Source organism: Hylobates moloch, unplaced genomic scaffold, assembly GCF_009828535.3.
Source record: "Hylobates moloch isolate HMO894 unplaced genomic scaffold, HMol_V3 SCAFFOLD_1, whole genome shotgun sequence".
Lineage (NCBI taxonomy): Eukaryota > Metazoa > Chordata > Mammalia > Primates > Hylobatidae > Hylobates > Hylobates moloch.
The window spans coordinates 120,084,402-120,156,490 of record NW_026652276.1 but is presented as its reverse complement, the minus strand read 5'-3'; positions in this window follow the sequence as shown (position 1 = coordinate 120,156,490).

Below are 72,089 nucleotides of genomic sequence, written 5' to 3'. Positions count from 1 at the left end.
TACAATACAAATAAAAGCAAATGAAGGAGTAATGATGGGATCTTCGTTCATTGTCTTTGATCTACATTCTGTGAAAGCATTTCTAAACTTGCATCACATTCAACACTATTCATTTAGTAGACTGGCTTCTTATGAAGTTCATCTTATTTCTGCTCCCCATATTACCGTCTTCAGTTGTAATAATGTAAATCTTGCCACTCTTCTGCTTCTGTCTTCTGATGAAATACCACATAATTGCATAATCCTAAACAACCAGCTTCTCTCTCTTAGGATGGACCTGCAAGAAACCCCCCTTACTAATAATGATGTTATTTGGTTTACGGTTGCACCTTACTTAAAGAGCGCATTTGGGAATTTATCATGCAGGTTATGCTATAGTATATTTAACTGAGCAAACAGAAAGGGCTTATACTCCAGGAGCAACTTCAACTCAACAAGTAGAGTTAATAGTATTAATTAAGCCTGTCAATGGGCAGAGGGAATCACTTCCAATATTTATACATGAAAATTTATATAATATTTATAATATTTATGCTGGTCAGAGTAGCTTATGATTTTGGAAATCTATGAAAACAAAAAGGATTTTTAACCTCTTTAGATCAGTTCATAAAAATTGTACACCCTGTTTCATAATTATTGGAAGCTATATCATTGCCAAAATATAGCCATTATAAAGATCCCAGAACATTCAAAGTCAAACGCTACAGAAAGCAAGAGAAATCAGTTAGTAGATAATAGAGTAAAAAGAGCTGCCCTAAGTGTATCTGAACAAGAAAATCAACCCAGTTTAGCTTTCAAAAAGCACTTGACTTTGATATAAAATTAGTTTAATCCAAAGCTCCAAAAATAAAACAAGAAAATTGGGAGACAAAAGGGAAACATACTCTTCCAAGACTGGGCTGCTGTATAGACCAAATGGTATAGTTACACTTCCAATCAAATTACAATCATCTTTCTTAACTTATGTTCATGTTTTAACTCATTGAAGTCCCAGTAAGATGGTTCCTCAGAGAAAACAATATAATCATCATATCTGCACCAAACATAATCCAGGGAAACATTTACATAGTTCTCAAGGTCCTTTTCCTTTACCAGAAAGCCCTTTCAAGGTATAGCAACTAGATTTTATTCAGCTACCACCATCAGAAGGATTCAAGTACATTCTAGTAACAGTTTGTATGTTTTCTCATAAAGTAGAAGCATTTCCATCCAGAAGAACAACGGCCTTAGCAGTAAGTAAAATTCTCTTAGAAAAAATTATTCTGACTTGGGGAGTTTCGTGAGAACTTCACAGCAACAGAGGTAGTCATTGTATTGGCAAATAATCCAGTCAGTATACAAAAGCTGGCTCATTCTCCAACCTTTTCATTGTGCCTATCACCCTCAGTCATCTGGCTTAGCGGAAAGCACAAATAAAATAATCAAACTCAACTGGCAAAATTAACTGAGATTTTAAAAATTCCTTGGCCAAAAGCTTTTCCATTGGTCTTGCTTAACCTAAGATCAACTCTTTTTGCTAAATACCAACTGTTTCCATTTGAGATTATAACTGACAGATCTATAAAATTATTTTCAGAAAAGTGTAGATCTATGATACTAATAGGGAATATGTTGTATTATTGCAGGAGGCTTATCAGGCAGCTAACTAAAGAGTGTAATTCAGTAAGACTCTTTCTACAGTGAACTCCCAGAAGATAAAATCTTAAGGACCAGGAGACTTCAAGCAACAGGTTATGTCTATTGAAAATGGCATCTTTTAAAGGAGTCCCTTCAACCAAGGTGGAAAAAATCGTATTGGGTGCTCCTTACCAAATCTTGTGCCACTAAACTAAAAGGAATTAGTTCCTGGATACATATCATCCATTTAAATAAAGATCTTTTGCTAATTTGGACTTTATCTTAAACTGGTAATTTAAAATTAAAATTCCTCAGAACCAGCAAGGATAAGAAAAAGATGACATCTGAGCTAGTCAGTTTTCTCAAGACACCAAAACAGGCCTGTATCTAAATAAATGCTTTATATTAATAATCATAGATGGAGAAGGTCTCTCTTTACAAGTTCCCTTAAATCTCTTTCTTTTTGCTCCTAGTTCTTATGTTTTGTGGCTACCATCACCAGCTGTTGCCCATGAAGCATACCTCTTCTTGCAGTGGGCTCAGTATGCTAACAGATTACAGAAAAACACATGCTGGGTATGTGGCCTCATGCCCCTTTCTGGTGGTCTGGTGCCTCCTTGGCTCTCCTTTCGATTTAAGGCTAACCCTTTGGGAGAAAGCCTGGTGGAAGACTTTAGCTGCACAAAGTTAAAAGTAGAAAAAGCCTGGTTGGTACTGGTCAGGAGCAGTATAAATTTATGAGAGTGAGTTGAACAATGGATATGGATGGAAAAGGATATGGATGGAAAAGGATATGGATGGAAAAGCAAAAGTGGGTGCAGATGGCAACTGCAAAACCAAGCCATGAAAAATAGGACAAGAAATAAATGCAAGGCTATAAAGAGTCCTAATATGGTAAATGGATGGATAGATGGATGGATGAGGCCCAGAAAGGCTAGGGGCAAGTCACTTGAGACCAAGTGTGTGAACTCTTGAAAGTAGTTATTTCTGACATGCAAGACTTGGAAACAGGCCTGAAAGGCAAAGCATTTGATTTCAAATATGTTCCCTAGAAACATGCAGGGTGCTTCAGAGATCATTCCTGGGATCTTTTCCCTGACTCTGTCCTTCCCACCTCCACCCTCTCCAAAGCACACACTTAATTTGAGCTTACGTGCTTTATGTATTGGCCTCATGTGCTACTACCAGACTGAAAAAGGCTCAAAAACTTACAGAACTGTTAGAAGAAAAAGTGGAAGGTTAAGCATTCTTTACCTTTTTGGGCCAGCGTATCTTAGAATTTATCTTTGTATCCTCCAATTCCTAAGCATCTGCTCCTTTTCTGAGTAAGGAAATACAATCTTCTCTCCTGTCTGTGATTCCAGAACAGAAGAAGAAAGAGTCATCATCTGTAGACCAAGGCACCCAGGGCCAAACTGTAAAAATAAGAGATGCTTACATTTTCAGACATTTCTTCTCACATGGAAGTATTTAAAGTTCAATCACAAAATACTTTAAATCATTTGAGTTGCCAAATATCTAAATGTTGCATTGTGAATGTGCCTGGTAAAATCTTACCTCCTTTGGCCATTTAGACGAACTTTTATTTTTTTTTCAAACCATAAAAAATGTTAGACTATATTGGAATGCTTTGAGATTTTCTCAAGTGAAATTAAGATTTTCTCAAGTGAATTATACTTCATAATTCTCCAACTCAGTTACAGACATGCAAAAACAGACTTTTGATGTTTTTCAATTTTCTTTTTAAATGTGGAGTGTTTAACTACAATGAATTCATCTTGTAATGTGTTATGTATCTTAGTTTTGACTTAAATGATATTTGTTTCTCATCTATCCATCTCTGCCTTATTAGACAAAGCACTAATTCCTCACGTTGCCACTTAGAGGTGATGTGCCGTGTCAGAAGTACGAAAGGTAATGAGCAAGTGCCTTATTTAGACTTCATTAGGAGAGTTTCCAACCCAAAGTCAAATGCACTTGAATGACATCCAATCCCAGGCAGCCCAACCTGGGACTCTTCCAGGATCATGATGGCACAGCTGGGACAGTAGCTGGTCTTTAGCAGGTAGGCACAGTGACCAAAGGCAAGGATCTACATTTGACTCCAGTGCTTCATATTTTATCAGCAGCGCTGTTTCTCTGTATACTCCCAAGAATTCCCAGAAGGAAAAAAGTCTTGGAGGTGAGGCTGGGTGAGACAGAGTGTAGAGAATAATGAACACCATCCTGCAATAGAAATTTCAACAGAACATTAGAACTTCTATGGTAACTTTGCTGAAAAAAATATAGATAATCATAATAATTATGGTTTTTTTTTGTGGCCAAAACATATTGGAGAATAATTTTGGTTATACATACCCCTTCAACATGTACATTTCTCTCCAAGTAGGAATAGCCTTATTCAGCTACTTCTGCAAAAAAATGATAAACATCATTGGCTTTTCTAACTCTAAAAATCACATTTTTAAATAAAACATTCAGTTCAAATTTACTCAAGCAAAACACCTATCTATAAATTCACTGAAGAAATTAACCTTATAAATTTTGAATTTGTATATTTGTAAGATAAATTTATACTTCTCACACTTAAGTCTTTTGTCTCACATAAGTAATTTTTATCAACACATATATTCTATTTGCTTATATGTCATAGGATTCAACATTGCACAAAATTTTGATACATGAATTATGGAATTATATTTACAAGTTTTCCATCAGCATTTATTTGTGATATTTGAAATCATTTATGTATTTTTAGCTCTTTGAAACAGATAAGTGGCAACAGTGATTAAAGTTGAAAACAATATTATAGATAAAATATACATTTAATAAGTATTCCATACTTTTATAACTTTTTAAATGAAAATTAAGGAAAAACTACTTACATTCAATTTTACATTATAGTTTACTACACATTTTGTGTTAAGGGGAGTGTTCTGTAAATATATAGATTTATAAACTATATATAGATATAAAGATATATCTCACCTATCTAACTATATATTTGTATGTTTTTTAAAACCTTTAAATTACATGTCGGGTTTTGTCATTTTAAAAGTCTATATTGATATAGTTATTTTAATTATGTGAATTTTTCTCGAGCACTTCTTTAGCTGTGTACCACAAAATTTTTGCATGTTTACTTTCTATTATTATTTACTAGAAATTTTGCGACTGCATTTTGCATTTCACTTTTGATCCAAGATGTATTTAAAATTGTAATTTCCATGTAGCACAGTATTTTCTTTTTTAACTTTTATTTTAAGTTCAGGGGTACATATGCAGATTTATTATGTAGGTAAATTGCATGTCATGGGGAGTTGGTGTACAGATTATTTCATCACCCAGATAATAAGCATAGTACCTTATAGGGAGCTTTTTGATCCTTTCCTTCCTCCCACTCTCTACCCTCAAGTAGGCCCCAGTGCCTGTTGTTCCCTTCTTTGTATCCATGTGCACTGAATGTTTAGCTCCCACTCATAAGTTAGAACATGCAGTATTTGTTCCTGCGTTAGTTCACTTAGGATTATGGCCTCCAGCTCCATTCATGTTGCTGTAAAGGGTGGGATCTCACTCTTTTTATGGCTGTGTAGTATTCCATGGTTTATCTGAACCACATTTTCTTTATTCAATCAGTCACTGATAGGTATTTAGGTCGATTTCATGACTCTGCTATTGTAAACAATACTGCAATGAACATATGTGTGCATGTGTCTTTATAGTACAATAATTTATATTCCTTTAGGTATATACCCAATAATGAGATTGCTGCATCAAATGTCACTTCTGTTTTAAGTTCTTTGCAAAATCGCCACACTGCTTTCCACAGTGGCTGAACTAATTCACATTCCCATCAGCAGTATATAAGCATTTCCTTTCCTTTGCAACCGTGCCACCTTCTGTTATTATTTTATAATAATAATAATAATAGCCATTCAGACTGGTGTGAGATGGTGTCTCATCTAAATGATGTTTACTGTTTTAATTGTTAATGTTTCTAATTGGTACTACATCGAACTAAAAATGTTAGTGGCAGCAAATTCGTACAGATCTGCAGCAACCTCACTTCTCGCCTCCACAGAAGAAAGTATTCCATTGAGGGACATAAGGCAGAAGAAGAAACTGAAGCAAGTTTTACAGCAGGAGTGAAAGTTTATTTAAAAAAAAAAAAAAACTTTAAAGTGGAAATGAAAATTACACTTGGAAGAGGGCCAAGTGGACACCTTAGCGGTCAAGTGTCCATTTGACCTTGGACTTAGGGTTTTATATACTGGGGTACATCCAGCCTCTTGCTTTCCTTTTCCAGTGGAATGCATCTAGAAGGTCATATACCACTAACACTCTGCCATTTGGCCTCTCAATGTGCTTCCCTGAGCTCACTCACCCAACCCCTGAGATCTTATTGGTAAGCTGCCAATCACCAGTTATAGATGTTTTTATCTATTGGAAAACTGCCTTTCCCTAGTGCTGGATGTGATCAATTATTATTTTAGAGAGGCAGTGTGACAACTGCCTGATCCTCACCTGATGGTTGCCTGACTTTCCTTGTGGGATGTGGGGGTAGTACTCTCCTGCCCCGCTCATGCCTGACTAGCTACCTACTGTAACAAATGGGGTCCTTTCTACACCAGGTGCTCTGCAAAGTACTTACACTGATGTGGCTCATGCCTGCCACCTAGAAAATGACACATTCATTCTCTCTTGTCTTTCTTTCTCTTTCTCTCTTCAACATGGGGTTTACTCAAGTACTTTTAGATGTGCTTAATGTAGATTTGTTTAGACTTTTTAAAGTTCTCTAAAGTTCACAGACTTCCCTAGGATCGTCAATGCAACCTCCTTTTCCAGGATTCAGACAGCCTTTGCTGATATAGTTACCGTCTATATCTCCCTATAAAATATTTCCTACTTTTGCTATAAACTGTCTTGTGAGTACATTGGTGTGGAGTACACAGGTATTAAACAAATATATACAGATTTTCTAAGGGGAAAATAGGAACATTGAAGTATTGATGACATCTGTGATTCTCTGTAATCAAGATAAAACTAAATCATTTAGCTACTATGATATTGTTTTGCTGTCAGAATTTTTAAAAGAGTACCCAGGTGTTATGCTGAAAAATACACCTTCCCACATTCTGGAGCCCTAAGTGTTATTTGTTAGATCAACCTAGCTGAAACAAGCTATTTGATGAATGTTGGAAAGATAAATAAACACCAAAGATATTTCAAAGTGCAGGAAATTGTAGCTCAATTATAACTACTATAACTTCAAAATCCTCAAGAGAAAATAAAAAAAATCCATATAATCATAAGTCGTAACTGGTAGAATGTCTAGAATTGTTGTTTTTAAACTTTTGTGCCTCTAAGAATCACCTGGGAAGCTTACGTAGATCCCCAGGTGCTGTATCAAAGATTCTGCGTTAGGAAGTTTAATTGTCTGCCTTTTAACAGTACCTTCCACTGACTCTCTGGATGGTAGTTAACTGAATGCACTTTGAGAGCACTGCCTCCAAATATTTCATAGAAATGTTAAGATTAACAGTCTGGGTTGCATGATTTCTGGGCTTCTAAGCTAAAACAGCAAATTAAGGCCTTTCTTTTTCAACCCTAGTGACACTTAGAATCTGTCAAAAGCATTGGCCACTGCCAATAAATGCATTTTAATGGCATGCTATGCTTATTTAACTACACACTCAACATAGACTGCGAGCCCCTAGGTCTTAATGCTGCTGAAGAATTCACCACTTCAGTCTTTCTTGGTTTAATTGTCTTGGTCCCTGAATAATATCTCCATACACATAATATGCACACAATACAAGGTCTATCACTGTAGTTAGTGTAGGTCTTCTAATAGCATGAAAACTAAGCCTTGAAAAGTAAAGAAATAATAAGAAAACACTCTAGGAACATAGAAAATATACAGATTTAGAGTCAGGATTCTAGCTATAGTTCAATAGATTGATCTATGTATGGATCAATAGAGATAGAAGAGAAATACATATATAGATATAGATGCAAAAATAGACATATACATACACATAAGTATGTATTTGCATGTTTCTTTACTTTAGAAATAATACTCACATACTTAGTTTAGCTAAGTTTTACAATATCACATTTCTTCTATAGATAATATTTTATAACTACCCCTGCTTTATATTTTTCCTTGTAGATAGATACCTAAAACAGGGATGAAATCTTATTCAGACTTGTAACCCTAAAGTTGTACCAGAGAATATCCTTTATTTTTTTCATAAAGACTATGTAAAAAGAAATTTTATGTGCCTTTTAATATCTGAAAATATCTTGATTTTGTCTTCACTCTCTTGAGTGATTAGTCTTTGGAAAATGGCAGACATTTGTTCATGACTGCAATTTCATACAAAAGAAGCTGAGGCTCAGAAGTTAATGTACTTGCCCAATGTCACTCAAGTGGAATGCAGCAGATTTTAGAGACACAACTGAAATCTAGTCTTTGAACTAATTATTCATGAAACATTCATTCTTCTACTCAACTTAGAGTTGTTGAATATCTATTATTCTCGAGGTTCTAGTAGAACTTACAAAGATGAACAGAGTTATTGGTCAGCTACAGAGAATTTCATGGCATGATAACGGAGATAGAAATGTTCTTTCCTTCGTATCTTTCATTTATCCTACCCTACAACCAAAAACAAACAACCAGGTTGTTCATTTTCCAAGTTCTGCACTTTACTGAGTCTAATAACAAGCACTCCAATATTTTCTCTCAACCTAGTTCCTCTTAAAATCTGTGCTTGGCTTTTGACTCTCCCTGCCTCCTGTTATATGAAGCTTCTCATCACGGCATCTTCTCTAAACTGGAAACTTTCCCTTCCTTTACCATATCCCCAAACATTATTTCTACCTCTCATATCAGTTACCTTTCATATGCCATCAGTTTCTACTGCTGTGACATTTATGAATTTACCTGCATGTAGCCTCACTATATAGACAAACCCCTTAAGAATTTAATCATGTCTGTCTGAGGCAGGAAATTAAAGAAAAATAAGATTAAAAAGAAAGAGAAATAAGTTTTCCTGTATTAGACTGACTTGTCCCAGACACAGCACCAGGCACAGCCCAGACCCAGGAAAAGTCTTGCTAATATTATAATATTATCTAATGTGCTCTGGAGACTCTCCCAGCACTCCCTCAACATACGGAGAAGAAAAACAAATTTACCTTTGTTTTATGGAATGAGTTGATAGATTCCTCTTCTCTGTAACTAGTGACTTCAAGTGTTCTGTTTTATCTAAGAAGTACCATGAAGGTCATGAGAAGCCTGAGTAGGCTTGAACTACAGCTGCCTGGGCACCATAGTGAAGGTTATGGGATAATCCCATACCCAGGCAAACCTAGATAACACACCTGGGTGCTTGGCGACGGTCATGTGCAATCCTGTCTTTGTCCTGCCTCTGTATCCCTGCTTTCATGCCACTGTAAGATTGCTTCAAGCTAGCCCACCCCCTTTTGTAAAGTGTGTATAAAAGTCAGGTGCTGTCTTTGTTCTAGGCTCAGTCTTTTGGACATGAGTCAGCTGGGCTTGAGTGCACTCAATAAAGATTCTCCTACTTCAACCTGAGGTCTCTCTCATCCTCCTGAATCCCCCAACATGTCCACTGTCTCTTCAACTGAGCTTAGCAAACACCCTCTTTTATGCATTCACTTTCCAGTACTGTTAATCCAGTAATACTTCACACTCTCCCATTTCCCGCTCTGTGAAAATGACAGTTGCTCAGAGATGCCTCTGCTGACAAGTCAGTCTAAAAGAGTTGTCACTATGTTGTCTATCCCCATATACTGCTAGTTTTCTTTAAACCCTCGGTATAATATTATTTGCCTTCTGTAATATACAGTAGACTTTATATTCCTTAAGGGTAAGATCCTAGTATATTTTCATCACTTTATCTCTTGTGATGTTAACAACACTTGACAATTAGAAAGTACTTGAAAAAATATTTATAAATAAATAAATAATTATTTATATGTGAAAAAACTTAGAGTAATGATAGAAAAAAAATCAAGTCCTAGTAATGACTCAGTGTTAAATAAATTCAAATACGGATACAGTTGAATTTAAGTTGACTAAACTTTATCTCTGCCGTGTTCTTCATTATTGGGTATGGGGTGAACACCTGCTGATTTCCACTTGACAAAGCTCCCATCATGATTGAAGAGGTTTCTTTATATGATTCAATGAGTGCTTAAGTTTTTCTATTCAGAGATAGAGGCACTGTGCATGGCAAACAAAAGTTGGAGTTTGTAATAACACAAAAACTATCATCACAAAGGATTCATATATCAAAACCCATTATTTATTAAAAGTAAGTTTAGTACCTACCAAGATATTTGTGGAAAGCATCACTATTTAGTTCTCAGAAATAATAGAAGTAAATATATCTCAACAAATATTTATTGAACACGTGTTCTGCACAATGATCTTAATATTTTATAAACAAATCATCTAAGCATTCAGTAGTCCCCAGTCTTCACATATGGACCTAAACCCAGTGAAGTTAACTGACTTGGCAGTATTCACAGAGCTACTTAATGGCTACAAAAATGGTCATAGGGAAATTTCCAAAATAACTATTTAGCTTGCTCTCAAATCAATAAGCAACCATTTCCTAATATTCCTTGTAATAATGCTACTGAGAAGTTATGTAAGTGGCTAGTAAGAAAACCTGAAGCCAGTAAGTGAGCCGCTGAGCCCTCTGGGGATTTCTAGAGTAAAGTTTGTTTATATGTGTTAGGAAATATTACCAGTGATACTGCTATGGCATCATAAGGTAGTCCTATAAACAAATAATTTGGGTCCTGGATTCATCAGATCCTGTCAAGTTTGCTTTTCTGGCATGTGCTCATCAACTTGAAGCTTTGTCCCAAACATTGACTCTAACAAAAATGCATAGCTTGATGGATGAGCATGTCAAGGTGAGGTAGTGTTCCCTCAACAGCTGAGTGCATTTGCCAAGCTGCCTATCTTAGTTTGGGTTTTCACAGAAGCTGACCTGGAGGTAAGAATTTAACATCAAGTAATTTATTTAGGAAGTGATCTTTGTCATGGGAAAATGAGGCAGGAAAGAAAGAAAAGCCCCCAGCCGGGTACATTAGTGAATATGTTACTGTGGAATATCCCACCAGGGTCCTGAGCAAAACAATCCTCAGTTATACAAGCTGGGAGGCAAGAAAGCCCAGGCATGGATCCTTCATTGGCTGAGGGTTACTCTCTGGGGCATATATGGTGCTTCCAGCCTTCCCAGTGCTTGGCTTGAGCCTGTTCATGTGGCCAGGAGAAGACCTCAGGCAGAAAAGCACAGGTGCTTGACAGAGGAAGTCAGCAATGTACCTGGCCACAGTGAGGGCAGTGGGTGCCATGCCACCTGCACGAGCAGTGGTTCTCTAGCTTCTCTTACTTCTGCTCTTCATTTCATTTACTTCTGCTTGAAAGCTGACTCAATCAATCTGATCCCTGGCTCCCCAAGACCTTTGTCAACCACAACTTCTTCCCTTCAAAAAGTATTCCGAATGTGTTTATTGAGTTTTACAGCAAGCCAGTCTCTGTTGGGCCTTATTGCTATAAATATGAATAAAACTGCATTCCAAGCCATATTACTAATCCTCACCTTACTGTTTCAGAAAAGCCAAAATACTGACATGAACAAGATGCAATGGGATATTGAGGAAGAAGACATGACACTTCTGGGAGAAACCTGGAATGCTTTTTTGAGTTTACACTTAAACTGAGTCTGGGAGCCTAAGTAGCAGTGTCCAATGTGCACAATTTGAAAGAACATTGGAGATGGAGATCAAATTGTCTGTTAGTATATAAATAACTCTTTTCAAGAATTTATATAGTAGGATTTTTGAGTAGAAAAGGATTCAGGATCAAGGCTATTCAGAGCATTGGCTACCACTACAAGAGGGTACGATATCAGCTAGAGCAACCGAGGGCCACTGGAGGCTTACATTGCAGCAGCATGCACAAAATAATCCCCTTGCCTCAGTCACCTCTTTTGGAAGATGAAGTAAAAAGATTTGAATGTAGATGACTAGTTTGTAGGGTAAGGCCATAGACCTCATCTCAGGCAGGACATAGGGGTAAAGAGCAGGAGACAGAATCTAGATTTTTTTTTTTTAGTTCATAGAAAATTTATTTTCATGTTTCATCAGGCTGCCTGAATTCAAGTTTAGTTTCTGAAACTTATTAGCTATGTACATTTGAAGGGAATAATTGTTATCTCAGTTCCCTCACTGGTTATATGGAAATAAGAACAACACTAACCTGATAGGGTTTTGGGGAAGATTAGATTAGATAAAAACCCTCATTTATCACTTAGCATGACACCTGACACATAGTAAGTCATTACAAGATGTCATATAATGCTAATACCAGTATCATTATCATATTTATTTTCATGAGAACTCTGATCAGATTGAAATTTTCCGTATCATGTGCACATTAATTTTGCACAGAGAAGAGCCTTGTTTTCTCAACTAATTCTAGTTCTTTCTAAATCAGACACAACCACACTATGGTATAATCATGTATCAAATGAAAAAAAGCAAAAGTAAATTTGATTAATGTGCTTTTGCTTAATTACATAAGAACAGCATATTTTTCATGACTGGTGTAAAAAGTTAACAGTTAATAGAGCATTAAAATTCTCCAATGTGGTAAGAAACCACTATGCATCAGTGGCTCATCCACTTCTCCAAGTAAAATCCTTAAGAAAAAATGAGGACTATAAATTAATTGCATCATTTAGATTTTTTCTATTCTTTGAAATAATTCATAAATATTTCATATTCAATTATACATTTCAAGTGACTTATCCTGATGGCTTTCAGTCAGGCATATTTAAATAACTTAATGATTAAATTATTTCTACAACCTCGACTACTTTATTTATTTATACTCTGACGCTTTGGGAGAACATTAGGGAAGCTCTAATCAGAAACATGTAAATCAAGAGATTAATAAATTGACAATTGACATAAGAATAAAAGTTTCAGAAAAGAAAGAAGCATAAAAATTTCAAATAATTTAACGCATGTATGAAAAATTATTATATGGGGTGTAGTTTCATGGCAGCCAATACAAAACTAAAATAAAGTAATACAAAACAAAATGAGTTACTACCTTTCATTGTTAGAGGCCTTAAGCACCTTAATTTATCAAGTTTTATTCCTTTTTAAAACCAATCAAAAAACAAGTTTCTTTGGCAATATAATTAATTCCTGTGACTGTTTCTTACATCTTTAAACAGAAGGATTGCATATGCCGCACCAAAGTGTACGTGAGTCTGTAACACTGAATCCTAGCGTGGTGTGTGAGAATGTCTCCTTATCACTGGATCATTTTCATTAGCAAAACACATGCCCTACACTTCACATCTTACAAAAACAATACAAAACAAATATGCAAACATAAACCCCCGACAATAAGAAGTGCCACTGCGGGCCCTCGTCCCTACCTGGGTGCTGTCTCAATCCTCTGCTCAGTCCTGCGTGTTGCCTCCAGGCACTGCTTCCACCTCTGACTTCTTCTTCATGTCAATCTAGCTTCTTCTCAGGCCACTACCCTGACATTGTCCTGGAAGTCATTTATCCTGCTCTCTGACAAGCTGCATGGATCATCTTCCTTCCTTCTCAACCTCTGAACTGTATTCAATGCAGCTGCTAATTCTGTTGTTCCTGAAAGCCTCTCCTCTCGGGTTCTTTTTTGTCTAGTTTTATTATTATTATTATTATTATTATTATTACCTCTCAGCCTTTCTGTCCCTGCCTCCTTTGCTTTGCTTGTTGGTCCCTTCTCCACTTGTCCCCTCAATGCACCTTTCATCCCTTCCTGGGATAGCCTATTTTCAAATGACTTTTCTATTCTAACAACTGCCACATGGACATAGAAAGTCTAGGTATTTTTGTGGTGCTTCATGATCATATATGCAACCTGAGTATCCAACAATCAGATTTCCAAACCAAAACAATCTCAAACCCATTTTATCTACATAAATAATAAATCCAACAAAACCTAGCAGCTTAATCTGGAAACCGGTGGGTCAAGCTTTACTACTCCACCTCCCTGCCTGCTCTAGACAGCCCATATCCAACCTCATGAGACTTGCCTCCAAAACACATCTTGAGTTTGTGTTTGTCTGACATTTTCTCATAATTAGACTGAGGTTATGGGTGTGAGGGAAGAATACCACAGAATGAAGTGTGCTTATCATCACATGATGTCCTGGAAGCCTGGTGATATCTGCTATCTTTCTCCACTGCAAAGTTCATACTTTTTTTCTGTATTTCATTTTATAAAAATATGTTTCTAAATCTAGTCCACACTTAAAGGGAGAGAAATTACACTTTGTGTCATAGAAGGAGGAGTATCTACATATTTTATTCGGAATTTTCTATGGGAAGATTAAAACACCCTTTCTTATTCACTTTAGGCTTACATTTTTAAAGTCCCCTCTTTACCTGTTCATTCCCCTGTTTATTTTCTATCTCCCCTAATAGTCTTCATGTTCCATGAGGGCAGAGATTACCTTGTTTGCTTATCACAGAAACAAAGGCCTTTACCCAGTGCTTGGTTCGTAAATAGCACTCAGTCAATATTGTTTAAAAATGAATCATGAGTGGCCGGGTGCGGTGGCTCACGCCTGTAATCCCAGCACTTTGGGAGGCCGAGGTGGGCGGATGACGAGGTCAGGAGATCAAGACTATCCTGGCTAACACGGTGAAACCCCGTCTGTATTAAAAATACAAAAAATTAGCCAGGCGAGGTGGCGGGCACCTGTAGTCCCAGCTACGTGGGAGGCTGAGGCAGGAGAATGGCATGAACCCTGGGGGGTGGAGCCTGCAGTGAGCTGAGATCACGCCACTGCACTCCAGCCTGGGTGAAAGAGCGAGACTCCTTCTCAAAAAAAAAAAAGAAAAAAAAAATGAATCATGAGTGATTGATAGCAATACTAGAAATACATTTGGTTTCTACAAGTAATAGTTTGCCATATATTACTTTATTTAAAAAGCTTCTGTTGCCAGTGATAATAGCACTGAATGCTATTGAGGAATCCTTTTTATTATTGTTTTGCATGCATTTGATTATGTTGGCTAATTGACCAGGGTGACATTCTTCATATCCCTCCTTTAAATGTGCTGAGCCATGTAGAGAGCAGGTCAAGTAGCAGATTTTTGTGCACCCTTGAGAAATAGCAGCAAAGTCTTTATTTAATCGCACTAACTGGAGATTCTATAATAGGAATACATTTCTGATTTCTCCAAAAATAGCTATAAAAACATTGCTTGTATGAAGAACTTCCAGGTCAACTTCGAGTCTGGGTAACTCTTGTGAAATTGTATCGTGGATATTCTAATGTTTGTCAGGAGAAAGAAGTGATGCCTGGAAATGCCTTTTTAAAAATGGATTTAAATATGTGCAAGTTGGGGAGAGAAGCCCTGTGTAAACACCTAGGGCTTTTATAGAAGCCAAAATACCTATTATACAAAAGGGGTGCTGAAATCACGATTGAGTGCCTCCTCTGCCGTGGCAATCCAGAAGATTACATAGGGAAACTCTTGTGTAGTCTTAATTTCCCCTTGCTACTATTCAGAATAAAATCTACATTCAGTTATACATTAACATTTTTAATACACTGATAATTTAACTATAAAATTCATAATGTTTTCATACAAAAATCTTAAATCTTCTAGAATGTTTTCCCATATCTGATTTCTGTCGATTTTGAACTGTTTACTTTCTCTTTGTAGAAATCTTGACCTCTTAGGACTCTTAACTCATAGGTAAGGAGGAAGGAAGGGAGTGAGACCTCTAGAAATGGGAAGACTGTTCTCTCCTTCTTCCTACTCTTACATTGCCAGTCTCCTTGACCAGGGCATGGAGCTCAAGAATCTGCCCTTTCCTTACTTCAGGGATGTGCTGAGAATTCCTGCAGAGAATAATGCAGGTGTCCTGATGGAGCTGCATTTATTACCACAGCTTTCTAGCTCTTAATGGGCTCAGCAAGGTTCAGGTCATTTAAAGCTATTTCATGTGCCATTGCTCCCACGCTTGATGTCGTCTTCATTTTGTTGTGACAATGCAATAGTGACCAGAGGCCTTGTTAGAATCTAAGAATGGTTCTCATAAGGAAAATCAAAAGGTTTAATAATAAAAAACCCTCCTGTGTCACAGGAGAGTATATTCTGCCCAATCCTACTGCCTTTGTTGTAAACTTTCTAGCAGAATTAACTCTAGGTAAATTACCATGATGGTAAATGGAGAAAATCCAGTATGACACACCTGGATTTCTTCTGACACACTGGGAATTAAGGGCTGGCTCTATACTTACTAGGCATTTGTCCTCAGGCTGCATCAAAACCCACACAACCTAAGCAATGAGGCATGTTCAACCTCCAGCAGAGCTGGGGAAGAAAAAAAATTCATTCAGCCAATCAGACAATTCAATTTATTGAATCCCAAGCCTGTAACCATTAGTGTTCAAACAGGCTGAGGCAGAGCAGTGAACACAATAAACTGCAGTACCCACCCTTGAGCTGTTTCCATTCTGTGGAGCAAATAGGCCATGAAAACAAAAAGCAGGAATAATGCTGAGTACTAAGATGTGAAATAACGCAGGGAATGGAGGCAGAAATGTGGCACGTGGAGGTGGGGCATTGCCGCTTTAGGGAAGATAGGAGCTTTTCGACGGCAAGGTGACGTTAAGAAAGACCTGAGAAAGTGGGCTATGCAGAGATGGGAGCCAGGGAGCGGGTGTCTGGGCAGCAGGAAGAGCATGTATGAAGGGCTGATGTGAGAGTGAAACTGATCTGCTCCAGGGTGCCGAGAGGTCTGAGGTGCTAAAGTGAAATTGGCAGGTGGGTCTGCAGCAGAAGATGAGGTTGATGACTTCACGTGGGAACCAGACATGAGGGGTCACATGGGCATTTAAATATGTGCATTTTGGTGTTTATTCTCCATAGAATAGGATGTAACTGAAGAATTTTAAAAGAGGTTGACTTGACTTGATATGTTTCAATGTAGTCACTCTGGCTGCTTGTTGATAGTAAAACCTAAGAGGCAGGGAAGAGGCAGGGAAACTAGATAAGAAGCTAGTATCCAAATCACAGGTGGTAACAGGGGAGGCACCTAGCAGGGGTGAGAATCTAAACATCTCTGGAAGTTACAGTCAGTGGGGTCTGCTAGTTTACATGTGCTAAGGTGTGCATAAGAAGGAATAGATTCAAGGATGGCTGAGTTTGAGGGCCCAGCCCACTTCAAGAATGGATTTCTATTTTCTGTGCAGAGGGGGATGCATGAGGGAAAGATATTGCAGGCACCAGGGGGTGAGCAGCGCCTGCAGCTCAGCTTCGGATGTGCTACGTTTGAGATGCTGTTGCCCATCCAACTGGTAATGGGGACGATAAAATTTGTTTAGAATCAGAGGTAGAAAAAGGCATCTGTGATAGGGTCAGCGAGCAGAAGACATCACAATATTTAAGAGAAGGTTGCAAGATTTGGCTTAATTCAGACTATTGTTCATTCCATTTTGTAATTAGTTTTAATCTTGTATGTCCTTTCCCTATTCTTTGATATATTAAATATGTTTCTTTTATAAAAACATTTCTTTTTGTTATTCTAGAAATCTATGATTTCTTTTATTAGTTTCCATTTATAACTTATTTTCTAATGAAAACATTTAAAACTATATATTTCCCTTAAAGAACTGCTTTGATATTCTGCGTTTTTATTATCTTTCAGTTGAAAAAATTGTGTGTGTGTGTGTGTCTGTGTGTCTCACTCTGTTGCCCAGGTTGTTGGAGTGCAGTGGGATGATCATAGCTCACTGCACCCTCAAACTCCTGAGCACAAGTGACCCTCCCACCTCAGACTCTCAGGTAGCTGAGACTACCCATGTGTGTCACCACACCTAGCTAATTTTTACTTTTTTTTTTTTTTTTTTTTTTTTTTTTAGAGATGGGGTCTCGCCATGCTGCCCAGGCAGGTCTTGAACTCCTCACGTCAAGTGATCCTCCTGCCTCAGTCTCCCAAGCACTGGGATTACAGGATTTAGCCACTGCACCTGTCCAAATGTATTTTCTATTTTCCCTTGCATTTTTTGACTTATAGTTGATTTATAATCCATTTCATGAAGACTTCTGCCTCTGCTCAGGACATATAAAGCTAGAAGTAATGTTCTCTCATCCCAATAACGGGAAAATCTGGATAAGAAACAAAATCATACTGTGTGAGCCCATTTGAGAACACAGATGCTGAGATTGCATGGCATCCCGGAAAACTGACTACTAAAGAAATACTAGACTCCCAAAGAAGTGGTTAAAAGGTGTGTATTACCTTCAGGGGTAGAATAATAAAATGACAGCTTATTTATTAACAACAAAAAATACAGAAGCAAGAAAATAGTGGAATGACATGTTTCATATTCTGAAAGAAGAACTGTCAATCTAGAATTCTAGAGCCAGGAAAACATTCTTCCAAATTGAACATGTAATAAAAATAATAGTAGACAAAGAAAAAAAGAATTTATTGCCAGCACCCCATCTTTTTTTTTTTTTTGAGTCTGTCACCCAGGCGGAGTGTAGTGGCACAATGTCAGCTCACTGCAACCTCCACTTCCCAGGATGAAGCGATTCTCCTGCCTCAGCCTCCCGAGTCAACACATCCAGCTAATTTTTGAATTTTTAGTAGAGATGAGGTTTCACCATGTTGGTCAAGCTGATCTCAAACTCCTGACCTCAGGTGATCCACCAGCCTCGGCCTCCCAAAGTGCTGGGAATACAGGTGAGCCACTGCACCTGACCACAAGCCCATCTTAAGAGGAATACATGAGAGAGTTCTGTAAGAAGTAAAATGGCAATAGAGAGTTGATGTACAGATATACCTGAAAGAAAAGAAAGCACCAAAATTTGCAAAAAAATAGGCACGTTGTGAAGGTTTCATTGTATGTAGCATTAGAAATGCAGGCAACAGTATTGCAAAAAATGGGAAAGGAGTAACCTACTGGTTTCAAACCTCCTAAGAGTCCAGCTTTATTGGAAAAGTGATAAAAGCAAAATTTTGTTACAGTATAATAAGCCAATGATGCAATTTGTGGCCTTCAGGCAACAATAAAATAATAGAGAAATAATATACAAATAAGTTAATAGATTAAAAAAATAAATATTTTATTATTTCAAAATAAGCAAAAACAGTTTAAAAAGTATCATAACATAATTCATTCAAATAGAAAACACAAAGTAACATGATGAATTCAAGGCCATTGATAGCAGATCTTATGTTAAGTGTGAGTAGAATAAATATTCCAATTAAAAGATTAATATTGTCAAACTGCATTAATATATATGCTGCCTATTACAGAAATAGGTTTTAGACATGGAAATTTTGAAAATAAAACATTGAGGAAAATATATTTAAAAAGTACTAACGAAAAGAAAGCTGTGGTAGCCATATCCATAATATATTACTAGCTGTAGTAATAGTATTGACTTCATGGAGATGTTGTAAGGATTAATTTGATTTTCCAGATACTATCTGGCAATCAGGAAGGTCTCAGTGAGTCTTATTTATTGTTAATAAACACACTATCATCCTTCCCATTGCCTAGAATAAATATACATTTAATTATGTCATTTAAAAACCTACAGGCAGCAACTTACTGTATTTAAAATGTAATATTTACATAGTAGAAATAAGAAGCAGTGAGAAGAAAAAATGTAATATGGCTAAACATGTCAACTCCTCCAAAATGCAGGAAAAATGCATTAGGATAACAGATTTTAAATCAAAACATCAACAAAAACTGTGACTTGGTTAAGCTCCTCTAGTCCAAGACAAAGACTCTCAAGTATGATTTTCAGAAATACAGTTAAGTGGGATGTCCAAAGACTCTGGGTAAATAAGAAGCATTTTCTGATGATTACCCTGGGAGCTTTCTCTGCCTTGCTAGACAGTGAGCTGATTGGGCCTGAGAGCTTCCTTAAGGTCTTCCAAGGCCAGGTGACCAGCTTTCCCGGCATTCCTCTAAACTGTGTGTCCATGAGTTTACATTCTCTGGTGTCAAGGCAGGCTTGAAAGCCCCTCCTTATGTGCTCTGCAAAAAGCAAGTTCCGACCAAAGAAGACCAGCCCAGGCTACACTCTCACAGGGCAAGCCTTTTTACAGGGCACCTGTATTGAATTCTAACCCATAACAAAAGACTTTTGCAGGCTTTCACTGAAAAACCTTTTCATTACACATACCACATACAAATCATATACATAAGATGAAAATAATTTAAACAGTAAAAATCCTAAATAAAGACAAAAGCAGCTGGGTGTGGGGGCTCACATGTATAACCCAGCACTCTGGGAGGCAGAGGCTAGAAGATCACTTGAGCTCAGGAGTTTGAGACCAGCCAGTGCAACATGATGAAAGCCTGTATCTACAAAAAATACAAACCTAACAGGGCATGGTGGAACGCATTTGTAGTCCTAACTACTCGGGAGGCTGAGGTGGGAGGATCACCTGAACCTGGGAGGTCGAGGCTGCAGTGAGCTATGATAATACCACTGCACTCCAGCCTAGGTGACAGAGAGAGATCCAAGATCAATTTTTTTTTTAAAGAAAGCAAACAGCAAACAAAAATAATGAAAGAACTGTGGTTGGTAATATTAATATCAAACAGAATAAATTTCAATGCAAAAAGCATTCATCGAAAAAAATGTTAATTTGATATTAATAAAATATGCACTCAAGATCAAAACCAAAACAACTAAACTTTAACACATTGAGATTATTTTTCTTTTGTTCTAGCTTTATTGAGGTATAATTGGCAAATAAAAGTTTTATATATTCAAAATATACAACATAATGTTTAGGCATACATTATTGTCATCCCCTTATATCCATAGTTGATTGGTTCCAGGATACCCCAGTGATACCAAAATCTACAGATGCTCACTTCCCTTATATAAAATGAGGTGGTATTTGCATAAAACCTATGGACATCTGTATGACTCCATTTTCACACTGCTGATAAAGACATACCCAAGACTGGGGAGAAAAAGAAGTTTAATGGACTTACAGTTCCGCACAGCTGGGGAAGCCTCACAATCACGGCAAAAGACAAGGAGGAGCAAGTCACAGCTTACATGGCGGTGGCAGGCAAAGAGAAAGAGCTTGTGCAAGGAAACTCCCATTTCTAAAACTATCAGATGTCATGAAACTTTTTCACTATCACAACAGCACGGGAAGGACCTACCCCCATGATTCAATTACCTCCCACTGGGTTCCTCCTACAACATGTTGGAATTGTGGGAGTTACAATTCAAGATGAGATTTGAGTGGGGACACAGCCAAACCATATCATTCTGCTCCTGGCCCTCCCAAATCTCATGTTCTCACATTTCAAGACCAATCATTCCTTCCCAACAGTCCCCAAAAGTCTTAATTCATTTTAGCATTAACTTAAGAGTTCACAGTCCAAAGTCTCATCTGAGACAAGGCGAGTGCCTTCTACCTAAGAGCTAATAAAATTAAAAGCAAGTTAGTTACTTCCTAGATAAAATGGGAGTACAGGCATTAGGTAAATATACTCATTCCAAATGGGAGAAATTGACCAAAATGAAGGGGCTAAAGGCCCCATGCGAGTCCAAAATCCAGCAGGGCACTTAAATCTTAGAGCTCCAAAAAGATCTCCTGTGTCACTCCATGTCTCACATCCAGGTCATGCTGATGCAAAAGGTGGGTTCCCATGGTCTTGGGCAGCTCTGCCCCTGTGACTTTGCAGAGTATACCCCTCCTCTGGCTGCTTTCATGGGCTGACATTGAGTGTCTGTGGCTTTTCCAGGGGCACGGTGCAAGCTGTCAGTGGATCTACCATTCTTGGGTCTGGAGGATGGTGGTCTTCTTCTCACAGCTCCACTAGGCAGTGCCCGAGTAGGGACTCTGTATGGGGGCTCTGACCCCAAATTTCCCTTCTGCACTGCCCTAGCAGAGGTTCTACATGTGGCCCCACCCTTGCAGCAAACTTCTGCCTGGGCATCCAGGCATTTTTATACATCCTCTGAAATCTAGGCAGAGGTTCCCAAACCTCAGTTCTTGACTTCTGTGCAACCACAGGCTCAACACCACATGAAAGTTGCCAAGGCTTGGGGCTTGCACCCTCTGAAGCAACACCCTGAGCTGTACCTTGGCCCCATTTAGCCATGGCTGGAGTGGCCGTGACACAGGGCACCAAGTCCCTACGCTGCATAGAGCAAGGGGGCCCTGGGCCTGGCCCATGAAACCATTTTTTCCTTCTATGACTCTGTGCCTGTGGTGGGAGGGGCTACTGTGAAGACCTCTGACATGCCTTGAATATATTTTCCCCATTGTCTTGGGGATTAACATTCAGCTCCTTGTTACTTATGCAAATTTCTGCAGCCAGCTTGAATTTCTCCAGAAAAAAAAGGATTTTCTTTTCTATAGCATTGTCAGGCTGCATATTTTTTCAACTTTTACCATCTGCTTCCTTTGTAAAACTTAATGCTGTTAACAGCACCCAAGTCACCTCTTGAATGCTTTGCTGCTTAGAAATTTCTTCTGCCGGATACCCTAAATCATCTCTCTCAAGTTCAAAGCACCATAAATCTTTATGGTAGGGGCAAAATGCTGCCAGTCTGTTTGCTAAAACATAACAAGAGTCACTTTGCTCCAGTTTCCAACCATTTCCTCATCTCTATCTGAGACCACCTCAGCCTGAATTTTATTGTCCATATCATTATCAGCATTTTGGTCAAAGCCATTCAACAAGTCTCTAGGAAGTTCCAAACTTCCCCACATTTTCCTGTCTTCTGAGGCCTTCACACTATTCCAGCCTCTGCCTATTACCCAGTTCCAAAGTCACTTCCACATTTTCAGGTGTCTTTTCAGCAGCACCGCAGTCTACTGGTACCAATTCACTGTATTAGTCCACTTTCACACTGCTGATAAAAACATAGCTGAGGCTGGGAAGAAAAATAGGTTTAATAGACTTACAATTCCATATGGCTGGGAGGCTTCACAATCATGGCAAAAGGCAAGGAGGGACAAGTCATGTCTTACATGGATGGCAGCAGGCAAAGTGAGAGCTCGTGCAGGGAAACTCTCATTTTTAAAACCACCAGATTGCATGAGACTTATTCACCATCATGAGAACAGCACTGGAAATACCTGCCCCCATGATTCAATTACCTTCCACTGGGTTCCTCCCATGACAGACACTTGGGAATTGTGGGAGTTACAATTCAAGACGAGATTTGGGTGGAAACACAGCCAAACTATATCAAAATCCTTTTGTATACTTTAAAACATCTCTAGATTACATATAATACCTAATACAATGTAAATGCTATGTAAATAGTTGTTATACTATTGTATTGTTTGGGGAATAATGACAAGAAAAAACATCTGTACATGTTCATTACAGACACCATTGTTTTCAATATTTTTGATTTGCAGTTAGTGGAATCCATGGATGCAGAATCCATGGATACAGAGGACCAACTATTCACTGTGAAATGATTCTGACAACTAAGCTAATTAGCATATCTATGTACTTAAGATCTACTGTTCATGAATTTAATATATATAATACATTACTATTAACTACAGTCACCATGCTATGCATTAGGTCCCAGAACTTATTTATCATATTTTATGCTCTGTGGCCAACATCTTCCCATTTCTCTCACCTCTCAACCCCTGGCAACCACCCTACTACTGTTTCTAGGAGTTCAATGTTTTTACATTCTACATACAAAAGAGATTGTACAATATTTGTTTCTCCATGTCTGTCTTATTTCATTTAGCATAATGTCTTCCATGTTCATACGTGCTGTCACAAATGTCAGTATTCCTTTCTTTCGTGAGGCTAAATAATATTCCATTGCGTTTTTACTCAACAATTTCCTTAATCATTCATTCATTGATAAACACTAAGATTATTTCCATATTTTAGCTATTATGACTAATACTGTAATGAACATGAGAGTGCAGATATCTCTACAATCCTGTTTCTAATTTCTTTAAATATATGTATACCATGATACAAGATTGTTAGATCATAAAGTAGTTCTATTTTTTTTAATTTTTTAAAATATTTTGAGGAACCTCCATACTTTTTTCCATAATGGCTATACTAATTTTCATTCCCACCAGCAACGTATAAGACTTCCTGTTTCTCCATATTCTTTACAACACTAGTTAATCACTTAACTTTTTGGTAATAGCCATCCTAAAAAATGTGAGTTAGTATACCATTGTAAGTTTGACTTGCATTTCCCCAGGGATTGCGATGTTGAGTTCTTTTTATATACCTGCTGGCCGTTTGTATGTTTTCTAGGAAAAATGTATATTAAGGTCCTTTGCCTATTTTTTTAAATATCAGGTTATTTTTATTTACAATTGAACGACATTAGTACCTTATATATTTTTCATATTTATTCATTATTATAGATATGGTTTGCAAATATTTTCTTCTGGCAAATGGGTTGCCTTTGAATTTTGTCATTTGTTTCTCTTGCTGTGTAGAAGCTTTTTAGTTTAATGTAGCCGCACTTGTCTATTTTAGCTTTTATTTCCTTGCATTTAGTGTCATTTCCAAAAATTATTGCCAAGACCAGTGCCATAGAGCATTTCTCCTATATTCCTTCTAAGAGTGTTAGCCTTTCAGATCTTATGTTTAAATATCTAACCCATTTCGAATTGAATTTTGTGTATAGTGTCAGGTATGGATCCTATTTCTTTTTTGGTATGTAGATATTGTTTTCCTAACAGCATTTATTGAAGATATAATCCTTTTGCCATCATTTATTCTTGGCACCTTTGTAACAGGTTAATTGACCATATCTGTATGGGTTTATTTCTTAGGTTTCTGCTCCTTTCCATTGGCTAGTATGCCTGTTTCATGCATGCCAGTACCACACTGTTTTGATTAATATAGCCTTGTAATATAAATCAAATTCAGGAAGTTTAATGCTTTCAACTTTGTTCTTGTCTGAGGTTGCTTTAGATATCTGGGGTCTTTTGTGGCTCTATACAAATTTTAGGATTTTTTTTTCCCTATTTCTTTGATAAATGCCATTAGAGAGTGATGTCAGCAAGATGGCAGACTACAGACACCTTGAGTTTGTCCTGCACACAAGCAAGGATAACGGCAACAAACAAACAGCTCAGATTTAACTGGAGTGCCCAAGGGAGAGCACGGTAGTGCAGCAGGGGAGTGGAGAGCTGCCTGTGGTGATTGGAAATTCAGGGTAGCATGGGGGCACCTGGCCTCTGCAGCCTTGTCTCTCTTCCCTGGATTGGATTTGCCTGCAATCAGGAGTGACTTCCCCTTGTGAGGAAAAGGTAACAGATGATCAACATCAGCTACAATTGCCACTGCAGACACCTACTGTCCTTACTCAAGGAGAATACCACAGTCCTCACAAGCCCTGAGCTCAGTTTGGAAAGCTGCTGAAAATTCATGCAGCTTCATTCCCCCAGGGTGAGGAGTACAAGGTGTGCATTCCCTTCCCTCACCCAGCCCCCTTGAGCCAAGCTGCTGCAGCTCAGTGCCATCTGGAGACAAGAGCCAAAACGAGCTAACTTTGGAGTGTACTTCCATCTGGGGTTCAGTAGCCACTGCACCAGTACTGAGGCTCCTTCTTCATTATGCCAAACAACAGGAGTGGCTGAACCCACAACCCCAGCGGCACAGAGCTTGGGCCCAAGATCAGCTGTGACTGCGGACCTGCACAGCAGAGAAACCAACTCCCACTACTGCACTTCCAGATTGCACAGAGCACCTCTGGCTCCAGGACTTGGAGTGGGGATAGACTGAAGTACAATTGGTTTTGAGTCTAAGGTATGGGCACACATGGCGTGATGTGGAGCTTAGGTCTGAAGCTTGGACATGCATGGAGCAGCTGCCACTCCAGGGTCTGGGGCATGCATAAGTTTAAGAAGGTGGTGGCCTAGGTTCTGGGCAGCACAGAAGTTGCCCTTTCTTGGGAGAGGAATATACAGCGTCTCCCCCTCTGAAGGTTTTACGGTAGCAATAATTATTGGTTACCTCAGCGGTGAAAGCTATTGATATCCTCTGTAGAATAAGCCATTGGGGACCATGGTGGCATCTGCCACGTGGCTGATCCTGAGAGCCCCTGACCTTTGTTTTCTTCATAGCCATCGTCAGACATCCCAGGTATGCCATTCTCTCCAAAGATCTTTTCTGTGTGGCTTTTGTTTGTGTTTTGCTGCCGGTTCTTAATTAAAATCTTTAGCCCTCTCACGGCTGTTTATTTTCATGTTAGCTATCTAATTTGTTCTTTGTGGGGCATGAAGGCTGTGTCTCCTACTGTGCCATCTTACTGATGTTACTTCTCCACCTAGAGATATTTAAATGTCAAAATATATGAAAGGAAACACATTACAAAATTAAGCTGCATTTTTAAAAAGCTCAATTATTCCTTGAAATTTTTACAGACCTTTCTCAATCATATAATACCAACAGGAAAATTGTTTTGGAAAGGAAAGTGCTGGGCTACGCAGCCATGCACAGCCTGACAACCATTGCATAGTTGCACGAGTGTGGCCTGGGGCCTGGAACAATTTCTTGCATAAAAATAAGGCACCCTCACAGTCTGTGCTGAGCTAATCTCCTTATTTTGGAATATTTTTCTTTGGTTCGGGCTTGATGTGTATTTCTCTGTTCTGCTTAAGCACCTTTGTTCTATGGCACCTGGCCCAGCCCTCTCATCTTCCATTTCTGGCAAGAAGCAAAGAGGTCCTTTGCCTACAGCACAAGATACATGCCTACAGATCATCTTCCTGCATCCATCGTCAGGTGATACCCACTGGCCTTAAGGGATCAACACTCACTGTTAATTCTGATGCTACTCTGTCTTTCTCTATGTGAGTAAAGCATTGTTTTTCTATATAAGTTGTATTTTTCTTGGTGATGATTACACCTGCCAGCTATTCGGTGGGTTGACATTCTGGGACTGCTGCTCCTTGGTGGGAAACAGATATCACTTGCTTGACTGAAAGCTTCCCAAAGCAATGACAGTTCAAGATACCCTGATTGCAAACCTTGGATAACACAATAAAGAATAACTAAAGTCTAATTTTAGTTACATATGAAACAGGAAATGTATGAACACATGCCAACAAATCAAATCCAGAGAACACATCAACATAAAGCAAAGTTTAGTTAAGGAAAGCAAATTTTATACAATATCAGGTGACCTATTAATAGTATGCATTATATTTAAAGTATAATGAACAATAAACTTATAAACCCAGAAGAGGAAAAATTAACCAATGGGAAAACACACTATTTGATTTAGACACTGTATAGCTACAACAATCAAGACAGAATTATCCTAGTAGAGGAGTAGACAAATAGTATGATAGTACTGAAGAGAGAATGCAGAAATAGACCTACACAAGAATGGCCAACAGATTTTTGACAGAGGTACAAAAGCAATTCAATGAAAGAAAGCTCATCCTTTTAGCGAATTTTGTTGGAACATTTGGACATTCATAGAAAATAAAGCAAATCTCAAACTATACTTACACCTTTATACCTTACATAGAATTAATTTAAAATGGATTACAAATGTAAATATAAAAATGTATATAAATTTTAGAAGAAAATATTGAACAAACCCTTTGTGACTTAGGCTTAGATGAAGAGTTCTTAACATAACACCATAGGCATAATCTACAAAAGAACAAAGATAAATTATATTTCATCATAATTAGAAACCTTTACTCTGCAAAAGTTTCTGTTAAGAAGATGAAACGACAAATTACAGAGTTGTAAAATGTTGATAAATCACATATTCTTCAAAGGACTTGTATTCAAATATATAAATTGCTCTCTAGACTCAGTGGTAAGAAAACAAATCTCTAATTAGAGAACCAGAAAAATACTTTTAATATACACTTTACCCAAGAAGATATAAAAATAAAATATCTAACAAATGGAAAGATGTTCAACATCATTAGCCATCAGGAAGTTATAAATTACAATCATGATTAAGATACAACTACACGCCTGTGAAAATAACTAAAATAGAATATCCTGGGAATACCAAATGCTGATGAGGATGTGGAGAAACTGGTTCTTTTATGCATTGCTAGTAAGAATGTAAAATAATATTGCGGCTCTGGAAGACAATTTGACATATAAAAAATAAATTTAATCATATATTTACCATATCATATAGCAATCAACCACACTGCTGATAATTTATTCTAGAGAAATTAAAACTTACATTCACATAAATTCCATATGTAAATGTTCATAGCAGATTTATTTGAAATAGCCAAAAAGCGGAATCAACTTAAATGTCCTTCAGTGGGTGAATGGATTAAAATAACACGGTAGATCTAAACAAGGTGATATTACTCAGGAACATAACAGAATGAACTATTAATCCAAGCCATAATGCAGATAGATCTCAGGGTTATTATTTTGAGTAAAACAACTAATGTCAAAGGGTTGTATATTATATGATTTCATTCATATAACTTTCTCAAAGTGAAAAATTGATAGTGATGGAGAACAGATCAGTGGGTTCTGATGTTAAGAGTGGGGAAAGAATGCAATGATTAAAGGTTGACATTGGGGAATTTGTAATTATGGAATAGTGCAGGGTACTGATTGTGGCAATGGTTACTTGAATCCACACACATGATAAAATTTCATAGAACTACATACATACATAATAATTGTGCATAAAAAGTAGTAAATGTTGACCTGTATTAGTTTCTTCATGTAGCTTTGTCCTACCTCCTATAGTAGAGCTAGGAGATTAGGCAGAAGTAGCAGGTCAGAACATTGAGAGATAAAAAAAATAAGGACTTGCCAAATCCTATCACCTAAAGCATAGTAAAGCATTGCAAGAATGCTTACTTGCTGCATATAAGTAATACTTCCTGCTAATAACATAGAACCACATAATCTTTTCAAGCATCTTCTATTTGCATTCTCTACCAAACTCTATGAAGGGTTAGCCTGCTATCAAAAATCAGATTAAATAAGGTGCTTTTGTATTTGAGACTGTAATTTCTTATGTTTGTAAGCAGTGGTCATTAACTTAAAGACTGGGGTAATGAACAGAGAATCAAGGGCAGTGGATAAAATCAGCTAGTTTTAGGCTTTTGCAATATGTTTATATAATATTTTGGTTGTGCCTATAAGGAAATAGAGTTGGCTGGAAGCAAACAGGTCAGAATTTTACCGTGTCTGACTGGGAGTATTCTGTGATTAGCCAACCTCTAAGTTGATCCTTTAGTTGCAGGGCTCATACCATCAGGAAGCGGGCTGCAACAGCTATGTAGGGCCCAGGAAGGCCATGCCCTCCAATGTTTCAGATGTGGCCACGAAAGACATAGGACAGAGAAACCTTGCATTATTGCTACCTTTGCCTGTCGTTGGGCACAGTGTGAGGATGTAATGCCTTAAGTAGCTGAGGTAACAAACAAGAAAAATATCCAGTCTCCCCGAAGCTAGGGAGGAAGAAGGGAATGAGACATCAGTTCGCACTGATAACATGGAGTTACTAAGGATCCCTGCAATGTCCACCTCAAGCATCACTGGTGACAGAGTATGCAAACATCACTCACATTTACCCCATCATTAGGCAGTTTACTGCCAAAAAAATATAAAATAAAACCCAAAACAAAGACAAAAACAAAACACTTAACTGCCACATCTTACGCTCTACATTGTTTTAGCTTGTATGTTCCTTGGTTGTTTTGCAGTGATTTTAATAGGGACTTAGTTAAAAGGAGGTTGACAAGTATACACTGTATGATGTATTAAATAAGAAGCCTAAGAATCAAGCATATAATGACTGTGTGTGTGTGTGTTTTTAACCATTGGAGAAAGGATGAGTTAAGGAATACTCTTTGAGATGGGGTTTGCCATTTGAGAAAATGGGGCTCTATAATATTTTACCCAAATTTTATGATTAAATTTTATTTCTGAACTGGCAAACAGTAATTTGTGAATGAATCAGATAATTTGAGCTTAAGAAAATTTGCCTCTTATTCTAATGGTAATTTAGCAAGTCAGTCATTCTAACAGAAACGCACTTGGCCTGAACCTTAGTTTCATTTTCTTAAATTTGTGAGAATGATATTTACATTATAGGGCTTGTGTGAAGATTTAAGCACACGGGCACATGTGCTTACCCCTTAAACCCCGGTCCTCTCAGTAGGTGTTTGCTGTAGTTTAGACCTGTAAAATGAAATTTGTGTGTCTCAAACAAAACATGCCATAGTATACAGAGAACCTTCTGCCACGTACCTCTTCCTTCAGTGCTTGCTGTCACAAACCTCAGCTGCCTAACCTAGCATCCTCTTCACCAGAACTGCCCCAGTCAACACTACTCTGGGTGCTCCATGTCCAGCACCCAGCATGCGCCCACAGTTGGCCCCTGAAGCTTGTGCTCATTACACCAGCTTACACTTATCCAGGCACATTCACTGCTAGACTCAGACACCACTCAGAACCCCAGCAACTTTTGCCACTACTGCAGGTCCCCTAAATCTTTTACCACCAGTGACCATGCAGTTGATAATGACATGGACCCCAGCTGCCTAAGCCATCAAGCCACCTTTCCCTCTCCCGGACCCAAATCTGACACATGTCTCTGCACATGGTACCCCACTCCACTAGACCCAGTGTTGCATCACACTCCAGCATACCCTTTCTGTTGGTACATCCATGCTGTCCACATGTTTCAAAGTTGAAGGTCTTTCCTAACTGGAGTCAGTCCCTAAAGTTTGCAAGAGGTGATCACTTCTTCAAATGTGAAGACACCTGTGCAAAGCTATACAGATCATAAAAAAACACAGAAACATAATGCTCTAAAAAGAACACAATAAACTTCTTGCAAATGATTGCAAATAAATAGATATCTATCAGCCATGTGACAAATAATTAAAAATAGTTTTTCTAATAAAGCTTAATAAGGTATAACAGGACAGAATTAAACTATTTAATAATACCAGGAAAACAATACAAGAACAAAATTTGGAGTTCAACAACAAGATAGCAAACACACACACACATACACACACAAACACACACACAGAAATTCTGAAGAATTCAATGACTGAATTTTAAAAATGCAACAGAGACCTTTAATAGCAAATTGATGGTGTAGAAGAAAGAATCAGCAAACTCAAAGACAGGTCATTTGAAATTAATCCAATCTGAAAGAAAAAAAAGAATGAATAGGAGTGAAGAGAGCCTCCAGAAATTATGGGACACAATGAAGAAAATATATATATATATATTTACTAAGAAAAAAAAATATATACACACATTATGGAGTATCAGAAGGAGATAGAAGAAAGAAAGATGCAGAAAAGTTATTTAAAGAAATACCCCAAAACTTTGCAAATCTGGGAATGAAAATAGCCTGACTCAAGAAGCCCATAGAATTCGAAATAGGTTGAACATAGAGATGTTTACATCAAATCACATTAAAATTACATTATTGAAAATCAAAAACAGAGAGAATTTTGAAAGAACTAGAGAAAAGTTATTTGGCACATACAAGGAAACCTCCATAAAACTATCAGTGGGTTTCTCAACAGAAATCTTACAGACCAATAAAGTGTGAGATTACATGTTAAAGTACTGAAAAAAATTTCAACCAAGAATCTATAACATGCAATGCCATCCTTTCATAATGAAGTAAAAATAGAATATTTTCCAGACAAACAAAAATTGACGGAATTTGTCACTACTAGATGTGCCTTACAAGAAATGTTTCAGGGAGTTTTTCATATGAAATCAAAAGTATGCTGAAGAGTAAGGTAAAAGCATATGAAAGTATAAATCTCAAAAGTAAAGGCAAATATACAGTCAAATGGAGAATGACATAACACTATTATGGTGGTATGCAAATTACCCATAACTCTAATATAAATTTAAAATGCAAAAGTATTAAGAATAACTACTGGAGCAAAATTTTGGTAATGGGCTTATATTTTAAATAAGAAGTAAATTCCGACTTTTGAAACACGAAGTGTGGGGAGTGGTAAAGTGCAGATTTTTGTACACAATTGAATTTAAGTTATTATCAAATTAAAATAGATGATTATAACTCCAATAATATTTGCACAAGACTCTTTAACTACAAGGGAAAAACCTATAGTAGAGACACAGAAGATAAAGGGAAAGGAATCAAACCAAAACACCAAACAGTCCACCAAATAATAAAGAAGATAGTGAAATAGGAAGAAAAAAAAAATAAACGCAAAAGAGGTAGAAAACAATTAACAAAATGACAATAGTAAGTTGTTGCCTAACAATAACACTTTAAATGTAAATAGATTAAGCTGCACAATCAAAAGTCATTAGAATTGCTAAATGAATAAACAAGATTCAGTGATACGCTTCATGCAAGAGACTAACTTTAGATATAAGTTCACACATACTGAAAGTAAAGGAATGGTAAAATAAATTTTATGCAAATGGTAACCAAAATAGAGCAGGGGTGGTTATATCTGTAACATACAAAATAGATTTTAAGTCACAAGTTGTCACTGGAGACAAAGAAAATCATTGTATAATATCAGTTCAACAGTAAGATATAACAATTACATATATATCTCCAACATCAGGGTAACTAAATATATAAAATAAATGCTGGCAAGTCTGTTGGGAGAAGTCGACAACACACAACAGTAGCAAGAGACTTTTACTTTACTTTCAAAAATTGATAGAACATCCAGATATGGAAACAATCTCCAAGGCTTTTCAATGGATAAGTGGATAAAGAAATTTACACACGCACACACACATACACGCAGAGAGAGAAACAGAGAAACAGAGAGAGAGAGAGATTGAAATCTTATTCAACCTAAAAAAAGAAGGATATTCTGCCACCCAAGACAACATGGATAGAGCTGGAAGAAATTACATTAAGTGAAATAAGTGAAGCATAGGAAATACTTCATGACCTCCCTTTTTTGTAGAATCTATAATAATTGAACTCACAGAAGCAGATTTTCTATGGTTGTCAGGGGCTGATGGAAGGGAGAAATGGAATGATATTGGTCAAAAGGTACACAATTCTAATCATGCAAGATGAATAGTTTCTGGAGATCTAACCTAGAGCATAGTGATGATACTTACCAATATCTTATTGTATACTTGAACTTTTCCAAGAGGGCAGATCTTAGATTTGATTTATCACACAACTAGTAACTATAAAGAGGTGATAGATACATTAATTTTCTAAAATATGTTCATCATTTCACAATATATATACATACATATATATCAAAACATCATGTATGCCTTAAACATACATTTTTATGTTAATGCACATTAATGATATAATAAAGCTATGCTTTATTGCTAGGTCACTAACATAAACATTACTGCATTGTGAAATAAGTCTCACTGATTCCTAGTAAAAGGTTGAAGATTGTAAAATATGTCTCACTGATTCCTAATAAAAGGTTGAAGATTGTAAAATACATGATGGATCCTTTTGCTGGCTTGCATGTTGTCAACACAACATCACCATGACGTCCTCCCAAGGTCGCCTCTGTATTGCAGAAAAAGAAGGCAGGAACTGCATTACTAGTGTGATTTGGGGTTTCAGCTGACCACTGTGAGGAACTGCATATGATTTGGGAAGCTGAAAGAAAAGAGAGGTAATTTTTCTCTAATACAGCTATTCATGGTTTCCAAAACTCTTCTGAGAACCACCCATTTTGCTGCTGTACACTGACATGTTTGTGGGGGCTATCTACAAATTCTTAAATGTTCAATTGGCTCCTTGAGAATTGCTCATATTTGCGATCCTAGCTGAGACCATCCTTAGCAGTGTGCCTGACCTTCACTCCTCCAACTCTTCCAACATGGTGTACACTCCAGTTTCTCTATATTAAAACTATCAGCATTTGATACACCTGAACTTTTAAGTCCAAGAGCAGCTTTCATCTTCCTGACTGAATTTTGACAAAACGACCATAACCACCATTCACAGTGTTACTGTGTATATTAGCAAGAAAAATCTCTTTAACTTCTGGTTCCCCTCAGATCTTAAAGGCCTGTTGATGGCATTAAAATTCTTCACCCCCTTTAATTTTCTATCCACTGAAGTCAAGCCATTCTTGAGAAATTCTTCAGTGTTCCTTTGTGCCTTGTTCTCCTGTTTCCCTTTCTGCACTCATTATTTCTCTTGAGCTTCCACAACATACTCTCTCCTCACAGCTAAACTCATCAGTGATAACTTTCTATGCATCCAGACTTTAATTAAATATTGGCTCTCTTCCAGGTTTACTAGATCATTTGCAATAGGGTAAAGATTCAACTATACCGCCATTAACCAAAAGGCTTAAAGGGGCTCACACTTCTCCTGACATTAAAAAGTAAAACCAATCAAGCTTTTTCTCAATCTACTCTTCTCCCTCCCCTTCAATAGCATCTCCAGTAAATTACTACCCATAACTCACAGGATTTCTTTATATCGTCACAACTGCCCTAGTTTTGAGGTGTAAGTATTCATTTTGATATATATTCAGCACCCTATACATTTGGATTTTACTTTCTCAACTTTAAGCGATGTTTATCTACACATCAGCCACCCAGAATCCCATAATGATAAGAATTTCTCATATTTCCGGAGGTCTCCAACTTTGAAATCATGCAGGGTCCTTCTCCTTTACCGTCACCATCAATAACCCCATGCTTTTCACCTTCTTGTACTCAATATGTCTCTGCTTTAATATTATGAAAACATCAGGTTTCTGCATAGTCCTTTTTTTTCTGCCTCCTTTTAGTTTATTTTTTACATAAATGCTTTCTTAATCCAGTTAGGGTACATGCGTCCATGACATCTCACACTAGTTCTCAGCACTTTTTAAGTTTTTATATTTCCACTGTAATACTCTGCCACACCCCAGCCCTAGCTAGGCCCATCCTGGGACCTTACACATGGGCTGCAGTGGAGATCATAATTACCACAATGCCATGGTGTGCAATCTCCAGCAGACTGTGAAAGGATCCATCTGCTGTAAGTCCACAACCAGCCACTTTGCCCATTTCCCACACCAGAGTAAAAGATGCTCAAGGTCAGGTTGTTGGTATTTTCCTTCTTTATATTCCCAGTGCCCACAACAGTGACTAATGTATGCTAGGTACTGAGTGAATCTTTAGCTTAATTGAATAAAGATCATTTTACCAGCCTTTCTGAAGTTTTACCTCTCTCTCCTAATCCCTCCATACCCACACACTCTCAAGAAGATGAGCTGTCCTCCCCCAATGCTGGCAAGAATAGAGCTATTTGACAGAAATCCCTCAAATTTGACAACTACACATTTACATGGCAAATATGAATCATACTTTTAAAAAATATTTTCAGGAAATGCCTTTTTTTTGTTCTTTATTATAGATTGATAGTTTTGTGGCAATTGTTGAGCAGGAACATTATTCTTGGTTATTTCGAGGCTCACTTAGTCTGACCCATGTCTCAAGGGTTTCAGTTAGGTATTTCCTGCATTCATCAACTTCCACAGGAGCTCACGCTGAGGCCACTGTGGTGTCCTTTACGTGGTGTGTTTAGCTCAGTCGACTGCACTTATGTGCAGTCCTTGGGACAAGCAGAGGCTTGGTGCAACTGAGGCCTTGCTGAGGACCTGGCTTCCTGGTGGTCAGTGCACATTCCACTGAGGGCCTGTGTTGCAGCTTTCCTGCTCACTGGGTTGTCGGATATCTCTTCACTCCATCCATCTCATGTTCTTCCCAGAATCTCTTTATTTCCTCAAACACTTACTTATTCAATGGGCATAGGTTCTAGAAAACAAAATCAGGAACAACTTTCTCCTGAGTTTGAAAGCACAGCTAAAGTCTCCTGATTACTCAGGGAAAATGAAGGGAAAAATACATGGAGAAGGCAAAAATGAATATTTCAACAATAATTACACACAGTAATTTATGTAAAAATAACCATGTTCATCTCTCCTTCCCTTTCTCCTGTCAGAAACCTCCTGTGGCAAGGTCCTCACCTGAATCTAGGATCCCCTCCTCAACCATACCCTGCGGAATTGCTCCATTATTCATGAGCCCTTTCTCTCTCATTTTACAACCTCTCAAGTTTTACTGGTTTTTTTCTTTCAACATATTCATGCTTGCATTAGTACAGCACCTCCGACTCTAAATAGTATCTCTCAATGCTGTCCATCCGATGTCATGGGCTCCTTATTCTCTTCTGCAGCTACATATTGCTATGCTTTGAATGTGTCCACCCACATTCATATATTGGGATCCTAAACCCAATATATGAAGTGATGGTATGAGGAAGTGGGGCCTTCGGAGGTAATTAGTTCATGAGGACGGAGTCCCCAGAAAGCTGCTTCCTCCCTTCCACCATGAGGCGCCAGGTGATGGAAGAAGCAAGACGGCACCATCTATGAACCAGGAAGCGGGATCTCAGCGGACACTGAATCTGCTGATACCTAGATCTGGGATTTCCTGTCTCCAGAACTGTCAGCAATAAATTACTGTTGTTTAAGCCACCCAGTCTATGGCATTCTGTCACAGCAGCCTGAAGGAACTAAGATAGTCTTTAAAAGAGCGGTTGACAACTCCATCCTCCATTTCTCATAACTCAATCACCCCTCTGTTCACTACAACTGGATGCATCCTCATATCTACCAGGCACTTTCTATTCCTTGTTACAATTGACTTTGCTACCATTTATAACATGATTAAGAACAATAAGTACCCTTTACCCCTCGGAACCCTCTGTCTACCATCACCTGTAGCAGCCATCTCCCAATCTCCTCCTTGACTCTGGCCGGCTCTCCCTCAGGTTTAGTCATGAAGTCTTATTTCTCTGTTTCTCCCATGACTGTGCATGTTCTCTGGGGTCCCAAGCTCCTTTGCTATCCTCCCAAGACACTTCCCATCTGCAGCTTCTGGACAGGTCCAGATGGTTTTCATTTCTTTTTTTTCTTTCTTTCTTTTATTTTTTTTTGAGACAGAGTCTCACTACAACCTCTGCCTCCCAGGTTCAAGCAATTCTCAGCCTCTCAAGTAACAGGGATTGAGATTACAGGTGCGTGCTACCCTACCCAGCTAATTTTATATATATATATATTTTATATATATGTATTTTATATATATATAAAATATATATAGCATTTTTAGTAAACACAGGGTTTCACTATGTTGGCCAGGCTGGTCTTTAACTTCTAGTCTCAAGTGATCCCCTCGCCTCAGCGTCCCAAAGATCTGAGATTACAGACACGAGCCACCACGACTGGCCAGATGGTTTTCTGTTACAACTTTTACTAATTGCACAATAATTTTCAGAAAGCTATAAATCTCTGATTAAAGAAGGACTTAGAATTCTCTTATGATTATAATTATGATTATGATCATTGAGACAGGGTCTAGCTCTGTTACCCAGGCTGGAGCACAGTGGCACAATTATGGTTCACTGCAGCCTTAACCTTCTGGTCTCAATTAATCCTCTCACCTCAGCTTCCTGAGTAGCTGGGACCACAGTCACATGCCACCATACCCGGCTAAGCATTCTTCATTTCAGCAATCATTTTCCAGCATATGCTCTGCTCATGTTAATATCCATTTTTAAAGTTACTTTCTTGTTTCAACATATTTTATATAAGAAGTAATTGACTGTACACATGTGTACCATGTGTTTGTGTGTGTGTGTGTTTGTATTTTATGAAAGAAATTTTGCTTTACACTAACATTCTCCTCAGGTATCCTAGAATTTAGACCTGTCTGTCTCTATAACCTGTCACAATCAACCACTAACAAGTTAGCGTTAAGATGTGTTAAGATGTGTGGGGTTTTCCTTTATTTGTTTTAATTAAGCTGTATAATTATTCATTTTAGAAGTTTTAAATGTTCAAACAAGTTTTTAAAAACACACCCTAGCTCTATTTACATCTTATAGTCTTAATCCCTTGGTGTGTGAGAAAGAAAAGTGACTCTAATGCTTGCAGAGGCGTCAGAACACCTTTCAGGAAACTTGCATGAGGAAGTGGGCCTGGGAGTGCAGAAAACTGGGCTATTCCATTACGTGCTTTGGAGGGGAGTTGCTGCTGGGACCAGTTACTCTAACACAGAAGAAACCAGGTCCCCCAGCTGTCAAGACCTTTTCTTGAGCAATTCCAATGGTAGAGAAAATATGCTGTCACCAGGGTGCACTCAGAAAGGGGCTGGACTGGCAGGAGCTCTGTGTCTGTAACAAACTGAGTCTCTCCACAGAAGCACAGCTGCTCCAGCTTTGTCCACTACACTTTCTCTAGATGTGCCATAACGTTCTGTGCCTTGGAGGAGGAAACTCCTTCTCCCTAATTCTTAGCCTGAATGATAGTGCTGCCAGGCCAGTATTACCCACAGGAGGAGAAGTTCACTACAAAGGTAGTACCTGCTGGAATTGTTGGATAGTTACTATAATGAGATCCTTAAAGAAAATAAAACTGCAAAGTTACCTGTTTTATCAAAAGCAGACCATGAGTAGATTATTTAACAAGTGCATAAGTTTCAACAAGCTTGACGACTTCCTAGGATGACTGAGAGGAGCCAACATGAAGCCAAGAGACTGAACCTAGCAATCCTGGTTCACAGATTCACTGGGCTGCAGACCTGCTTGTTCTAGGAAGCGATGGTTTTGCATCATAGCAGTGCAGTGGATGACTCAGGAGGTCACTAGAGAAGACTAGGAGGACCTGTGTTCAGATATTAAGCTTTTCCATAACTAAGTCTCAGTTTTACTTTCTATAAAAATAGGGGTAATACGTGTGCCTGTACCAGATGGCCTTGAGAGACCACAACTAGGTAGCCTGGGTGAGCAGGTGGAGGCAGAAGGTGATGGAGTGAGCAACTGCATGAGTAAGGTGCAGCAGGGGAGGAAGTGGCCTCTTAAAGGGATATGTCCTGTGACCCAGGACCCAGGTGGAGATGCAGATTTCCTCCTGTGACTGAAGGTTTTCAGGGAAAATGGATCTATTGCCTGAAAACTGACTCTGAGCACATTTCTCATCAGATCTGAATCACAACATTCTTTCCTACATCAAACAGATAATGACAGGGCCTGATTGGATTGGGAGAGATTTAGGTATGATAACCCACGAGAAGCTTTTAGCATTGTGTTTCTAAGAAATAATACAATCATAATAGGATAATATTGTTAATAATTAGAACAGAAAAATATATTCTATTATTATTTTTATTGTCACTAATATCACTACTCAGTTGAAAATGGGAACCCAGAATGATCAGGGAAATTTGTCACCAAGAAGTAGTCCCAGATGCAAGGTTTTGGTTTATAAACAAAATTCTAGATTTAAAGGTGAGCCAGACTCAGGGAAATGTCAGTCAGAATTCCATTACAAGAATCAATCTAAAGGGTAGGACATGGAAACAGGTCCCCAGAATGTGGCCAACGCCTGACTGCTTGAGCTTCTATCTGAGTTCCATGTTGTTATTATGAGATTCTAAAATTCTTTTAGAGTGAGGGCAGGATTCCAAAGTCCGCAGTCTGAGCAGGGCCTCACAACAGGAGGGCACGAGGCAGGAGCTTCCGTGAGCATAGCCTTAGCCATGATCTTAACCTGCCCACATGTTTCAAGTTAGTGCAGAAAGCCAGGTTTTAAATATGAGAATGAGGCTGGAGATGAGAAAGCCTTCTCGGATTGCACTCTGAAAATACATCATAAATTAACACTAAGAGTGGACATTAAAAATGGAAGAAACAGTTGAAAATGTTATGTCCACACAAAAGCCTGCACATGGATGTATTTAGCAGCTCTATTCATAACTGCCAAATATGGAAGAAACTAATAAGACTTTTAGTCTGTGAATGGATAAACTGTGGCAAATCCAGACAATCGAATATTATTTTGTGTTAAAAAGAAATGAGCTGCTCACACCTGTAATCCCAGCACTTTGGGAGGCCAAGGCAGGTGGATCACCTGAGGTGAGGAGTTCTACACCAGCCTGACCAATACGTTGAAAGCCCATCTCTACTAAAAATACAAAAATGAGCTGGGCGTGATGGCATGTGCCTGTAGTCCCAGGTACTTGGGAAACAGAGAGGAGAATCACTTGAACCCGGGGGCGGAGATTGCAATGAGTCGAAATTGCGCCATTGCACTCCAGCCTGGGTGACAGAATGAGACACCATCTCAAAAAAAGAAAAAAAAATTAGAAAAAGAAATGAGCTACTAAACTATGAACAGACATAGAATAGCCTTAAATGCATATTGCTAAGTGAGAGAAGCCACTCTGAAAAGGCTACATATGGTATGGTTCCAACTATATGACATTTTAGAAAACTGTGGAGACAGTAAGAAGATGAGTGGCTGCTAGGAATGCAAGAGAGGGAGGGATGAATAGGTAGAGATGGGATTTTAGGACAGTGAAAATATCTTATATGATACTACAGTGGTAGATACATTTGTCCAAACCCATAGAGTGTATAGCAGTAAGTGAACCCTGGCTGGGTACGGTGGTTCACTTCTGTAATCCCAGCACTTTGGGAGGCCAAGGCAGGTGGATCATGAGGTCAGCAGTTCGAGACCAGCCTGGCCAACATGGTGAAACCCCATCTCTAAAAATACAAAAATTAGCTGGGCACAGTGGTGTGCGCCAGCAGTCCCAGCTACTTGGGAGGCTGAGGCAGGAGAATCACTGGAACCCAGGAAGCGGAAGTTGCAGTGAGCCGAGATTGTGCTACTGTACTCTAGCCTGGGTGACACAGTCAGACTTCGTCTCAAAAAAAAAATAAAAGTGAACCCTAATGTAAACTGTAAACTTTGGGTGATGATGATGGATCGATATGGGCTCATTGAATGTCAGGAATGCACAGTTCTGGTTCAAGGTGCTGATAATGGGGGGTCTGTGCATGTGTGAGAATAGGGGATATATGAGACATATCTACACTTTCTTCTCAATATTGCTCTGAGCATAAAACTTATCTGAGGAAAAAGTCTTAAAAAAAAAAAAGAAGTAAGAAACGTGTGTGCCATTGCCTTAGAATGACACACTTCTGTTTTGCATTAGAAATAACCATCTACGGTGGTGGCAGTTCAGGCCCCTGCTCACAATGCTCTGGGGGCTCCAACCATGTCCCACTGCCCATCACTGCCCCCATCTTCTGCCACCCTCGCCACAAGCCCAAGCCACAGTTGCTGTTTTCCTTTTACTCACCTTTGCTCCTCGCCATCTGGCTGGAGGGCTTCTTACTTATTGTGCCCTTGTGTTGATATATTATGACTCAGGAGTTTCATACTAGGGTTTTATTTTTCCTTTTACATTAAGGTCTCAGATCAAATGACCTCTCTTTGGAAAGCTTCTCAGTCTGTAGGAGCTGTCTCTTCCTCCTCTTGCCTTTGTCAGAAACACTGTGCTGCATGCTCTTTTGTTTGCCTGGAGGCACATACGTCTGTCTGAAATTGTCTTGTTCATTTGTGTGCTTACCTGTGTATTTGCTTTTTCCCTGCACTGGTATATGAGCTCTGAGAAACCAGGGATTCTGTCTCATGAATCCCTGCAGCCCAATGCCTGCTTACAACAGCATCCAGCACTGACCTGTGAAAGGACAGGTAGTCCTGCCTGTGCACTTGGTGGTGGGGAGGGAGATTATCTGCTATTTAGTTACCTATGTAGGTGAGAGCATTTACTAAATACCATTTGGCCTTAAAAGAGCAAAAGTACAATTTATGATGAGATCAAGAGTAAGACCACCTTTCTTTTGTAAAACCTACCATGGGCAGATTAAGCAGCAGAAACCATCATCATGGCAAAGACTACAGACATCACTTTATGGAAATGGTCTTGTTTTGAAAGCAATGTGGTATGCTGACTTTAAGTCTCACCTACAAAACAAGATGGATTAGAAGAGAGAAATAATGAAAAATCAATCCCTTGAAACTGCATCAGATACATAAAATATTATAGAATCCCTTCATGTTTGTTGAATATAGCACTGGAACAAACTGAAACCTTTTCAAATGACAGAGGTCTTAATTCTGGCTCCTCCATATACCAATTGGGTGGTTGACTAATTTTTAAATTTCTTTGATCTTCAGTGTTCTTATTAAAATTGGGATGTTCACGTGGCCTTGTTGTAGGTTGAGAAGCTGATGTATTCCATATATTAAATGTCTGGCACTGTATCTGGCTTGGAGAAAATGAATGATCAATACAAAACAAGTAGTAACCACAGTTGTTGAATTTATTCCCACCCCAACCTAAGGAGGTAGGAAGCTCAGGTGTTATAACTGATGGGGATATACTGCAGTACAGAGGTTCCCCTTGGCAGAAAAGCATTGTATCAAATTCTATTTGTTTTTTTATCCTCCTAGTGACTCACAGGACAAGTGTTTCACATTTTTGTAAGTGTCCTTAATGCACCAGAGTTTTCTTTTTTCTTTTCTTTTCTTTTTCTCTTTTAACTTTTATTTTAAGTTCAGGGGTGCATGTGCAGGTTTGTTACATAGGTAAACTTGAATCATTTCAACATGCAGGTATTAAGCCTAGTACCCATTATTTATTTTTTTGGGTCCTCTCCCTCCTTGTACCCTCCCCCTCTAAATGGCCCAGTGTGTGTTGTTCCCCTCTATGTGTCCATGTGTTCTCATCATTTAGCTCCCACTTATAAGTGAGAGCATGTGGTATTTGGTTTTCTGTTCCTGCATTAGCTTGCTAAGGATAACGGCCTCCAGCTCCATCCACATCCCTGCAAAGGACAAGATCTCATTCCTTTTTTATGGATGCATACTATTCCATGGCGTATATGTACTACATTTTCTTTAACCAGTCTATCATTGATGGTCATTTAGGTTGATTCCATGTCTTTGATATTGTGAAGAGTACTGCAATGAAGATACATGTGCATGTGTCTTTATAATAGAATGATTTGTATTTCTTTGGGTATTTATGCAGTGATGGGATTGCTGGATCAAACACTTCTGTCTTTAGTTCTTTAAGGAATCACCACATTGTCTTCCACAATGGTTGAACTAATTTATACTCCCACTAACAGCATATTCCTTTTTTCTCCACAACCTCACCAGTGTCTGTTTTTTTTTTTTTGGACTTTTTATTTATTTATTTTGAGACAGAGTCTCACTGTCAGCCATGCGGGAGTGCAGTGGTGTGATCTCGTCTCATTGAAACCTCCGTCTCCTGGGCTCAAGCAATTCTCCTGCCTCAGCCTCCCAAGTAGCTGGGATTACAAGGGTGTGCCACCATGCCCAGCTAATTTTTGCATTTTTAGTAGTGATGGGATTTCACCATGTTGGCCAGGCTGGTCTCGAACTCCTGACCTCAGGTAATCCGCCTGTCTCAGCTTCTCAAAGTGCTGGGATTACAGGTATGAGCCACGGTGCCCAGCCTTTACTTTTTCATAATAGCCATTCTCACTGATGTAAGATGGTATTTTATTGTGGTTTTGATTTGGATTTCTCTAATGATCAGTAATGTTGAGGTTTATTTCATATGCTTATTGGCCACATGCATGTCTTTTTAAAAAAGAGTCTATTCATGTCCTTTGCTCACTTTTTAGTGGGGTTGTTTGCTTTATTGTTATAAATTTAAGTTCCTTATAGATTCTGGATATCAGATCTTTGTCAGGTGCATAGTTTGCAGAAATTCCCTCCCATTCTGTAGGCTGTTTACTCTGTTGATAACTTTTTTTGCAGTGCAGAAGCTCTTTTTTTTTTAAATTAGATCCTGTTTGTCAATTTTTGCTTTTTTGCAATTGTTTTTCACTTCCTCATCATGAAATCTTTGCCGGTGCCTATGTTTTGAATGTTATTGGCTAGGTTGTCTTCCAGGGTTTTTATACTTTTGGGTTTTACCTGTAAAGCTTTAATTCATCTTGAATTAATTTTTGTATATGGTGCAAGAAAGGGGTCCAGTTTCAGTCTTCTGCTTGTGGCTAGACAGTTATCCCAGCACCATTTATGGAATAAGGAATCCTTTTTTCATTGCTTGTTTTTGTCAGGTTTGTCTAAGATCAGATAGTTGTAGATGTGTGGCCTTATTTCTGGGTTCTCTATTATGTTCCATTAGCCTATATGTCTGTTTTTGTACCAGTATCATGCTGGTTTTGTTACTGTTGCCCTATAATATAGTTTGAAGTTAGGTAATGTTATGTCTCCAGGTTTGTTCTTTTTGCTTAAGATGGCCTTGGCTATTTGAGCTGTTTTTTGATTCTATATAAATTATATAATAGTTTTTTTTCAGTTCTTTGAAGAATCTCAATGATAGTTTAATAAGCAAAACATTGAATCGATAAATTACTTTAGGCAGTATGGCCATTTTAACAATATTGATTGTTGATTTTTCCTGTCCCTGAGTATGAAATGTTTTTCCATTTGTTTGTACCATCTCTAATTTATTTGAGCAATGGTTTGCAGTTCTTCTTGTAGAAATCTTTCACCTCCCTGGTTAGCTATATTCCTAGGTATTTTATTCTTTTTGTGGCAATTGTAAATTCATGATTTGATTATCAGCTTGGCTGTTGTTGGTTTATAGAAATGCTAGTGATTTTTGCACATTTAATTTGTACCATCAGATTTTGATGAAGTTGTTGATCTGCTTAAGAAGCTTTTGGGCTGACATGATGGCAGTTTCTATGTATAGGATTATGTCATCTGCAAACAGGGATAGTTTGACTTCCTCTCTTTCTACTATATTTGTATGCCCTTTATTTCTTTCTCTTGCCTGATTTCCCTGGCCAGGACTTCCAATACTATGTTGAATAGGAGTGGCGAGAGAGGGCATCCTGGTCCTGTGCTGCTTTTCAAGGCCAATGCCTCCAGCTTTTGCCCACTCAGTATTATATTGGCTGTGGGTTTGTCATATACGGCTCTTATTATTTTGAGTTATATTCCTTCAATACCTAGTTTATTGAGAGTTTTTAACATGAAGGGATGTTGAATTTTATTGACAGCCTTTTCTGAATCTATTGAGACAATACTGTGGTTTTTGTCTTTAGTTCTGTTTATCTGATGAAACACATTTATTGATTTGCATATGTTGAACCAACCTTGTATCCGAGTGATAAAGCTTACTTGATTCTGATGGATAAGCTTTTTGATGTGCTGCCAAATTCGGTTTCCCAGTATTTTGTTGAGGATTTTTGCATTGATATTTATCAAGGATATTAGTCCGAAGTTTTCTGTTTTTGTCGTATCTCTGTCAGGTTGTGATATCAGGATGATGCTGGCATCATAAAATGAGTTACGGAGCAGTCCCTCATCCTCAATTTTTTGCAATAGTTTCAGTAGGAATGGTACCAGCTCTTCTTTGTACACCTGGTAGAATTTAGCTGTGACTCTGTCTGATCCTGGGCTTTTTTGGTTGGTAGGCTTCAGAGCTCATTACTGGTCTGTTCAGGGATTCGATTTCTTCCTAGTTCAGAACTGGGAGGGTGTATATGTTCAGGATTTATCTATTTCTTCTAGATTTTCTAGTTATGTACATAGAGGTGTTCATAATATTTTCTGATGGTTGTTTGTATTTCTGTGGGGTCAGTCATTCTTTGGGGTCAGAAATAACATAATCTCCTTGTCATTTCTGATTGTGTTTATTTGAATCTTCTCTCTTTTCTTCTTTATTAGTCTGGCTAGAGATCTGTTATTTTATTAATCTTTTAAAAAAAATCATCTAGTTTTGTTAGTCTTTCAAATTTATGTGTGTGTGTGTGTGTGTGTGTGTGTCTCAAACTCCTTTAGTTCAGCTCTGATTTTGGCTATTTTTTTTCTGCTAGCTTTGGGATTTGTTTGCCCTTGGTTCTCTAGTTCTTTTAATTGTGATATTAGGTTGTTAGCTTGATATCTTTCTAACTTTTTGATGTGAGTGTTTGGTGCTATAATTTTCCCTCTTAACACTGCCTTAGCTGTGTTCCATATTCTAGTATGTTGTATCTTTGTTCTCACTAATTTCAAAGAACTTCTTGATTTCTGCCTTAACTTCATTATTTACCTAAAGTCTTTGAGGAGCAGGTTATTCAATTTCCATGTAATCGTGTGGTTTTGAGTAAATTTTTTAGTCTTGAGTTCTAATTTGATTGCACTGTGGTCCAAGAGATTGTTAGGATTTCAGTTATTTGCATTTGCTGAGGAGTGCTTTACTTTCAATTATGTGATTGATTTTAGCTTATGTGCCATATGGTGATGAGAATAATGGATATTGTTGTTTTTGGATGAGAGTTCTGTAGGTATCTATCAGGTCAATTTGATCACGTGCTGAGTTCAGGTCCTGAATATATTTATTTTCTGTCTCAATGGTCTATCTAATATTGTCAGTGGGATGTTAAATTCTCCTGCTATTGTTATGTGGGAGTCTAAGTCTCTTTGAAGGTCTCTAAGAATTTGCCTTATGAATCTGGTTGCTTGGATAGTTAGCTCTTCTTGTTGAATTGAAGCCTTTACCACTATATAATGCCTTCTTTGTCTTTTTAATTTTATCTTTGTTGGTTTAAAGTCTGTTTTGTCAGAAAATAGGATTGCAACCCCTGTTGTTTTCTGTTTTCCATTTGTGTGGTAGTTTTTTCTCTATCCCTTTATTTTAAGCCTATGTGTGTCATTGCATGTAAGATGGGTCTCTTGAAGGCAGCATACCGATGGGTCTTGGTTCTTTTTCCAGCTTGCCACTCTGTCTTTTAATTGGGGCATTTAGCCTATTTACACTTAAGGTTAGTATTGATATGCATGGATTTGATAATTTCATCATTATGTTAGCTGGTAATTTTGCAGACTTGTTTATGTGGTTGCTTTATAGTGTCACTTGTCCATGTACTTCAGTGCATGTTTGTAGTGGCTAGTGATGGTCTTTCCTTTCCATATTTGGTGGTAACAAAGTCCCTCAGCATTTGCTTGTTTGGAAAGGATCTTATTTCTTCTTTGCTTATGAAGCTTAGTTTGACTGGATACAAAATTCTGAGTTGGATTGTTTTTTCCTTAATAATGTTGAATATGGGTCCTTAATCTTTTCTGGCTTGTAGAGTTTCAGCTGAGATGTCCAGTGTTAGTCTAATGGGCTTCCCTTTGTAGGTGACCTGACCTTTCTCTCTAGCTGCCTTTGACATTTTCTTCTTTGATTTTGACCTTGGAGAATCTAATGATTATGTGTCTTGGGTATGATACTTCTTGTGAAGTATCTTACTGGGACTCTCTGCTTTCCCTGAATTTGAGAATTGGACTCTCTCATTAGTTTGATGAATTTCTCATGGATGATACCCTAAAATATGTTTTTGAAATTGCTTCCATTCTCCCCATCTCTTTCTGGGACACTGATCAGTCATATATTCAGTCACTTTAACTAATCCCTTTTTTTTTGAGGTTTTATTCATTCCTTTTTATTCTTTTTTCCCTATTCTTTTCTGCCTGTTTTATTTCAGAAAGCCAATCTTCAATCTCTGAGATTGTTTTTGCTGCCTGGTCTATTCTGCAATTAACATTTGTGATTGCATTATTAAACTCTTGTAGTGTGTTTTTCAGCTCTGTCAGGTAGGTTATGTTCTTTTCTATACTGGCTATTTTGTCTATCAGCTCCTGGATTATTTTACCATGTTTTTCAGCTTCCTTGCATTGGGTTTCAATGTAGTCCTGTAGCTCAATGATGTTCTTTTCTATGCATATTCTGAATTCCAGGTCTGTCATTTTAGCCATCTCAACCCAGTTCTGAACCCTTGCTGGAGAGGTGATGCAGTTGTTTGGAGGAAAGAAGGCACTCTGACTTTCTGAGTTTTCAGTATTCTTGTGCTGATTCTTTCTCATCTTCATGGGCTGATGTTCCTACAATCTTTGAGGCTGCTGACGTTTGGATGGTTTTTTTTTCCCCTTATATCTTATTTTATGATGTTAAGGGTTTGATTGTAGTATAAGGCAGATTCAGCCAACTGGTTTCATTTCTGGGAGATTTTAGGAGGCCAACACTCAGCTCCCAACTCCTGGTGTGAGTGCTCTAACTCTGGCAGACTTGTATTGGACCTTAACTTTGTTTTCTGGCTCTTTGAGGCCTGGAGTCCACTGTGCTGGGGGTGGGGACAAAGGTGCAAGATACAGCAGCTGCAGCAGAGTGCTAGAAGTTGTAGGGGTACCTGCCTCCCTGCAGGCATTCACCACAGTGGCAGAGGCAACACAGCTGGAAGTTGGGGGGATGGGGAGGGAGCTCCTGCTGGAGACTGTGCACAGTCACACTGGACATGATATTGGCTTGGGGGCAGAGTGCTGGCCAGTGCTGGGCTAGGTGACTTCTCTGTGTTTCACAAGCAGGAGTGATCTCAAATTCCATATTCAAACCCCTGCTCCAGCACTTGTCCTCTAAAATATAATCCAAGAAAACCTTTTTTTAAAATTGTATGTACATATATATGTGTCTGCATGGGTGTTTTTTGTGGATACTTTACACAAATAATCATTATATAAGTATAACTAAGGTCCAGAGGATAATAAAGGAAACAACACAAATGAACCTGTATCCACTATTCATTTTAGGAAAAAGATAATCACCATAACTTAATGTTCCCCATAAGCCCCTTCCAATGATATACACCTCTCTCTTCACTTCCCCAAGAGTGACCATTATTCTGAAATGGGTGTTTATAATAAAATGAATTTTGTATATAGTGTTCTTACCTCTATGTTTATATTTAAAGTTGTATTGTTTCATTTTGCCATTTTTAAAATTTAAATGGATGGCTGTATGTTTATATGTTTTTATTTGATTTACTTTTTCCTGCTCACTATTGGATTCCTAAGATGACAGCATGTTATCAAAAATGGTAGTTCATTCTTTTTTATTGTTTTATGTGGTCCCATCGTGAGAAAATAACATGCTGAATTCAGTCATTCTGAAAATGATATATTTTGTAGGTTTTATTTTCCCTCATGTGGTTTTTCTTTATTACAAATAGTATTGTCACATGCTTTCTTGTATATATCTTCTAGTGTGTGTATATATATATAGGCATTATATATATTTATACTATATAAATAGTATACTATATATAAAAATAATATACCATGTATTAAAAAATATATTTACATATATATATATTTTTTTTTCAGATAGAGTTTTGCTCTTGTTGCCCAGACTAAAGTGCAATGATCTTGGCCCACTGCCACCTTCGCCTCCCAGATTCAAGTGATTCTCCTGTCTCAGCCTGTAAACCTGGGATTATAGGTGCCTACCACCACACCCAGCTATTGTTTTTTGTATTTTTAGTAAAGATGGGTTTCACCATGTTGGCTAGGCTGGTCTAAAACTCCTGACCTCAGGTGATCCACCCACCTTGGCCTCTCTAAGTGCTGGGATTACAGGCATGAGCCACCTCGCCAGGCCTATATCTTCTAGGATAGATATGCAATAATTTCTTTAGGGTATCAAACTGTTAGTTCATAGGGCATTTGTTCAATTTTCATTCAACTATTAAGTGTTGGCAATTGTCTATATGGCAGGTACTGTTTAGGCACCAAAGTTAGAGTATAGAATAAAATATACAAAACTTCATTTCTTTATGGTGCTTTTCTGCAGGGAAAGGCAAATAGTAAATGAAACAAAACATAAAATATTCTGTTGGCCAGGATAAACGTGGTTATGCTGCTGTGATAAATAATCCCCTTATCAAAGTGGCTTAAAAATAATTTAAAATATTATGTCTTAATCATGTTCCATGTTCTTTATATTATATGTTTCACGTAATTTGTTCTTCAAAGATTGCTAGGGAGCTTTCTCCACATTGTCATCTTTCTCATTTTGGGATCCAAGATGTTCAAAATGTCATTCTCTGGAATGTGCCAGGTACTGAGGAGAAGGGAAAAAAGAATGCAGCAAAGTTCATGCAGGCTTTTCAAGGTTCTGCACAGAATCAACATTTATTGCTGCCTCTCCCACCTCACTGCCAAAGAAAGTCATAGTAGCAGGGGACAATAAACTCCTACCATGCACCTGGTAGTAAGATAATAATCAAATATTTGTAAGCAGCCCTAGTGATTAGCACAAATAGAATTTATTAGATGATGATGATAATATGAGAAAAAATGCAATAGCATCAATATGCAGAGTTTGAAACAGTGTTGGTAGAGTGATTAGTCCCTTTTAGATGGTAATCATAGAGGATCTCATGAAGAAGATGGCATTGGAGTAAATAACAAAGCAGTCATTGTAGGGGACACTTAGAGTGAAGACCACTCACAGAAAGAACAAGTGCTTCATGCAGAAGCTTAAATTGTGTGTTCTAGCGTAGAAGTAGGAGTTGACTTCCAAGACTTAAGCTGGGGGTAGACTGGGAAAGGACTTTTAGAATTTGACATTTACTCTGATTTAAAAAGATTGAAGTAGAGGCATTTAGGCACATATATTTTAGCAGTATAACCATGGCTGCTATGGTGAAACATTCAGGATGATGAAAGAAGGGAGGAGTCCAAGCCAGGAGCTGGGGGAATGGTTAGGAGGATATTTTAATAATTTGGGCAAGAGATGAGGGCAACAGGAATTGGGGTGATGGAGCTATGGTAGTAAAAAGTGGTCAGATTTGAAGGAGAAAAAGAGCAGTTAAAGAAGGCTTCAAGGTTTAGGCATTGAAAGAATGGCATTGCCACACACCAGGAACCAAGATGGGTATGTTTGGCTTCAGCAACAGAAAATAGTAACAAAATGTTTTCTTTTTTTTTTCTTTTTTTTAGTTTTATTATTATACTTTAAGTTTTAGGGTACATGTGCACAATGTGCAGGTTTGTTACATATGTATACATGTGCCATGTTGGTGTGCCGCACCCATTAACTCGTCATTTAACATTAGGTATATCTCCTCATGCTATCCCTCCCCCCACCCCCCACCTTACAACAGTCCCCAGAGTGTGATGTTCCCCTTCCTGTGTCCATGAGTTCTCATTGTTCAATTCCCACCTATGAGTGAGAACATGTGGTGTTTGGTTTTTTGTCCTTGCTATAGTTTACTGAGAATGATGATTTCCAGTTTCATCCATGTCCTTACAAAGGACATGAACTCATCATTTTTTATGGCTGCATAGTATTCCATGGTGTATATGTGCCACATTTTCTTAATCCAGTCTATCATTGTTGGACATTTGAGTTAGTTCCAAGTCTTTGCTATTGTGAATAGTGCCGCAATAAACATATGTGTGCATGTGTCTTTATAGCAGCATGATACATGGTCCTTTGGGTATATACCCAGTAATGGGATGGCTGGGTCAAATGGTATTTCTAGTTCTAGATCCCTGAGGCATCGCCACACTGACTTCCACTATGGTTGAACTAATTTACAGTCCTGTTTTCTAAAGCAGCTCTATCTTTTACCCATCCCATCCATAAGATATAAGTATCTCTTTTGTTCCACAGTGTTTGCTCTTTTAACTTATTTGAAATGTTATCTTGTTTTAATTTTCATTCATAATTCCTTGACTTTTAATGAGATTGGGTGCTTTTCAGATATTTATTTGACAATTGGGATTTCTTTTTTCCTCAGAAAACTGATTCAGTTATTTTGTCCACTATTGTGTGTGTGTGTGTATGTGTGTGTTGTGTTGTATGTTTTTTATTTTGTTTTGTTTCAGAATTGTTTATGAATTCAAGCAGAATTGAAAACCTCTTCTAATTTATTGCTATTATTCATAGGTCTGCCACTAATTCCACTGGTTTGACTATTAGTGCACCAATTCTTGACTGTTAGAATTACTATGAATTTATGGTAAATCTTTACATATGGTAAAGCAGGATTCTGTCACGTCGTCATCATCATCGCATGTTGCTTTTCTTTTTCTCATTTTCTTTCCTCTTCTTCCCCTTCTCCCTCCTCATTTGTGTTTTTGTTTTTCTATTTTTCCTCTTTAATCATCTTTTTCCTCAGGAATGTTTATCCTTTACTCCTCTGTATACATTTTAGAATCATCTTTTCACCTTTCGTGAAGAAATTTGTTATAATTTTTATTAACATTGTATTGACTCTAGCTATAAATTTGAACAGAAGTACTTCATGGTACTGAGTTTTCCTATTCATGAATATGTTATATATTCCATTTATTCAGCTTTAGTTTAGTGTCATTAAACACAATACTGCAATTATCTCTGTAGAATAATTTATATAATATTTAGATTTACTTCTAGTCACCTAATATTTTTGGTTGCTACCTCGAATATATTTCTAATTTTTTCCTTAAGTTATCTAACTTTTTGTTGCTGATATATAGAAGCTATTGATTTTGAAAACAGTTATCTTATTTGGTTTACTAGTGAGAATATCTGGCAACTTCTTACTCCGTTATAGACTTCAAAGTTTCTTATATTTATAAAATGTCACTTGTGAACATCAAAGTTTTGATTTCCTTTTTAAAATTCTTACAACTTTTGTTTACATGTTAAAAAGTTTGATAATACTGCTTACTCAAGAAGAGCAATATCAATTATGCCATCACTTTTGCTTGATTTATTTTCAGGAAAACGTTACAGTATCTGAAAGTAAAGAATTGTAGGTAATCTTAATTTAGCTGCATGGAGTGAGAATTATTATCAATAATAAGAATATATCCAGTTAAATTTAGTGGTAGGGTTTTATAATGGTGTAGACATCATGTTTTATGCCTCAATAATGCCCTCCACTGGCACACATTAAAAATAGCCTTGAATGGATCTACTGAAAAAAGAATGGATCAAGGAAAAAAGAAAGAAGAGATGGAAAAGATACAATGTAGAGCTCTTCTTTCAATCTGAGAACATATATGTTTAGTCAATTTAGCAAGCTACTCAATTCTTTCTCACCATCTGTTTTAAATCCCGTCTCCAATGTTCATAAAACTACTTCTCTAGCGTTAATAAATGATGTAATATGTTTATTGTGTTTTCTTGCCCATTTTGGTACATTAGTAGCAGTGCTGTGAATACCTTGATGACAGGAAATGTACTCGTTAGTCCAATTGATTGAACAATGACTACTACGAATACTTTATATGTTCTCATTTCCATATTTTCTATGGTTGCTTCTGTTTCTGCTGCAGAATAAGCAAAGTGTAGATCAGAGCAAGCATCAATTTCCACCAACACACTTTGGCTGAGTGCCCCCTTCCCCAGCTGCCAACACACACACACACATCTATGTTCAGCTGAATTCTCCTGCCCGCTATGCAGAATTCTTTGTCCTTTGGGAAGTTCTACCTAAAGCTGTTCTCAGACAATTTATTGTCTATTGATATTGAGTTCAACTTCTTTCTACATTAATTGTTTCAATATGTACAAGACGACTATGCCCTTATTTGTTCCATCTCTGCACTATTTGAGCTTACACATGCCTGTTGACTTAATGAACCTAGTTGTAAGATTTGACTAAGGTATCTGCCGTATCATTCTAATTCCCTTCTGAACTGGCATAACCATAATCCACCTTAATTTTTCTTCAAAATTCTCATAGAATTTGCTTTGGGTGTACTTTATCATATGATCTTCCAGGGCCCTGATCACAATGGAAAGTCTGAAGGCTCCTGACTTAAGCATCTATAAAGAAGAAAATACTCCCATGAAGTTATAATTCCCCTCTGCCCTCTGCCACTGAACGCATGGTTCTCAGCCCACCTGCTGTGCAGATTTACCACTACCTTCCTCCCCCAGAGGAAAGAATGCACCTCTGCTGGGTGATTTCTAAAAGGCAACGTGATCCTCATTCCAGAAATTAATTTGTGAAACAAACAAGCTGTTTTGTCTCACCTGAAAAGAATTATAGCTTCCTACTAGCTGGTAGTTGGGTCACAAAGATCTTTGGAGGCCTCTATCATTGTCTCCAGAAGCAACAAAGCTCCCTGTTCATGTATGAGGCAGACTCTTCATGCTTTCCACGTCTGGAATTTTTAATATACCATTTCCTCTGCATCAAGGAGCTCTACTGAGCCTTACCATCTGTATGCAAACATTTCTCTGAGCTTATAGGCATTTCTAATCTCAAGATTATCTGGAAGCTTTTCTATGGTAGAAACATTCTCTCGTAACATCCAGGAGCAAGCTAGAAATAGTCTTCCAATTTCTTCCACACTGCTGAGGAGCAGTATTGTTTTTCTGCCTGAGGCTCCAGTCTGCATGCATTCCAGTTGCAGACGCTTCAAAGAATATCTGGGTGATTGAATATTTACATCCCAGCTACACTGCCTCCTCAGCAGCCCCACTGTAAACATTGATTGTTATATCTTCTCTGGGCTCAATGTAAATTTGTATTTCTTCCTTGTGTCTTTGCGAAAAGACCCAGTAGGATTCCTGTGAGGCAGATGTGGCTGTGTCCAAATCCAAACAAGCCTAGGAGTCTCCTGGCTTCCTCTTCAGAAGTGGATTAGTAAAATTCATTTATTTCTTACAGTTTGAATACTGTCCCTGGCTGTTTTACCTCAGGAGATTCACAAAATTTCTCAGACTAAACTGGACATTTAGTTTTAGCTGGGTCTATTCTCCAGCTTCTATTTGTCACATGGTTGACTGCAGTTCTTAAATCCACTTGCTTTTTTTTTTTCTCCAAGGAGGCAATTATAGCAACAAATCAGTGAAGCACACCAACTTATGTTTAACAGATAGCTACCAAAACCACATCTCCCCACAGTCTCTGAGAGGATGCTGGTGTATTTCAATATCTCTGACAAAGTTGTAAAACTGGATTGCAGATAAGTCTACATGAATGCAAATTGTGCTTGGCTGGTTCCAAAATAGGATGACAAAGCAACTATTATCTAAGTCTACTCTGGACCTCAGTTAGCCTTGGCCTATCGCATTTGTTATGTAATGTTTAACATATTGGGCACATGGCTGAAGCAGTCTCACATGCTGTAGCATTTCATCATCAGTATTCAACTGTCAGTCTCAAGAAGTCCTCTACCTCGATCCCAGCCAAAATGGGTTTGATAAAATGGAATTAGTAAAAAGCAAGTATCCTATTTCAACCATTTTCTTCATTGGAGAAGAGGTTTCTTGTTTCCAAGTAGGAATTCTATATTGCTTAGTTTTTCCACAGAAGAAAGCTTGGTCGATTACACAGGTCCCCACGGACTGGGTGAAGGGTTTACCTTGTCATCCTGTTGATAAAACTAAAGCGGCAGAGCTCCATAACATTAATTTCCGTTATGTTTTCAGGAAACAGCAAAACAACTACACCTGCAGTTCATTTTCCATTTTGCAGTTGAGCCATAACCTTACTGCCTTCAACCCCACTTTTGTACCCTACAGATTTCACATTAGGGCTATTTATAGTGCATGGACCTCCCTGTACCTGAGTTAGTGATCCCCAAAAATATTTATTACCACAATTGGGTCATTGCATGCACATCATTGTAACTGACCTTGGAACCCCCAACAAGGCTTAGACAAGCAGTTCCCAGGTCTTATGCTAGTTATTTTAAGATTCCATGAATTAAACTGAAGGAGAACACTCTAGCCCTTCTTCAAATATTCTCATTTTAGATTATGACTCCCATAAGTGGATATGAATTCACCCAGATTGAGTTATATGAAGCAAGTAGCATGTTCGGTATTTACATCTTTAAGAGATGTGTCATATTTAGTATTTACACCTCCTTCTCACTCTCCATCCCCCGCTGCATGTAATTAATACCATTTCTGCAGCAAAAATCACAATCATGTTCTTCATTTTCTCCTCTAACTTTTGTTTGCAGTAAAATACACATAACATATATCATTTTAACCCTTTTAAGTATACAAAGTAGTAGCAGTAAGTACATTCACAATATTGTGTTACCAACCATTACCACTTGTTCCAGGAGATTTCATCATCCCAAGCACAAACCCTCTACCCTTTAAGCAATAACTTCCTAGTTTTCCTTCTTGACAGCTTCTTAGTAACCTCTATTCTACTTTCAATCTCCATGAATTTGCCTATTCTAGACAGTTTAAGTGGAATCAGAAAATCATACTCTCTTTTTTTGTATTATTTTTCAGAAGTCATGTAAACCACTTCATCTATTTAAGCTGGTTTTTTCTTTCCCACATTTTGGAACGTGTTTTCTGTTGGTGCTACCTATTTTTTTTCTTTAATTTTTTATGTTATTTTTGAGACAGAGTCTCGTTCTATTGCACAGGCTGGTATGCAGTGGCAAAATCTCTGCTCACTGCAACGTCTGCCTCCTAGGTTCAAGAAATTCTCGTGCCTCAGCTTCCTGAGTAGCTGGGACTACAGATGCACACCACCATGCCCAGCTAAGGTGCTGCCTTTCTTTTCAATAGCACAATTCTCTCATCATTTTGCCCCGTGAATGGTAGCTGAGTTATCAGATTACAGTTACCAATTACCGACTACTGAATGTTTTGGTGGCCCTCAAAGGAGCAAGGTTACATAAGATACTCAAAAACTGAGGTGATCCTTGTATAACAGCATTTGCCATGGTCTGTGTCAATGGCTTTAAATGACTGTGTCTCTCAGATGGTCAAAGAACAAACATCAGGTTTCCTGCCTGCACTGTTAACATCCCTACTATTTCAGAAGGAGTATTCCATTTGTTAGTCCTGATGGCTTCTTCTCAGGGCAAGTCAGCTAAGTTCTACTATCTTTATCTATTTTTCAAGTAAGTTGCTATACCATTTGGAAAAGTTTGTGTCAACTTGGAAATCTTTAATAAATCCAAATTATCTCTTCCACTTACTAGTTTATAGACTTGGGTATCCCAATCCCCATCCCCCTACCCTGGTTTCTATTCTGAGAATCCATTATGGCATGAGTGCATAGGTTTTTGCTGATATTTCTCAGAAAATAGCCAGCTCTTTCACTGAATAACCTCTGCGTTCTGTGGTAATCTGGCCATAGCCCTGGATACTTTGTATTCTTTGGGGGTGATCACTGGTTGTGAGTTACTTTGCAACTGAATAGCCACAGAAGCAAGGCCATGCCTTCCCGAGATGAGAAGAACTGGTCTTTCTTCTTTTACTTCCATTGCCCTTCTTTAGATTTAGTTTCTGCCTAATTTCCTCCTTCAGATTTAGTTTGTTGTTGTTGTTTTAAACCAGGCTAACAGCATTTAGTGAATAGCATTTGCTAACATGCCCTCTTGTTGAAATTCTCTCTCTGTGCACTGAACCAGACCTCTCGCTCTCACTCTCTGTCTTTTTTTTTTTTTTTTTTTTTTTGAGACGGAGTCTTGCTCTGTCGCCAAGGCTGGAGTGCAGTGGCGTGATCTCGGCTCACTGCAACCTCCGCCTCCCGGGTTCACGCCATTCTCCTGCCTCAGCCTCTCCGAGTAGCTGGGACTACAGGCGCCCGCCACCACGCCCGGCTAATTTTTTGTATTTTTGGTAGAGACGGGGTTTCACCGTGGTCTCGATCTCCTGACCTCGTGATCCGCCCGCCTCGGCCTCCCAAAGTGCTGGGATTACAAGCGTGAGCCACCGCGCCCGGCCCACTCTCTGTCTTTTAAATTCCATTAGTGATGAATTGTCCCGGCCACAGGCTTCTGCACCACCTCACAGCAAGGACGCATAGGAGGCATTTCTAGCATCAGATTCTCATCATACTTTTGTCTACTCCTCACACTTTTAACCAAAAAGTGACTTTGCCCCTAATTTGTGGGCCTGATAAATAATCTTACCATAGGCAATAATCTGTGTGGTCTCTACAAGTGGTTGAAACGTCAAAGCAAACTCACAGACATTATAATTTTTCCCAATCTCACACTTTATTAATGATTCAAAGACTACAAGCAAAAATGCAGTCCAGGGTTTCGCATTTCTTGTTGGGCATACATGCTCAAAATAGTTTGCAAAATCTTTCAAGTTCTCTCCTTTTCAGAACTGGAGCTCATTGTTGTTTTAGAATAAGAGACAAGAGCTAATAAAGTCAGCACTACATGCCAGTGCAGTTGAAGCCATTTAGAGCTAAGATGCTTCATTAGTCACACAGGGATAAAGGGATTATGTGACTAACTTCTATTCATAGATTTGCTTGTTGTATAAATTTTATACCATGAATTTATAAATTCCATGTTTAGTTATAATCAACATGTCTTGACGTACCAAGCATGTGCTGATAAAAGTAATTTTTTAATTGAAAAGTCTTGGTCAGTAATTAATGTGCTAGCCAAATACTACTACCATATCCACAAGGTTGTCTGTTCTAAGTCAGCATTTTCTTGGTCAATCCAAGAAGAAAATGAGTGAATTACAGGACTAATGATTTCTAGACTTGAGTATAGTTTTTACTGAATTACAGACTGTTAACACTTCTGTATTAGAATACATACTAGTAGTGCAATAGCTCCATCACATGATACGTGTATGCTCCACTTGGCAGATAATTCTCAACTGATTTCCAAATTGGTTGCACCAGGTAACACGAATGCCAGCAATTGTGTACCTAATTTCCTATTTTTACACATGCTCAGCAGCAACTAGGTCTTGCCATTCATTCTCGTGTTCACCATTCAGATGGTGTGTCATAGTATTTTATTTTGGTTAAATGTCTCTGATGTTGAAAGAGATGTTTATTTGTTTGTTTGTTCTTTTAGTATTCTCTCCTCTGTCCTTTTATGAATTGCTTGTTCAAGTCTGTTGCCTATTGCCTCTCTTGGGATATTTGTCATTTAATTATTGTTGTGAAGTATTTCATTTTAAACTTCTGATAAAAGCTCTTTTTCATTATGTCTAAGGCAAATATCTTCTGCTAATCCATGGTTTGCCTGTTCCTTTCAATAGTGTCTATTGATGAACACAAATCCTTGATTTTCATATGCTGCGATTTGTCAGTAATTTCCTTTACAGTTATTTTTTTCCTAAAAAGTTTGTCTCAGGATCTAGATGATATTCTTCTAAGTAATCTTCTAGAAACCTTGTTGTTTAGAAAGACTTACATTTATCTTCTCCATGTAATTGATTTAGGTATAGAGGTAAATGTTTAAATATTTTTTACATGATTATCCACTTGATCCAACACCATTTATTAAATGGACTCTCCCTCTTCTGCTCTCAAGTGTCACATATGCCATTAATAAAAATGTCCAGTGGGTGGATCTGTTTCTGGACTCATGAATCTATTGGTGTATTTGCTATCCATGATCTAATATTACACCATTTTGATAAATATCACTTTGTAATACATCTTGGTAATAAGGATTGTAGGCACCCAAGCATTGTTCTTTAGCTTGGGTTTGACAATTTTTGGTTTTTGGTTCTTTGCACTTTCATATGATTTTAGAATCAGCTTTTCATTTTACATGTACACATGCACACATGCACACACACACAAATGTTTACCTAGCTTTTCATTAGGATTTAATTGAAAGTATAAATTAATAAGAGAGAATTAATTTTTTGTAATATTGATCTTTCAGTTTACAAAAATTATATATGTTTCAATTTAGGCCTTTAAGTATACTAATAATATATAATTACATATAATAATATATTTTATAACATATACAATAATATATAATATATAAATATGGAATATCTTACAAATATGTTAACTTTAATATAATATATAATAAATATAAAATATATGCATTATATTTAAATATAATTTTATATATAATATAAAATACTTTATAGAATAAAATATATAATTTATATAATAATATTACTATATTTTGTGTAAAAATCCTGTATTTTTGTTTAGATTTACTTCTATCTGTGTGATGTTTCTTGATGCCATTGTAAGTGATAGAATTTAAAAGTTATTTTATAATTGCTGATATCCAATAATATTGTATCTAGAGACATTTCTAATTTCATGCTTATTCTCATAGCTTACCCATAAATATTTAAGGAAATTACAATTATAGTAACACTTTTATTTCTTAATTTAAAATTCTTAAAATCTAATTTCAATTTCTTCTCTTGTAGCACTGACCAGGACCTCCAAAAAAAAATGTTTAAATTAGGTGGCCTTAATAAGCATTCTTGTCTCATTTCTGATTTCAAGGAGCAAGCTATTCATAGTTTATCATTAAGTGTGATAACTCAGAGTTTTCTGTAGTTATCCTTTGACTTTTAAGGCATCTCCTGGTGTACACATATATACAACTCCTTCCCCTTGAATGTGAGCAAGGCCTGTGAATAAGATCGATTTTCCCTTCACGTTGTGTCTCTAACCTACACACATGCATCGATCTTTAGTTATTTCTACTTTCTCTCTCTGTGCTTTCACACTGATACCTCTGATTCCATTCCCATAACGCAGGGCTCACATGAATCTTCCCTTTTCCATATCTGTAATTTCTTTCTCTAACAGTAAAAAATGTGATTCATCATCTCCAACATATTTACTGATTTGTTCAATCCTAGCACACACATAGTTTCAGAATACTAACCTATGCCTTTTTAAGAGATAAATTTACTGGATACAGTATTTCTGTATAGTTCTTTTTGTCTTTAGAACCAGAGTATTGAAGCCCAACACCTGTTTTGCAAGGTTACTTACGTATGTTCCTTCAGTTTAATTATTCACTTTTGATGAAGTAAGTTTATTTATTTTTTTAATTTGCTGTTCTTTGTAGTTTTATTTGTCAATATGATTTCTCAGGACTTGAGTGTTCTTATAAAGCCATAATTGAGGGCCAAGTGCAAACACTGGAGTGTGTTACTTTTGGAGATACGCTGGCTAGTAAAGAAATGAACTATCAAACCATAAACAGCATTTAAAAGCACAGCATAAACAAATGAGCCCTAAACCAAAGATTTATCTGAAAGAAAGAGCATTACATTGAAAAGTTAAGAAAGCAGTTGTTCAATATCTGACGTCTAAACTTTGGTGCATTAGAGATTCCTATACATAGCATTTTATCTGTAATGTAGCTGCTAAGCATGTGCAATTCCCAAATCATTATTGCCAAAAGCTGTATCAGAGATGCTTGTTTAGAAAAGCTGGGTGGCCATGCGCATTCAGGGCATCCTGCTGAACCCATAGGTACTGCTAACATGGCCATTCTTTTGGTATGTATTATTTGAACATGATGGTGAAATGAAGGAGACCTTTTTCCCAGCTTTGATTCTGAAAAATACATCCAATTCTGAATGAGCTAAAGCTACAAAATATCACTTTGTTATCAAATGGGTTTTGGAGTTTAAGTATTATGTAGCATATGTTCAAATGACATGGATATATTGAAAAGACAATATTGTAGGTGGTCAATCAGATTATGGAGCTGTGTCAAAATGTAAATCAACACAGGGAGACTTTCATTGAGAAAGTTTTGCCATTCATGACAAAAGAAGCTGAACTAAAGAGAGTGCACAGTGCCATAGTGAAATTTGTAAATTTTATAAAGTCTAGCACCTGGAATTTTAGATTTTTCTTATTGTGATCTGATAATATAGAAACTGGTTTAAACAAATATTAAATGTTAAACCATGATAGTTATCACTGGGAAAAATTTCAAGAATGCTTGAATTATAGAATGGGTTATCAGTGTTTCTATAAGATAAGAAAGAAGTATAAATAAATAGATGGGATTGGAAGATATTTTCTGATATCCTTGACATCTTTGATGACCTGAAAATATCCATGCCAAGATAGAACATGGTTTTCAATGGAAAATAAGATCAAAGAGCAAAACTAAAAAGCTTTGAAGAACAGAATTTCTGCAGATTGTCATGACATGTTTCGTAATTTTTTTTTTTTTTTGAGACAGAGTCTCGCTCTGTCGCCCAGGCTGGAGTGCAGTGGCGCGATCTCGGCTCACTGCAAGCTCCGCCTCCTGGGTTCACACTATTCTCCTGCCTCAGCCTCCCGAGTAGCTGGGACTACAGGCGCCCGCCACCACGCCCGGCTAATTTTTTGTATTTTTAGTAGAGACGGGGTTTCACCGTGGTCTCGATCTCCTGACCTCGTGATCCGCCCGCCTCGGCCTCCCAAAGTGCTGGGATTACAAGCGTGAGCCACCGCACCCGGCCCATGTTTCGTAATTTAACAAAAATTTTAGATGAACTATGTGATGATCTTTATGTTGCGTATCTATGAGAAATTGTTAATAAACACTGTGAATCTGATAGACTCCTTTGAAAAATATTTGTTAACAAAAGAGGATCCAAAGACAAGAAATTTAAGGATGTAGAACTCATTTCTTTCATTGAAGGATAATTTAAATTTAAGTATAATTTTACCAGGATAATTTGTTTGAACTAACTACTAATGCATTGAAAATGAATTATGAAATTTTAGCGTACTTTGCTTTATTTTGGGTAAAAAGTTTTTTTAAAGGTCTTTTGCTTACAGAAATTGCTTTAAATTTTATTAACTTTTCCATCCCTTTCAACAAACTTCTGAAAGACCATGTAGAGGTTTTTGCACCAATTAAAAGAAAAAAAAACATAAAAAGGTTATAGGTATATTACTTTTTGCTAATAGCATGTTGTCTATTTTACCTTGACTAGATGGATTAACAAACAAGAAGATGTTCATGCGTCATATAGAAACTTTAAATATCAGTGTTTGTTAAAAATGTGTATGTATGAATCAACATGGGAAAGAAAATTTCTATTATAAGTTTTTAGTTACTATCGAACAATGATAAAAATTACAAGTGCGTATACACTTCTCTATATTGACCACCTATAAGCATAACTTTCAAGGAATGAGCTGCATACTTGTAATTCTTTTTGTTTCTCTATGTTTTGTTTGGCTGAATTACACTTAATTAAAAGTAAATGTATTTTTATTAAGTAAAGTCATAAAGTTATAACATCATTTGTATGTCTTTAGGTGTTTGTTTGTTTTGAGATGAAGTCTCTCTCTGTCACCCAAGCTGGAGTGCAGTGGCGTGATCTCAGATCATTGCAACCTCCATCTCCCGATTTCGAGTGATTCTCCTGTCTCAGCCTCCCAAGTAGCTGGGACTACAGGTGCGTGCCACCATGCCCACCTAATTTTTGCATTTTTAGTAGAGACGGAGTTTCACCATATTGGTCAGGCTTGTCTTGAACTCCTGACCTTGTAATCCGTCCTCCTCGGCCTCCCAAAGTGCTGGGATTACAGGCATGAGCCACCGTGCCTGGCCCTGTCTTTAGGGTTTATTATTATTATTATTTTAAAAGAAAATTCTTTTTATTATTCCACTAATTCCTTTTTATTGTATTTTATAAATTATCAGTCCAAAATAGATGGGAAATAAAAGCAAAAATAAAATTAAAAACAATAACAAAGAGACAAAAAAAAATCCCCAACAGCTTTACTTTAATACAGATGGTTTGAGAAAATAAATAAGGCCTTTCTTATCATGGCATGGCATTTAATTTTAGATCTGACATCTGATTTCGTCATTGCACTGTCAACAGAAAAATTGAAGGGAGAAGGTTCTGAACAGACCCATCCACTAATCCGGCTCACAGTTTCTGGCTGAAACTGACTGTTACCGGCAACCGTTATGGCCTAATATTGAAGCACAAGTTCTACCTCAGGCCTGGTTCCTTAACATTCATCACTGAGAGATTCAGGCAAGAAGGAGATAAATTCAAGAGGACAGCCATTCTCCCAGGTACCTCAGTGCTGGCTGAAGGCTCTCAGCCCTCCTGTGGCCATTAACTACCCATGGGACATATGGAATATTTGCACTCTCTGGGTCTTTCTGTATTTGTCCGTGCCAATTGTTCTAGTTACTGTCTGCTGAACTGATGTTCTGCTTTTGTCAAAGATATAATTTATTCTGGCAAAGGGGGAGATGAGGAACTGGGGACAAAAAGAATGACAGAGTCCAACCAAGTAAGACAACGTAATTTACTCTCAAGAACTAAGAATGTCAGGTTTGATTCCTGCCTTTGGTTTTTCTAAATTGCATCTTCTCTGTAAAGAAAATGATTAAAGATCTGTGTTGGATTCTCTTATTCTATAATATTTGCTTTATCCCCCAAATAGTCATACTGGAACCTGTATTACTATTGGTTCCAGTATTAGAGACCTAATCTCAAACCTGTTTTCTTAAATTTTCCCTTTGCTCATTTCACTAGGTTATTCAGCCATCTGACATTGTTGTATTGTTGTTTTAATATTAGTGACAGTGATAAGTAGACTATGTCACATCTAATATATAAAATTAATCTAGTAAAAATCCACAGAATGCAAATATCTCTAGATTATTCTTTGCTTCTGGTGAAGAATCTACACTTCATTTTAATTCCCGCTTTCAAAAATGCTTTTAAGCTTAGTTGTGATTTATTTTATTGTGTTTTTTTAATGTACTTCCAGGAGTTGTATCTTCATCTAGTATTTGAAATGATAATTTATAGGGGAAATGATTCAAGATAACATGCTCCAGAAGGAAAATATACCCTGCTGTTGTTCCAGCTCCCTAAATCATGTTTTACCTAGTCTAATAAGAAGGCTAATTTGCCTTGGAAAGAGCAAATGTGTTTGCTGCAAAGCAGGTTTTTTATTTCCAGGTAAGATAAACATCAGGCTAAAGAACAGAGGTATAGCATTCCTAGATTTTAATGTCTAAAAAGGGAGATTTGAAGCACTACAAAATGATATTCTTCTAGAAAATAATATTGATGAGAAGAGAGTAAAGAGTAGTCATTTACTCACCAACTGTTTACTGAAAACCTAGCGTAGGTCTGAAGCTGATCTTGAAGTTAAAAATGCAACAATAAAGAAAACAAAATTTCTGCCCCTGGCTTACACTTAACCCAAATAATGATGTCTTTGCCATGAGGAGCTTAGGAGTCATTTACATCTTCCACCTCAGTAATTTACTTTCTTCTCCATCAAGAAAAAATGGTAGGTCCTGTTAAACTTCAGCCCATCTGGAAATGTAACTGTGATACATTGAGCATCCTGTATGAGTCAGCTGATTGACTCATTCTGTCTCACTCTCCTTATAACTATCCCCACCAAGTAGGAACTATTATGTTTCCATTGTAGATCACTATACTGCTAAAGAAATAAAATGATTTCATCAAATCACATAGCTTGTGACAGAGCTGAGGGTTTCCCTCAGGTGCTGGAGTGATTTTGAAAAAGTCTGTCATAGAAACAGTGTTATTTGAAATTTGTGGCTGAAATTTCTGCCACTTACTTGTACCAGAAGATCTAGAAGGTTCAAGGATTTCTGGAAAGTGTTCGTACACTGGCAGCTCTAGCACTTCTGAAGAAGTCATGTGGTGCAGCTCCCTGTCTACAAAAGATCCACTTAAAGGCTAGAGAGAGAGTGCGTTGAATCCTGGAGAAGTTTTTTTGTGTGTGTTTTTGTTTTGACAGAAATTTTGTTTTTGATTTATATGTGTTAATTTCCCGGTGGGTCTTTTATTTAAGAATATGGATGTTTATTGTTTCCATGACTTACTGAGTAGATAGAACACAAGATCAGCTTTGATTTCTTATTTAAGACAAGTCTTGTGAAAGTTTGTTCATTTATATAGTTTTATATAGTTTAAATATTTGAGATTAGTTTAAACTTCAGATTTACTTAATAAATATTCATTTACTTTGATACTAAAAAATAAATTGAAAACATTGATTTTCTTTCAAATGACATGTTTATTCTGAAGATTACAGTCAAGAGAGTAGAGACCTAGGTTTTTGTCTTAATTTTGTTATCATCTACCTGTGAGATCTCATCCAAGACATTCATCATCCTGAGAAAATTAAATTTCTAAAACATCATTTTATTGAAATATTATATAATAACTAATAGCTATAATTTATTATAATAGTAAATATTACATAGTAATATAATGCTATATTATGTATTATGTAATAATATTAGTAGTAAATACAAAAATAACATTTCAGTCAATAATGACTTCCATATACAATGGTGTCCCATAAGATTATAATACCATATTTTTAATGTACTTTACATGTTTGGATGCACAAATACTTAACATGGGTATTACAATTGCCTACAGTATTCAGTACAATAACATGCTGAACAGGTTTGTAGCCTAGAAGCAGTAGGCTATACCACATAGCTGAGATGTACAGTAGACTATCCCAACTATGTTTGTGTCAGTATACGCTATGATGTTCATGCAATGATGAAATAATTTAATGATGCATTTCTCAGAATTTATCCTCATAGTTAAGTGCCACATGACTGTAGCATTATTACTTGTAAATAGTAAAATAGTGCATAGCAAAATTTAATAACCACTGAAACAAACAAAAACTTTTGCATGATTACAGAGCAACGTGTGATTGATTCAATAGTAAGTAATGCTTATTATAGTCATAATATAGAGAAAAAGTACTTAAATGAAAAAGAAAGATGTAAAATATGCATTTTTTTGGTCTGTATATTAAACTTCGAGATGTATGGAAAGTAGTTAAATAATTATGCAAAATGAAGAATCATTTTAATAAACTGCTACTGTGAGAATGTGTAAGAGTTTTATGTAGAGCTTCTCCGATACCAATGACCTGAGATCTGACCAGACAGTCCAGAATTAAGTGGTAATAAAGGCTGTAGCGTGTGTATTTTTCATCGATGTTAACACAGTGAGGCTGAAGAACTGTTCATCCATGAGAAACAAAGTGTTCAAAATTTTCCCAGTAGGCCTGACTTACCCAGTGTCAACTTCATAATGTGAAGCCCTCCTAAATTTTAAAAATGTTGTCATTTTAGCTACTCAGCAAGCTTCCATTAAAAGCAGAGTTAGGGCTGGGTGTGGTGGCTCATGCTTGTAATCCCAGCACTTTGGGAGGCCGAGGTGGATGGATTACAACATCAAGAGTTCAAAACCAGCCTGGCCAAGATGGTGAAACCCCGTCTCCACTAAAAATACAAAAATTAGCTGGGCATGGTGGAGGGCGCCTATAATCCCAGCTACTTGGGAGGCTGGGGCAAGAGAATTGCTTGAACCTAGGAGGTGGAGGTTGCAGTGAGCTGAGATCATGCCACTGCACTGCAGCCTGGGCAATAGGGCGAGACTCTATCTTAAAATAAAATAAAATAAAATAAAATAAAATAAAATAAAATAAAATAAAAAATAAAATAAAATAAAATAAAATAAAATAAAATAAAATAAAATAAAGTAAAATAAAAGCAGAGTTAAAGCTTCTTCTGTCCTACTGTGTTTTTCCTCCAAGTTGTTCTTCTTTGTGTATTCACCAATCTCATAAAGAGAAACTATGCACATACAACAGACAGGTGTGTGCACAGTCATCTGTATATGAATGCACTTTGTGAATAAGGCATGTATCATCAATCAGAAACTAATGAATGGCGATTTTTTTTTAACATTTTTTTTTTTTTTTTGGAGACGGAGACTTGCTCTGTTGCATAGGCTAGAGTGCAGTGGCGCAATCTCGGCTTACTGCCAGCTCCGCCTCCCGGGTTCATGCCATTCTCTTGCCTCAGCCTCCCGAGTAGCTGGGACTACAGGCGCCCGCCACCACGCCCGGCTTTTTTGTATTTTTAGTAGAGACAGGGTTTCACCGTGTTAGCCAGGATGATCTCGATCTCCTGACCTCGTGATCCGCCCACCTTGGCCTCCCAAAGTGCTGGCATTACAGGCGTGAGCCACCGCGCCCAGCCTTCTTTAACTTTTTTTTTCTGAGTTCTCATGTGATAAAAGATTCTAAGTGGGTTAGTTTGACAATTTGTATGATACTGAAGAAATTGTGATGAGGAAAATGAGAGAAAAGGGAACCCATAATCAATGGACATCTCTTTATGTTCCAGGTATTTTGCAAAGTACTTTATAATCAGTTATTGGAATTGTATCATATGGTAATTATTAATATTCATATATTAGGGATGAGAAAACAATGCTCAGAGAAGTCACATAACTTGTGTAAGGTAATCCACAAGTGACTACTTTTGCAAGATTTAAAAATATTTCTGATAAAGTCCTCAAGTTTTTATTATGTATCCTCATATAGCCTCAATACATCACTGAACTTCAAAGCAATTTTCATCTGTTTGTTGCTGTCTTCCATTATTTAATTATATTTAACTATTAATATACAGTAGAATGACTACTATATAACCATATGTATCATCTAGAAATAAGTCCACCTGCAAAAATAAAACAAACAACGAGGCAAAACAAAACAAGCTAACCTTACTAACAAAGGTGAAACACAAAGTTTGATAATGCCCTACTCTCGTAAATAGCAAGATGTCAGGATGCTAAACCAGTAGCAATCAGAATTGGTGCTCTACCTGTTTGACAGTCCACTACTGCTCACTCATTCTCTTCTCTTGCTGCTGTACAGAGACTTGAATTTTCAGGTCTTTTGGTAAGTCATCAGCAATCACTTTTCTACAGATGAACAAACGGACTGATTTGAAAGATATTCTAGATATTCAGTCTAGAAAGACTTGGATAAGAGACACTTTTTTTCTTTTTTAGTGGAGACAATTACATTTTGATTAACTGTATTTAGAACAATTAGATCTCATGTATCAACATATTCAAATAGTAAGATCTTTAAAATAAGATCATGCAAGTAGATAGGATCTTTCCAGCTTGAAGAAATCAGGAATATCAGCCAGACTGGATACACATTTAATAAAATATATTATTTGAGGTTTAAATCCCATGTCTGGTGTTTTACTTGCTTCACTGAAAACCAAGCTAGTTAAGCTTTTAATGTTAAGACAGCCACTTGCAAATCATTATTTCTTCTAGGTTTTGCAATAACTATATTCTACCTTTGTTTATTGTTGTATCTTTACTCTCAAATATATGCACAAATAAATTTAAGACCGTTATAAGAATACTTATAATATTTAGCTTCCATTTGACTATCTGATTATCTAGTAGCTGTAAGGAACAGCATGTAAGATCTATTTCTCTCTTCTTCCCATAGCTATTAGTTGACAGTCTAGTGAATGAATACAGATATTTGGTAAAACGTTGTCTTCTCTCTTCAAGTTTGGGCACGCCTTTAGTATCTAGTCCTTGAACCTTTGGATATGCATCCACTGAAATGGTGTTGGTTGTGAAAGCCAACCTTTGCTATATTATGCTCAAGATAAGATTAAATGGCACCTTTAAACTGACAAGTGGGATTGGGGACAGGACATGTTCACCGTCTTCCAAGTCATCACGCATACTACAATTTTCTTGTCTCTGATTGTATACTTGCACTTGAGACATGGAACTTGTTCCTACAGAATTTTCGTAGAAGTCACTTTTCTTTCCAATTTCATAATCTCTTCTGGAATATTGTTTCAATCTATTAATGCTTGAACTAAAGGTGACAATTTTATGTCAATGCTGTTCTTGGTTTTTATATTTCCTACAAAACAAGGCTGGTACACAATAGTATTCACCCTGAATTCTGGAATATCTTTTTCTTTTTGTTTCTTAGCCAGCATTGCTTTTGCTTTCATCTGATTTCACCATTGCTGAAAAGTTTAATTTCTCTTTCAGGATCTGCTTTTACCATTTGAAACTTGGTGTTTATTTACCTTGACTGTCTCCTATTTCTGACCATCATGGCGGCTTATGGAGCTCACCATGTTTTTCTACAGCACAAAGAAGATGGAAGGTCTACAGAGGTTCCCTACCGAGGCATTTGCAGGGCTCTACAAGCATCCCTTGGTCAGGACACTGTCAAGGTGGCAGTGAGGAATCTCACTCAGACATGGTCTGAGGACATCCTGCTTATCTGGCTGTTTCCTGGCCGAGCTCCTTCCCACAACATTACCATCCTAGGATTTGTTTAGTGGCAAAAAGGTTGCATGGGGGATGTATATGAATGTGTTAATTTATTCTACTTATGAAACATACATAACTGCATTTTGTAAGTTTGGGGCTAACACCATTGTCCTCCTCCTCATATGTCGGCAGATATATCTTTATTTTTAATAAGGCAAGAGGGGGCAGGTGCAGTGGCTCATGCCAATATCTCAGCACTTTGAGAGGCCGAGGCAGGAGGATCATGAGGTCAGGTGTTTGAGATCAGCCTGGCCAACATAGTGAAATCCCGTCTCTGCTAAAAATACAAAAAAATATTACCTGGACATGGTGGCGGGCAGCTGTAATCCCAGCTATTCAGGAAGCTGAGGCAAGGAGAATAGCTTGAACCTGGGAGGCAGAGGCTGCATTGAGCCATGATCATGCCACTGCACTCCAGCCTGGGTGACAGTATAAGGCTCCATCTCAAAAAAAAAAAAAAAAAAAAAAAAAAGAAGAAAAGAGGAATGGCACCAAATCACAATAGGCTTGAGAAGGATCAAGGATTGCCGGAAATTCTTGATTGTGAGATGCAAATAGTCTCACCCAAACACAAGAAGATCTGTTATCACCCATGCAAACCCTCGCAGGCAGTAAAATGCGCCTGTAGCAGCAAGGAATTCCAGATTTTATCATGTTTTCACAATTAAGGACAGTTACTTCACAATTAAGGACAGTTACAGCTGAGTGCACAGTATGTGGGCATGAGCCAGATAAAAGTACGTCATTAAGTATTCCAGTTAGATTGAGTACTTGCCTGTTTGAATAATTTATGAATTTCTTAAGAGAGCTAGCTATGGACAGATATTTTAATTCATGCTTCATTTTCTGATGCTTTGCTCTGTATTGTGGGACTGAGTGCTTTCTGCCTATATAAAAAGTTTTAGCAGAGCAATTAGAAGTATCATTTTGCAGTGGGTGATGAAAACCAGACAGTAACAGTTGCAGTTTTCAGGGTTGCTTGTAAGAGGGGAGACTATTTACATGCTACATACACTGACTAATAAGCTGGGAATTTATCTAGGGACCTGTATTGCCCCAATTAAACCTGTGAATCAGTTTACTTTTGCATAAAGTGAGTAAGAAAAAGGCCATTTTATTTTTCACCCTGCAATTGAGTCTTTTGAGAAAAACTTAGCAGAATCCTCTAATTTGATTTATTATGTTCAAATATGTATATAGCTATATTAAAAATACTCTGATACACAATTTATAATATTTTTTTCTTTTTTAGTACAGGGTTGTTCTGTAGGAGAGTGCAATTAACATAATTGTATTAGAAATTGTGGCTACTGAAGACCAAAATGCAGAGTTGCTTGCATTCCGCTTCTCTGCCTAGCTGCCCGTCAATGGGAACAGCCTCCTATCGTCTTGGCAACATGATAATTATTGGAGTGGCTTGGTCATGAGGTGATACCCTCTCTATCACCTCTTGTCCCAGCGACTCAGTTGGGTCAGCATGTGTAGCCAACATCAGTGGGACCAGAGACCTTTTCTTGCTTTAATTTTTGTTTGTTTGTTTTAGAGCTTTGTGTCATTGTAATTAGAAATCCTGAAAGTCAAAGTTGGCTCTCTGCAAGTGATAGACAAGAGGAGAGGAAAATTTGGGGAGCTGTTGGCCCCTGAGCCCCTGATATGGTCAGTGCAGGTTGGAGGCTGAGCGTGAAGCCAGGTGCTGGGAGCCAGGAGGCCCAGAGTGCTAGGCCCTGAGGCACACGGCACCCACACAGGCACTGGGACCACAGCGGGTCTTCCCACAGCTCAGCTGTTGACTGTTCTCTGGATGGTAAATGTAGGAGTCTTACAAAAACAGGAAAATAGCAAAAGGTCAGAGTGCTTCCTCTCCTTTGAACTACACCTGCTTAACGAAATATGAATTACTAGAAGACAAGAATAAACAGAGGGGCAACAGAAAGGGAAAAATCATGACAGAGAATGAAAGAAACTAAGCATGATGTCTCTGGGCAAAGAACGTGCAGCACCTGCAGCAGCAGCCCCAGCAATACCAGGGAAGTACCACCGCAGGGCTTCTCCGGGGGTGACGGTTCTGGTGTCGTGCAGGCAGGAGGTGAGGAGAAGTGGCCCAGCTGGGTGAATGCCCAGCCATGCCTTGCCCCTACTTAATACCGAACTCGATGTTTCTGTCCCAGAATCAGCCCTCAAAATGCTAGATCTTCACAGCAGTGGGGGAACTTGGGAGAGCAATACCCTAAAGCTTAGCGAATTACTGGACTGGAAGCTCTACAGGCCTTCACCTTAGGTGGGGAGGATGGTCTGGAACCGCTGATGCAGGCTGTGGGCCATGTCGGTAACAGCATTAAGGCTTTAAGAAGCATAGTTTGAGACGCCAGGACTTCTTCCTAACTTGGACGGGGATTTGGGGAGGCTAGAGATCCACAGGTCACACTAAAGAGAGCTAGATGCGATGTGTGCCCATTGTGCCCATTGTTGATTGTAATGTGTCCACTTGTTTGTCCATTTTGGTTGGTAAATCCTATGACTAAGAATTTTATCTTAGACTTTATCTAAGATTTTTATTTTCCTTGGCCTAAGACTGCCTTTTATTATATATTGTTTTCTGATTCTACTGAAGAACTCTTTTAAAATGAACTTTAATTTAAAAAAAAAGAGGCCGGGCGTGGTGGCTCACACTTGTAATCCCAGCACTTTGGGAGGCCGAGGCAGGCGGATCATGAGGTCAGGAGATCGAGACCATGGAGAAACCCCGTCTCTACTAAAAATACAAAAAAATTAGCCGGGCTTGGTGGCGGGCGCCTGTAGTCCCAGCTACTCGGGAGGCTAAGGCAGGAGAAT